General features: G+C 48.7%; 2 protein-coding genes across 2 annotated transcripts in view; both read left to right on the forward strand.

Annotated features, from left to right (window-relative positions):
• The first annotated feature begins 7,638 nt into the window (after positions 1–7,638).
• Positions 7,639–38,084, forward strand: LOC144155400 (uncharacterized). Its single transcript, XM_077686797.1, has 10 exons — positions 7,639–7,789; positions 15,116–16,677; positions 18,969–19,220; positions 21,200–21,383; positions 26,164–26,421; positions 26,528–26,698; positions 29,811–29,957; positions 32,875–32,999; positions 33,534–34,814; positions 37,238–38,084. Exons 2-10 carry the CDS (start codon positions 15,130–15,132, stop codon positions 37,493–37,495), a joined length of 4,224 nt encoding a protein of 1,407 aa, XP_077542923.1. The 5' UTR covers positions 7,639–7,789; positions 15,116–15,129; the 3' UTR covers positions 37,496–38,084.
• A 25,820-nt stretch (positions 38,085–63,904) lies between these two features.
• Positions 63,905–72,089, forward strand: part of LOC144155399 (uncharacterized) — a gene marked incomplete in the record, with an annotated part of 58,434 nt that continues 50,249 nt past the window's right edge. The window contains 1 exon segment of the mRNA XM_077686796.1: positions 63,905–64,025.

Genomic DNA, 72,089 nt, shown 5'->3' on the forward strand with positions numbered 1-72,089 from the left:
AGGACCGCTTGTGGGGCGGGAGAGCTAGGATTAGCAACTCTGGCTGTGATCCATCTCGACCTGAGGAAGGCATTCGGCAGGGTACAATGGTCTTCCCTATTCTAGGTCTAGGCTCCCTCCACTTGAGGCCGTGGCTGGCCACATCAATTTCTGTCGATTACGGCTCCCGCATCACCGGGTTCTACAAGGAGATTGCGAGCGCGGAGGCTTCACTGCAGATGCTGTTTTCGCGGGAGTACCTACCTGCTCGCTGTAAAGCCGCGAAAGCTATACTGGGACTTGGTAGCACAGACACTGCAACCACCCCTGTACCGTCAGCCTCCGGTCCCTCAGGGTGGAGATGATGTGGTCAAGTGAGTTAAGCAAACGCCCATTCCAGTCGGCACTAAGGACTTTTTCTTTCTTTTCTTTCGCTTCCACGTCCTAGGGTTGCCAGTTATGGCCCGTCAGCAGGAGCGGGGCTTCTTCCTTCTCTGGGGCACAGGGTGCCTCCTATGTGGAAAGCAGGAGACCCCCGAACATGCCTTCTTCGATTGCAACACGGCCTTTTTTTTCTGGGACTAGATCAAAAACGTGTTTCCATACCTCGTGGAACGTCACATGGCCGAGCCTATAGTTTCTGTGCGTGGAAGCGGACCACCTCGCCGTCCGTCACTGCGTCCTCGCCATAGGTCTCTGTGCTGGAATGTTTCCCTCTTTCACTCAACAAAAACTGGTGCGGTAATAGAGAGGCTAAAAAGCATTTTTGCACGTCATGGCATTCCGGAGACAGTGGTGACGGATAACGGACCACAGGTTTCTTGTACAGAGTTTGAGAAGTTTGCCCATGATTACGGTTTTGGTCACGTCACTGCAAGCCCTAGGTACCCTCAGGCTAATGGGGAAGTAGAACGCATGGTGCAAACGATTAAGCGCCTGATACTCAAATCCAAGGACCCATACCTGGCTCTGCTTGCCTACAGGGCAACCCCAGGTATCCTCGGCTCTAGCCCAGCGGAAATCCTCATGGGCCGGCGTTTTCGGACAAGAGTTCCAATGGCACCGCAACTGCGTGATCCAGTGCAGCCCCCGCGGCTTGCTCTGGCGGCCAGAGACAGAGCCAACAAGAAGTTGCAAGCACAGCACTACAACAAACGAGGGAATTGGATAAAGCGAGGGAATTGGATAAACTAACACCAGGTGATTGTGTGAGGGTAACAGACATTAAAACCAGAGGAACGGTGCTAGCGACAGCCACTACTCCACGTTCCTATAATACGAACCAAGGAAGGGGTTACGCTGCGACGTAACAGACGAATGCTGAACCGCTTGCCACAACAGGGGAAGTGTGAAGGCAGCTACGAGTTTCCAAATGAAAGCGAGTCAGCCGAATTGGTTTCGACTGAAAGGGAGCCACCCACCGCATCAACTTCAGCGTTAGTGCCTCCAGATTCAGAGGCTGGGATTTAGACGTCCGTACCTTCAGCTTCAGTGACTGTGACCAGGTCTGGTAGAGTAGTAAAGCGACCAGTTCGCTACGGTATTGATGAATGAGGTTTCGTACGTGGTCCCTCGCCACTAAGGGTTCTTGATTTTGTTCATGTGTGGATGTTCTAAATGCCACGCGCAAAAAAGAAAAAAAGCCGCCCGCATCTTCCCACGGGGGGAACTCGAGTAAATACGTCGCATCTACTCGAGTCAAGCAAAGCGTCACGTCAAGCGAAAGCCAAGCAAAGACGCCCTTGACTGAACTCCGAACGCGCGCTCCGCCGCTTATATACGTTGAGGGGACTGCGTAAGCCGGTCCCAGTCGACGACGTTGGCGTACTTGTAAAGCGGCGTGGACTCTAGGTGTTTGAGCCAAGCGCGGATGTTGCTTCGCCGGAGAACGGCACACCGGTTATATGCGCAGCGCGCCCGAAGGAGAGGAAAGCGCGGAAGAGAGAGTACTGCACATGCGCCGGCCCCAGCGCGTCTGCCGCGGCTATGACGCAACGTGCCGCGGCTATGACGCAACACAATCCAACGCAATCCACTTTAATCCAATCCAAATCCAATCCAAGTCAAGCCAAGCCAAGCCAAGCCAATCCAAGCCAAGCCAATCCAAGCCAATCCAATCGAATCCAATCCAATGCACCTCGCGAGAGAGTGTTCGAATCCAATCCAATGCCCCTCGCGAGAGAGTGTTCGCTATCGCCTCGACTCGACGCGCATGCGCAGTGAGCGTGCGGACTACGGACGCCAACGCGGGTGACATCGTGAGTTACTGAAATGCTCTGCATTTAAAAAGAAACACTCTTCTATTGTGAAAAAGGGGGGATGTGCTGGAATGTTTCCCGCGCCGCTGAAAGTGCACTCCTGCATGACGCGCCGATCCACCGTGCCTGGCGCCTGTATGGAACCACGTGTCTCTGACGTCACAGTTGCGAAATAAACGGCGGGGGTTTTGTTGCTTGCTTATCGCCTGGACTGCCAGGGTAGAGGCAGTGAAGTGCGCCCTCCACCCACAGCCGGCATGGTGACATTTTGTGCGGAAGGTGGAATGGGTAGTTAATGGTCTCGGCACACCCAGCTCGAACCTAGAACAGCGACGAACGCTCGCCCGAGAGAGAGAGAGAGAGGCTCTCTAATGTGAACTGGTGAGGTCAGCCCTGCTAGTGACAAGGCTTTGCTACGCCAGATGGAGGGTGACTACAATGATTGATGAGTGGTGAATAGTAGACATTAGAGGTACGGCAGGAAGAAGACAAACAAGAAACGTTAAAAACGAGAAACAAGGTAATGCTGCTAGCAGAGACCGCGAAAGCTATACTTTCGTAAATTCTGAATCAGAATGCTAAGTAAACGCTGCAAAAAAAAAAAAAAAAGGTAAAAACACCGACCCAAGAAAAATAAGTAGGTGAACACCACAGCGCGAAAAAGTACATATCATGAGACAATTGCGCTGTCTATGATCTAAAGAGATTTGTCCAGTTCAAAGTCAGTCATGCTGTAAAGGCTATAAGACAAATGAGGAGAGGTGCAGACAGGGAAAGTTCTAAACCCATGAAAAAAACTTGAGCACTCAACAGGCCAGCGCATCCTTGCCTGATACGATCAATCCCTCTTTTAAGTTCTATATACAAGAGAGATTAGCGCCGGCCTATACACCCCACATAATCTCTTTAGTTTAGCCTCTGTTTCGGTATCGCCTGTGATGCCGTTGTCATTGTTCTTCCTTCTTCGTTTCGTGGTTTTATTGCTAGATTTATGTTCATTGCCATGCCACTAGAATGTATACCCAAAAATGTAACCGACACATTTGCCGTCAAAGATACTGCCGAATCATGTGTAACACTCTGCATAACGTGTATTTTTTATGTAAATAAATTTATCGTTAGAAAAAAAAATTTCTTGGCGTGGTCGAGAGGATGGGTGTTGAGCTTCCGTTTACAAACTCCATGGTTCGAATCTCGGCAAAAACGACTCGCTGGATTTTTTTTTTTTACTTGCGGTGAGTGTTTGATCACCTTTTTTTACAGGGTAACCAAAGACGGCCAGAGTACCTACAAGTGACGTTCGACTCTAGCCTCAGTAGCAAGGCAACGCTGAACTTTGTTTTGCTTACGCTTTGAATTCATAAAGCAGTCTGTACCATTGGCGGATCCAGAGGGGAGGGGGGAGGGGGGGGGGTCCGGATGTCCTGACCCCTCCCTTAATTTTTGAAGTTTTACCCCCAAGAAGACGATCCCTCAGGTCGTGGTGGTGGTGGTGGTGATTTATTAAGAATTCAAGGAAGAGAAAAGAACTGGGGATATTGTTGAACTCAACGGGGAGTTCACCCTCATGCAACCCAGTCCAGAGAAGGGAAGGGGGGTTTCATATGATAGGAAGAGAGAAAGAGAGGGAAGAAATAGGTGAGTGGGGGAGAGTAAATGTCGCGTTCGTCTCGTCCAAGGCTCGACGGCTACAAACGAGGCACTAGTCCTGTCACAATTGGGAAGTTGAGGAGGGGCTGGAAGTCCTCCCATCGGAAGGCGTCCGGACCCGCTCGGAACAGGAAGTCTTCCAGCTTGTGGCTTGGTGCACCGAGTCGCTGGAGGGTGGCCCGGAGTTTCTCCCTCGCGGTGTCATGCTGACGGCAAGAGCACAGTTAGTGCTCGGGCGTCTCGGGTGTAGAAAAGGTCTAGTTGATGCGGTTACTCACCCTCTCCTGCGTGATCGCGCGGGGCCGCCGAACGACGCCGACGCTGGCGCGACACGTGATTTCGCGTCCATGTGGTTAGGGCGACATCAAACGTTATCTGCGAGGCGTAGGAAAGCTTCGCTTAAATGAATGTGCGTGCTTATATGTATGTGTCTTCCTTGGGGATGACCGCCGTCAACGCTCAAGAGAAATGAAATAAAAGATAAATAAAAGCCTATAAAGTGGCTTTACTGTCGCCACTGGGCATTGTACTGGCATAGGGCATGGCCCTCGAACCTGACGAAAGTGCACTAAGAACTCCCGGAAAATTTAACAGCTGTAGCTTAAAAAAAAAAAAAAAAAACAGGAAGCAATCCCAAAACCCTGTTCGGCGGTGCTTTCGAGAATCGAGAATTGATCCGCAATAGGTTTTGGCCACTTCGTAACAGCCGAACGAATCACTAAGGAAAGCGGAAGGCAACTACCGTCGTTTTTCTTTCTACGCAGGAAAATAACGAAAATTTTGGCATTCACCAGGAAAAAAAGACACCACGAGGAAGGCATGTTCGCGCGCACTTTTCATTTAAATATTTCCTTATATGTCAAACATTTTAAATGCACCACGACTTCCCAGCCAGTCGCTAAGAGGACATATTGCCTCTTAATTGTATTTTCCAAGAATAGCAAATGAAATGTAGATGCATGGTCGGCTTCAATGCCTATCAACTTTACAGTGTAGTTGAGACGAGAGAGGGAAAGAGAGAGAAATAAACGTTTATTGCACCCCCCCCCCTCAAAAAAAAAAAAAAAAGGTAAAAACACCGACCCAAGAAAAATAAGTAGGTGAACACCACAGCGCGAAAAAGTACATATCATGAGACAATTGCGCTGTCTATGATCTAAAGAGATTTGTCCAGTTCAAAGTCAGTCATGCTGTAAAGGCTATAAGACAAATGAGGAGAGGTGCAGACAGGGAAAGTTCTAAACCCATGAAAAAAACTTGAGCACTCAACAGGCCAGCGCATCCTTGCCTGATACGATCAATCCCTCTTTTAAGTTCTATATACAAGAGAGATTAGCGCCGGCCTATACACCCCACATAATCTCTTTAGTTTAGCCTCTGTTGCGGTATCGCCTGTGATGCCGTTGTCATTGTTCTTCCTTCTTCGTTTCGTGGTTTTATTGCTAGATTTATGTTCATTGCCATGCCACTAGAATGTATACCCAAAAATGTAACCGACACATTTGCCGTCAAAGATACTGCCGAATCATGTGTAACACTCTGCATAACGTGTATTTTTTATGTAAATAAATTTATCGTTAGAAAAAAAAATTTCTTGGCGTGGTCGAGAGGATGGGTGTTGAGCTTCCGTTTACAAACTCCATGGTTCGAATCTCGGCAAAAACGACTCGCTGGATTTTTTTTTTTACTTGCGGTGAGTGTTTGATCACCTTTTTTTACAGGGTAACCAAAGACGGCCAGAGTACCTACAAGTGACGTTCGACTCTAGCCTCAGTAGCAAGGCAACGCTGAACTTTGTTTTGCTTACGCTTTGAATTCATAAAGCAGTCTGTACCATTGGCGGATCCAGAGGGGAGGGGGGAGGGGGGGGGGGTCCGGATGTCCTGACCCCTCCCTTAATTTTTGAAGTTTTACCCCCAAGAAGACGATCCCTCAGGTCGTGGTGGTGGTGGAGGTGATTTATTAAGAATTCAAGGAAGAGAAAAGAACTGGGGATATTGTTGAACTCAACGGGGAGTTCACCCTCATGCAACCCAGTCCAGAGAAGGGAAGGGGGGTTTCATATGATAGGAAGAGAGAAAGAGAGGGAAGAAATAGGTGAGTGGGGGAGAGTAAATGTCGCGTTCGTCTCGTCCAAGGCTCGACGGCTACAAACGAGGCACTAGTCCTGTCACAATTGGGAAGTTGAGGAGGGGCTGGAAGTCCTCCCATCGGAAGGCGTCCGGACCCGCTCGGAACAGGAAGTCTTCCAGCTTGTGGCTTGGTGCACCGAGTCGCTGGAGGGTGGCCCGGAGTTTCTCCCTCGCGGTGTCATGCTGACGGCAAGAGCACAGTTAGTGCTCGGGCGTCTCGGGTGTAGAAAAGGTCTAGTTGATGCGGTTACTCACCCTCTCCTGCGTGATCGCGCGGGGCCGCCGAACGACGCCGACGCTGGCGCGACACGTGATTTCGCGTCCATGTGGTTAGGGCGACATCAAACGTTATCTGTGAGGCGTAGGAAAGCTTCGCTTAAATGAATGTGCGTGCTTATATGTATGTGTCTTCCTTGGGGATGACCGCCGTCAACGCTCAAGAGAAATGAAATAAAAGATAAATAAAAGCCTATAAAGTGGCTTTACTGTCGCCACTGGGCATTGTACTGGCATAGGGCATGGCCCTCGAACCTGACGAAAGTGCACTAAGAACTCCCGGAAAATTTAACAGCTGTAGCTTAAAAAAAAAAAAAAAAACAGGAAGCAATCCCAAAACCCTGTTCGGCGGTGCTTTCGAGAATCGAGAATTGATCCGCAATAGGTTTTGGCCACTTCGTAACAGCCGAACGAATCACTAAGGAAAGCGGAAGGCAACTACCGTCGTTTTTCTTTCTACGCAGGAAAATAACGAAAATTTTGGCATTCACCAGGAAAAAAAGACACCACGAGGAAGGCATGTTCGCGCGCACTTTTCATTTAAATATTTCCTTATATGTCAAACATTTTAAATGCACCACGACTTCCCAGCCAGTCGCTAAGAGGACATATTGCCTCTTAATTGTATTTTCCAAGAATAGCAAATGAAATGTAGATGCATGGTCGGCTTCAATGCCTATCAACTTTACAGTGTAGTTGAGACGAGAGAGGGAAAGAGAGAGAAATAAACGTTTATTGCACCCCCCCCCCCTCCAAAAAAAAAAAAAAAAAAAAGGAGCGACGAATGATCTTTCGGTACTCTAACGTTGATCATCCAATGTGGGTGGCGTCCCTAGTCCGGGATGCCATGGCCGTCAGCTGCTTGCCTGGCCAGGATCACCAGGCCGCGCTGGTTCTCCAGGACCTCCCACTGCTCCGTCGATGGTGCCGGGACTTCCGGGCATTGCTTGACACCACTGCTCTCCCATGCCATGTGGTAGAGAGTGTTGGGCGTCCCGCAGAATTTGCAGTTCTATCTGCACTGGGGTGAATCATGTGCAGTTGTGTTGCGTGTGGGAAATAGTTCGTCTGAAGTCTTCTCAGTTGCATTTCTTCGAGAAAAAAAAAAGGTATACATCTTAAAACCGAATTCAACATCACAAAACGCAAGAATGACGTGCAGGAGTGAATGCCGACCAAAGCGGGTATCAGGCAGTGCAAAATAAGCGAATTGGCGGAAGAATTCTTGAATCCTGAATATGAAGCCTCGCGATAATGGGCGTGCAGCAGTAGCCGGTGGCTTATCGGATGCTGGCGCATCTAACCCAGTCCGTGAGCGGTGTTGTCATAAAGAAATAGTGTTGTTTGCTTGTAGTTTACGTTGTCGCAACCTGCCATCTGGTGACGCTTTACAAGGGTTACGTCACAGAAAAGCGATATCCGGGCCAGCCGGGCCCTTCGGGCGATTGGCATTTTCATTTGGTCAGGGCGCAGGGCTTGCTCAAGACGCCGCACGTGAGTACACGGTTGTTCGCAGCCTTTGGCTGTTTCCACGCTTTGACGTTTGGCCGCAAAGTGTTAGGGCTGCTTTAATTGCGCGTGAAAAGCAACGGCAGTGTTAAGAAGCGTGAGCCATGAATACTGTGTGTCGGAGCCACAATTTCCGTTGCGTCCGAGCCCCACTTTAAGTCGAAGGATTGAGAAGAGAATATACCTAAGGCGGGATATCTATACAATGGGTCACGACAATAACCGTGTGTCTTTGCTGCGGCAAACGGCAGTAGCGGAGGAAGACCGGTGGGTGAATAGCGGTTGTTCACAGATGCTTGCATCGGCACGAATGGACGCGCTGGGAGGGCCAAACGTTCCTTCCCATGCCTCCGCGTGTGGTCGTGCTGGAGATAATGGAACCTTTCGTTGTTGCATGCTAATGGTCAGCGTTACGTGACGTCTTCACGTTGACCACTTCGCGCTGACTAGTGTTCTGGTTTAAGCGTTTTTAACCGGTTTCACGGGTATGGGTTCGGGGGTGGGCCTACCGCTCTTGTGTAGGACGCTCTTTCGAGGATCTATTTCGGAGCACGTTAAAGATCCCCAGGTGGTCAAAATTAATCCGGAGCCCTCCACTACGGCGCGCCTCATCGCCTGCGTTGCGTCGGCGCGTTAAACCCTACAATCAATCCATCAAAAATCTTTCGAGGATCTTTTCTGGTCCTGAGCCTGAACTTCAGAACTACAGCCGGCGAATTTTTTTAATATTGCGGGGACGCCAGCGCTTTATCCCGGTGGCAAATGAGCCAGGGTAGTTTGCACGCGCAGAACGATCCCGCCAGTGCTATTGTCGTCCACTAGGCTGTCTTCGCAAGCACGACCCTACCCCTTTCCGCTGATGATCAAACCGCCTATCTTTGCCGCGAAGGCGGCACACACGAAACCACTGTCACCGCCCGGGAATGCGGATATCCGGCTGATTACCAGTGGAAGGGGTTGTGTCGTGCTTGGAGTAACAGCATAGCTGACGGCGGTAACACTGGCGGGATTGCTCTGCGCATTAATTGTGCGCAGAACGTCGGATCCAGTCCTACTATCGTAAAAGTTCTCAGCGAACTGCGCGAACTACCCTTGCTGCTTTTGCCGCTTCCCGCCGTGATAAGGCGCTCCCACCCGCCGGTCGACGCTCCCGCGATATTAAAAAAAAAATTCGCCGGCTGTAATTACCTTTGGCGCCTGCCCGTTCAACTTCTGTGCCCGTTAGGATTGGGTGGCAGATAGGTAGCAAATCTTAATCAAATCGCATCAGCTGTCAGGGCTTTCATTTTTGTTGTGTGTATCGTGTAGCCGGGTGTTCATAACTAGTTCGTGCTTGAGACGGCCAGTTTCCCTTCCAATTTCTCGGTTTTCGTCTAGCTAGTAAAGCCTCGCCGCGTATTTGACAGATTGGATGTGGTGGTTGATCTTGCCCGTGGCCAAAGCTTTTCAGGACAGCCTGGTTATTCTAATTGGAATGTGTTTACTGCGGGAAATATACGCTGTTCCCATTAACGCTTACGTGAATAAGCAAAAAACCGGCACGCCTAAGGCGAAATTCTTCAGACTTATTATCAGGCTTAACAAAATGCTTCAGGCTTATCAGGCTCGGCCTAGTGTTTGGTGCGTGGTAAATTCGACCATGTCAGGGCCTATACTGCGGAAGAAACATCCCGGCATCTTGCGGAGCTTGCGTAATATTTAGGTTTTTTTTTTCACGTTTGTCCGACTCGCAGAAGTTTTGTGGGCTTTCTCCAATTTCACGTCGACTCGAATTACCTTCAGGTCAAATTTTTTCCTGCCAACCGGAAGCTCTAAATTCCGCTCCCTTGTAAATAAACTACAGTGCGCCACCGGAAACACCGCGCACTCCACTTTGAGGTTCTTGACGAGACCAACCAGCACGCATGCTCTGCTTGGTTGGCTGCCAGCAGGTGACCTGCTTCATGACCATTCGCACGAAGGGCTTCGTCGCCTGCTAGCAACTCTTGGTTGCTTAAAAGTGTCGCAGTTTAACGCGGGAATTTGTCGACATTCACTGCCACTACGTGCCGAATGTTTCGCTACTCTACGGGCACATGAGTGCAGCGGAGTTTTAGGGGTTTAATGCGGGGAATCTTCACGGTGGTATGGGGCGTGCCGTAGTCGAAGGATACGGGCGACGATAATGAGTTGTCTGGACGTCCCAGCAGTACTTCATTATTTTGCCAGCGTTGTTCAACGTGCCGTTACCAGCAATTTCGCCACACATTTTTGAAGTCATTGGTGGTGTTGACGTAGCTCAACGCAACGTCCAGGCCCCCACCTGAGCCAGGACTGGGTTTATTTGATAAAAAATGAATGACAAATGATTATCAGTGTAACATATCATGTGCGCTTCGACACCCATACAAAATCCTGCCTTGTATACCTGAAGACTGCAACAAAATTCCGACAAGGACGCCCTTCACGTTATAGCTGCCGCGAGATGACAGCGCGATTGTTCGGTGTGAGCTGAGCGTTTTGCTACAGGAATGGAACTGTATGTATGTTTCGTTAAGCTCTGCAGATGCCGCTGCAGCGTGTTGTGCTTTTGGAAGTGGCGCTGGTCTAGTGAAGCCTGTGGTGACGGTGGCTTGTCGCCATACAGCCGATACAACTGTGCGGCGCGAGGTGTGGCAATAGCAGTCCGCTTCGGGAGATGGAAATCTCGCGGCTGCTGGTTGCTCTGCGAGAGCTGCCTCTTTAACGCTGATCATGTCCGAAGTTGAGTAGTCACTTTTATAGATCATGCATGTTGTACACGTAAAGCACGTGTAAAACAGAGGTGAGCATGCTTGGTGAAAACTCGGGAACGCATAACCGCCGGTACTGTCAGACCAGCCTACCAGACATGCTACCAGGGCTCCACGAAGCATTACGCATGCGCAGTGCGTCTCGATCGAGGCTATGTTACGCTTTCAGTGCGCGCATCGCGTCATCGGAGCGTCTGCTTGTCGTCTGCAAACTGCATCCTGCTTGTAGCGGCGGAGCTGTCTGCTACTTTATGACTGGGAACTGGAATCTGCAAGAAAATGTTGCTCAGGGAGCAATTATCCGTTCATTAGCAATGTACACTCGCCCAATTTTTTACCAATATCACGGGAGCGTCGACCGTTCGGTCAATCAGCGCCGCGTGATGGAGTCATACGGCAAACTATAGGCGAGAGTAGCCGAATGCGCACTAAGCAATGGCCACCGCTGCCGTGGTCGCTGTTCCAAGAGCAGACAACCGCCCCCGATTTTTTTATTCGCTTATCACACTGCCTGCCATACTCGAATTTTTTTCTTCATGACCGGCACGTAGCGCCAACTGAAAACAGTAATCAGCGTTGCCGAACGCAAGGTTCTTTCAGCGCAAGCTTCTTTCGGCAACGCTGATAACTGTTTTCAGTTGGCGCCACGTGCCTGGTCTTGAACAAAAATTTCGAGTATGGCAGGCAGTGTGATAAGTGAATAACAATTCGGGGGCGGCCGTCTGCTCTTGGAACAACCTAGCAGACGACGGCAGCAGTGGCCTTTGCTTAGTGCGCATGCGGCTACTTTCGCCGAGTTTGCCGTATCACTCCATCATACGGCGCTGATCGACCGAACGGTCGACGCTCCCGTGATCTACGCTAAATGGCAGCTTTCAGGCGGGCCCATACATTTCCAATAAGGTTGTGGTGGCGATCTTTAGGACACTATGAAAACATTCGCATCCGCCAGGTAAGGTACTCTCCTGGACGTGTGAACCGCTGAATGGTCCAGTTGGAATAGGAACTTGCCAACCGGGAATATAAACCTTGGGCATTTGGTCTCAGCGCACCCTCCAATGTATATTGCAGTTGATGTTGAAGTGCGTGCGACGCGGCAGAAATTACCGAGACCATGTGGCGTGTGTCAGTTGCTCAGTTGGCACACGAGGGAAATTGCCTTTTCTGTCACCACGAAAATCCAAGGAACACCTATGCGCACTGTTTGTCACAAATACATGCCGCACCCAAACTGTGCTCAGGCGCTACAATTTCGATGCAACTTATGGTGAGAAAGCATCTTCATGTTGTAGAATTTTTATTAAGCACGTTTATACAAATATCGGAGATTGAAGGAGCGCAGTGATACGGTTAGCATACGACGCGCAGCATAGCTGACGATGAGCAGAAGCTCCTATGACAGCTTAGTAAACTCGAAAAGGACAAACTCAACGCCCTCGTGTGGTGGGTTTACAAGCAAGCTACTAGGGATACCGAACTCCGCTTCCACACACCGCCTCATGGAAATGGGAGTACACAACACGGTGGACGAATTTATAGAGGCCCACAGGATGGCACAGCTCTGCAGACTCCAAGATCAACACAGGCAGGCGCCTCCTCGAGCGGATGGGCATGACCTCCGCCATGGTACTAGACGAGATGAACCGGCTGTAAGGTCCACTTATGAGATTAGCGGCCAGGCCCCCGGGCTGCGCGTGAGAACCTGCCACTCTGTCTGTTGGCCCAGCACTGTAGACTCTACGCTGCAGCCGTCGCAAATTCGTCACGGCGCGCACGGGAGACGGATTGTCTGGCCCACCGCATACCACAGGGATAATCCCCCATTGAGAAAGCAGACGGCGCCGCCGGATTCCGGGAACCGTCTGCGTGACGCGCGGAGGTGGTGGGATTACCGGCGTCGAAGTGCGCGCCGCGCAAGACACCATTGTTAACGCGCCCCGGCCGGCACAGTGCACTGTCGCCGCCTTTCGCTCTCACCCCGCGGGGTCACGCGCACCTGCTCGTCTGCGAGCGTGCCGTTTACCCAAAGATGGCGGCGCCTCATTGAATATTCCGTGGCGGGCTGAGTGACCGCTGTCTACGGGAATTTGGGCACTCCCTTACGCGTGTACGAACGCTACAGGGGCGTTCCCGAGAGAGGGTGATCTCTAGGTTTTATAAGGCCGAACTTGGCCGTTGGAAATCGTTGTCTGAGCGCTGAGCTGGGCAGTTCCCGGCGGGACAAGGAGTCTCGACCGTTAAAGCTAGGTTGGGATTTGTGAGCCCCTATGCTAGAGGTTAAGATCGCGTCGGAAGTTTAGGGTGCAGCGCCGTACCGGGCAACTAGACGGATCTTGAGCGAGACAGTCTCGGCCGTCGTTTCTCGAGCGGTTTGTGTACGCTCCGAGGATAGGAGAGTTAGACGAGGTTGAGAAGCTCGAGTGATTTGTACGCACTTGGAGCTAGCGTCTAGCTGAAGTCGGAAGTTTTTCAAAATCGGCAGATCCTGAAAGTGGAGGCGACCTTTACGAGGCAAGCCACGTGTATGATTTACGCCCATACTCAGTAATTGCAAATTGTTGACGACGGTCAGTGCGCCAAGCTGGAAGTCGAGCTGTAAGTGCAAGTTCGTTCCTCCGTGCAAATTTTTCATGCAGTATTGTTGCCTGCGCGCAGTTAGCCGCATCTGGGATATATTGCAGCTAAATGCTTCTGCAAAGCCGGCGTGGTCAGCTGATCCAAGTATGCTGTGGCGTCCGCCTTTGCCAGTAGAATAAACGGCGTCGTGCACGAGATAGACAAAGTTCGAGGGTACCTTCTAAGATTTACCCCAAAAGATAAAGGCTGAGCGAGGACGCTGCGTAATCTCATTACTTGCGGTAGAAACATGATAAATTTCTCATAAATACATTTACAACAGCCACCGGGAATGGTTGCCAGAATAAATACTGCACGATTGTAGAAAGTTATTGCTTCACGCCGAAGAACATTGCTTTATGCCTGTAATAAGGCTTGGTTGCTGGCTAGTTAGTTAATTGTTTGTCCAAAAACAATAACTGCGTGGCTGAAGAACGAGCGACAGGAGGGTGCCAAAAACCTGCCTACACTTTCACAACTGAATGCTGCGGTCGCGTTTTACTATAAGCTGCCACCTACGCTTCAATAAACAAACTGCGTCGGTGCACTAAAACCGCTGTCACAAGTTGTAGGACCCGAGCCCACGTCATATAAAAATTTACAGAAATTATGAGAATTGTCTAATGCTTAGGAATGCCTAGGCATTAGTTCCATTTCACCAACCTTGCGTTTTCTCGGAGGCATTAAATGCCTAAATCCAGACAGGTAATCACGTGACAGCGCGGGATCGGAATACATGTTGATTTAGTCAATTTGTCTTCAATTCTTTTTTTTTGAGACGCACATGAAAGCGTACGATTACGTAGAACTGTGACTTAATTGTCAATCTTCAATCTATTTCTGTTTTCGTGCGTTTCATGCACCAGTCGATAGTTGCCAGATTTGGCGGTCACAACCGAATTGGGTGACTTTTGTTTCGTTTGAATATATTTTTAAGTGATTTACTTTTACTCTTATAACGATAAATGTATTGACAAGGCATTACACGGTTTGTGTTGAGGCAGTCGGCAAAGAAAGTTTGCGCATTAAAAAACACAGGCTGACGTTAACTCTGCCACATCTTTTAAGGCCTTGGCCGTCTATCTATGCCAGTCTTTATTTCACACAGGTGATACAATGGGGAGGAGAGGGTGGAGGGTTTGTAGCTTGGGCTGTTGGGTAGTTCACTTATTTGGCTCTCAATAAAATGACCCCTAGAAATGCCGGAGTTGCGCTTCAGCTCTCAGGCTCCCGTGCTGTCACTCATGGGAACAGGTCCAAAGCTCACGGTTACAGAAAGAAATTGTAAACTGCCGCGACGTCTCCACGGCCACACGGTAATCGAACTCGTACGTAAGTGCCTTTCTTTTCAAAGCACACGCATCGAGGTATCCCGCAGTTAATGCTGGTGTGGAGAAAGTAGCCATTGAAACCAGTGAAAATACTTTAAACTAATAGAAATGAATACTAATACTAACCATTTTATTCGTACTCGAATCGGACGGAGTAAGACGTACAGCGCCGCAAAAAGCGCCGATATCAATGAGGCCCATACTCAACTTCAGAAGCGTCCGACGAGCTTACGTATTCGTTAGTGTATCTAAGAAGTCACACATTTGCCTAGACTTCGTTTCACCGCACATATACACTCACAACAGCACTTAAACATTAAAAACACCGAAGCACACAACAAACAGAAGCAATCCAATGCGCCAGCCCATTCCAGTAACAAGTGGAGCGCCAGGTGGTGCCGCCACCCGTCCAGCTGCCCGATCAAATCGTTACGCTAGTGTATACAAGGAAACTAGGACACTCCAGATCCTGGCACATGCTCGGGCACTCCCTTTCTTTATATTTGAATTTACGTCCAAGAACATTCGTGTTTTGTTTTTGTCGTTCGTTTGTCAGCAACGACAATGCGTTCAAATAGTAATATCTATTGCAGGCGTCTTGGACGAGATGGACAACAGTCTGACCTTCCTTGTTGTGTGGAAGGAGAAGGCCGGAGATGAGGTGCAAGACTACGTGCAGTTGCATCGGCGGTTCTTCACAACACTTGATACATGGCACAAGACCCGCTTTCAGATGACTAACATTGTGCTTCAACCGGCCACCTACTCGGGAGAGCGAATGTTCCAGGCTGTGGCCACCATCACGCTGCTGGACAGTGTCACTGCACGCGAGCTGCAGAACCTATGCTCGAAGATACTGCACCAGTGGTGCTTCCTGGGCGTTATTATGCCTTTCAAAGGCCACCTGCAGTGGCTGATCCCGGACCGCGAGCGCGCTTTTTGGCGTGGCTGGACTCCGTACGAGAGCAACGTCCAGCTGGAGGCCCTCGCCTTCGGCACCCTTGCGGGACTCTGCCTCTTCGCCCAGAGCCACATCGTCGTTGCTCAAGCCGGAGCCCCCGGTTACACCCTGAGCTGCGCCTTCAAGCACGATGAGAGGCTGCTGCAAGTGATCCTGAAGTTGAATCACAGCCCCAGTTGCAGGCACGACCAGTGCACTTTCAAGTTGGAGATATCGTATTCCAGCATTTTCCGCGTGATCATAAACGATGCCGAGAAAGACAGGGATACGACATCCGTCTACCTTCACTTGGCTACCTTGCCATTGCTCTACAGAAATATGGACGATCCAATGGCATCAGATCCACCGCCCAAGGATCAAGACGTCTGGTACAATCGGGTGTTCCAACTAGGATGTCGATGCTGGTGGGTGCTGCAGAGTACTGACATCGGAGCCAGTTCCGTCATTATGTTGAGCCTAAGAAACAAGTTAAAGGCACGACAAGCAATCAGTCGTATGAGCGCTCGTTGTAAGCGAGAGACGACCTTTCAGTACTGCCCCATGTTAATCCGCAAGGTTGGCGCTCAGCTGAAGGGCATCAAGAAGCGATGCAGTGGCAAGCTAAAAGCGCATCTTGGTTTTTCCACATGCTATGCCCTGAGCGCCGTCCTACAGCAAGGAAACAATGGTTTCGCTCAAATGGCCTTGCTTGCTCATGACCAGCTGGAACACTTCGAACAGGACCTGGTTAGGTTTTGCCAACAAAATAACCTTGCTCTTGAATCTGCTCTCTTCGCAATTCGAAGCGCCATCGAGGAGCACGAAATCGTGGACATTCCTGCCGTTCTTCCGCAGCTATATTCGAAGTACTGCATCGCTGCGACCAGTATTCCCAAAGTTCCCGCCGGCACGTGCCTGGTCCGCCGGGCCATCGTCACACCGTCCAGGGTGCTCTTGCTCCCTCCCCAGGTGCACAGCGAGAACCGAATCCTGCGCAAGTTCGACCCCGAGTACTCGCTTCGCGTGTCCTTTCGGGATGACAATCTTTGCAACTTGTCCTACTCCCTCATGTTCATCAGCTGCAGGTACCCTGTCATCGAGAAGGTTGTCGGAAACACTCTCCGTGAAGGTCTTGCTGTAGGGGACAGGAAGTTCAAGCTTCTAGCCACTTCGTGCAGCCAACTTCGAGATCACGGGGCTTGGTTCTACGCCACGGTGAGTAGGAGCGTTGACAGAGTGCTCTGCTGGTGGAGATTTGTCGGGAAACTTGCGATGGTCTTTGCGTGCACCTTCGGGACGTTTGGGTATTTCGCTGAAAGAATAGAGGCGCTATGCGGAAGTAAATTATCCGAGAAATATCGTAAATTTTCTGTCTGACATTGAGGGCGTCATTTGGCAGGAAGAATAGATTCACAATTATGACTCGCGAAAGTGCGTTTTAAAACACTGCTCGTTAACGGCACGTTTCCAGTAGCATGCAGCCCAATGTTTCTGCACACCATGGTAGATTAGGGATTGCCCTTTTCCTAAGCGAGAGATTTCGGGTTTTGTTTCTGTGGAAGTAAAATTTCTGTTAATGCAACAATGATTACTGGGTTGCTTCGCTGATGCTTTGGCGTTTGCGCGCTGTTTCGAATGAGCAGTTATTACGCCACCGTTCATTCCTTACGCGAAAGTGGCCGCGTACTCCCCAGGCTAATGTGAGGGCTCAGACTCCACTGTTCCTTATGGGCAGCATGCATATAAAACCCCAGGGTCCTCTCCTTTTCCGTTTCCTCGTACCGCTATACCATACTCCAGCGCAACTGGCGAGAAGCGAGATACGCTCTCATTAGGTGCCACTCACCACCGAGCATCAATTATTTCCGGCGAAACACCCGTGCATCGTTAAAATTCTGCAAATAACCTGGATCTTGTGGAACAGTTTCAGAATTAAGCAGCTAATTAGCTCACTGAGATCATCCTAACTTTTCTACGTAAAGGATGTTCAATCTCCGCTGTAGTTCACTGTAATCATCGGGACCTTTTATAATACGGCACAAAACGCAATCATCCGCGAACAATCGTAGACAAGATATGCCAACGGCAATATCATTCATGCATAACAAAAACAATAGCGGACCCAAAACCGAACCTTGAGACCAGACGCATGGGTTTATTTCCGTCTCCCACCTTTTGTCGTTATTCGACGCTTGGTGACGACTGTATACATACCTAAGAACGGCTGTAAGCATGTGTAAAGCCCGTGAGATGCCTAGACCGAAATAGTTTTCAAGCGAATGTCGAACACTGAGGGCAGGAACGAGGCAGAAAGTGTAACTCGCTCAAGAAACATCCACAAGCCGCTTTTTATAAATTTATTTTTTATTTTATTTATTTATCACAGTACCCACAGCGCCAGTTTGGCATTACAGGGGGGGGGGGGGACAGCACATATTTCATTGACAAATGAAAGCAGTTAGTACAGCACCCGTGTAGACAACAATTACGGTCCAGGGCAAATTTCTGACAAGCGAAGAGCATGAGAAAAAAATCATACAATCAAACGGCTGAAGCAACGGCATCACTTGAAGATAATGACATCACGGGGCAATTTGTTCCACTTACTGACCGTCTTAGAAAAAAAGACATCTTAAAAAAACTGTTTTACATCTATATCAAGTGCGTGGTCACGCCTTGCAGAAGTGTAATCTGGTGCCTTTATGTAGGTATCACGATTGAGGCTAGTTTTAGCATGGTATATTTTGAGCGAAAATTTTAGTCTAAATGTCTACGATTCTGTAGTGTATTCCAGCCTAAGTTTTTCTTTGTTTGTGATGCGCTAAAATACCATGTATAATTTTGAACTACAAAAAGGGCTGCTAAGCTTTGTATTCTCTCTAGTTTCGTTATGTCTGTCACAGTCCAGGGGACCTATATGGTGCAAGCATATTCTAGTATTGGCCTTATGTTAGTCTTGTAGAGTAAATCTTTTGTTTCTATAGAAAAGCACTTCGCATTTCTACGTAAAATCCCAAGGACTATACACGCCTTCGCAATTATATAGTCGACATGCCAGCATAGTTGAGAGGTCAAGTACACACCAAGGTATTTATATTACTGCTATACGTATATATGTGTGGTTACCTTTGTCTAGTAAAGCACATGCCCCATTCATCACCACTCTACAACCTTGTCTAAATCTTTCTGTAGTTCACTGTAATCATCGGGACCTTTTATAACACGACACAAAACGCAATCATCCGCGAACAATCATATACAAGATGACATGCCAAAGGCAATATCATTCATGTATAACAAACAATAGTGGACCCAAAACCGAACCTTGAGGCACACCTGATAGCACATCAACACCATGTGGGGGGAGGGGGGGGGGGGGGCGGGGGGAGGGCTTTTATTTCGCCTCGAACGGGCTTCCTCTTATGCCACAGGAAAACCTCTGGAAAATACAGTAATGCGATCTCTATAATTAGCGGGACTGCTTCCATTGTTCTGGTATTTTTCAGGATCCCAAGGGCTACTCCACAGACATGATCCGGTACTGGATGGGTGACTTCAGTGACATTCAAAGCACGGCCAAAAAAATGGCACGCATGGGGCAGTGCTTTTCGTCAACCGAAGAATCCGTGCGAGTTCCTGTCCTAAGCGACTCTGTGCACGAAGTCCCGGACGTTGTAGGTGGCAAACATCCTGTGAAGGGGGACAAGTACATTTTCTCCGACGGAATCGGCATGATTTCACTGCCCTTGATCGAAGAGGTAAGGATTATAAACGTGCTGACGTCTTCAACGCAGACCAGAGTAGGCCTAAAATTCGAACGGGCAATGCTGTGGACGCCTTGTATTGTTAGTATAAAACGTCGCATTGGTTTAGTGCAAATCTTCACGAATTTTTATTTAGAAGCAGGCTACACTCACGCAGTTCTTCCGCCCCAATAAATGATTTTTTTCTTTCCGAGAAAGTGTAGTATCAATAGTGAACTGCAGGATGGTAAGAGCTCAGCGTTAGTTAGCCCATGACTCCGTCGGCAGGATTGCTCTCGTGCAAGTTTTTTTTGCTTCACTTTCTAGATTGAATTTTTGCTATATCGAACTATTTTACAATCCTCGCGCTGTTAGATATAAGCGGGCTTTACTGTAGGTCCTAGTCCTAGTGAATGCGTTGTGGCCTTTGACTTACAAACGCATGATAGACATATACGGAAGACTACTGGAGTTATTGCAGGCCGATTACCAAAGTAGGAAAGCGCTTTTACACTGATGCCCGCCGCGGTGGCTCTAAGTCGTTTCTCTGCTCAGCCCAAGGACTAGGGTTCGATTCCCGGCTGCGGCGGCCGCATTTGTAATGCAGGCGAAAAGCGAAACGCCTGTGTACGAGATTTCGGTGCACGTTAGATACCCAGGTGGTCAAAATTAATTCGGAGCCCTCCACTACGGCGCGCCCCATCGCCTGCGTTGCGTCGGCGCGTTAAACCCTACAATCATCAATCAATCAATCAATCAATCAATCAATCAATCAATCAATCAATCGGAATTTTGGGGGCGCAGGTGAGGCCTCTTCCCTAGAGGCACCCGAGCGAAGACAGAAATACTCTAGTTGAGATACTGAAATTTTTTTTGCTTCGCTAAGCAGATATACCCAACTACTAGAAATTCTTTCTATCAAAGGCAACGAATTCGCGGGGGGAGAAGTGGGAGCACAGATCCCGGCTGAAAATATATTGCGTTCTGACAAACGTACCATAATACAAATTATGACTGAATATCGCCCATGGAACAGCTGGTTGCACATACTATACCGGGACGCAAATTATACCACGTTTGATGGCTAACAAAGCTCTAAGAACGCACTAAGTTTTATATCTATATTACGCAATCACAGCTTTGAAACGAGGTATTTGACGCTGCCGTAGCGAACCGCTTTTCAACCACATGCGGTTCGAAAAAACAAAAGGCTGTGGGACCTGTAGTAATGCTAATTTTTCAAATGAGGCATAAAATATGGATTTGCTAAATTTTATAGCACAAATTAAGTATTACTGCGATTGTACAAATTTTACGAAATTACGATAAGCGCTTGCAAAAGTTGTACTGGAAGTGCTCCTCCGGTATCAAAGCAATACAGTGCCTATAGTATTGATTGCAGAAAGTTGTTCGCGGGTAACTTGAGTGGCTCCCCCACTAAAAGCGAACACAGCAGCAGCAGCAACACAGTGAGCACTGCATACACAAAGAGCTGCAGCGTAGCAAGTCAAGGTTCTAGAACTGTAGGAGGGGGGAAGGATTGTAGAAGGGGGGGGGGGGTGGTAAAGCGAGGCGGCGAGGGAGGTGACGGGGGGGAACGGAGAGAGGGGGGCCTTTGGCTTGAGCGGCAGGAAACTATTGCCTTTCGATCTCATTTGCTGCGAAGGAAGCAGATAAGCAGCCAATTTCTTTTTCGCCGTTTCCCCAATTCGCGAGAAGCTTGGCTTACGATGCCAGACGCGCACCTACTGTGCAGATAGGTGGTCAGACCGATGTTGTACACTCTAACGAGAACACGTACGGTCTCTGCGCAGCCAGGCTTGTTGGCATGGCGCGCCCGCCACGTACACATGAAATGGCGTATATTCATTATGTACCCATGAATATCATAGCTTGTGATATCAAGCGCTGGAAAAGTTGAGATGCTTGCGCGAAATATGCCTGGGCTGCGCAATTGTACTCGCGTAACCGAGCGGATCGTTTATTTTCCGTAGGTGTGCCATAAGCTGAGCCTTCCCGACGTCCCCTCAGCGATCCAGGTTCGGTACGCCGGCTACAAGGGCATGCTATGCGTCAACCCCGTGCTGCAAGGGAAACAGCTGGTTCTGCGGAAGAGCATGCGCAAGTTCCACTGCATCAACTCGGACAACATCGAAGTCATAAAAATTTCAGCCCCACGTAAGCACGAATGTGCAGGCCTTGGTCGCTTTAGTTATTTAAAGGTTCCGTGGCAATTTAGCGCCCAGTGTCCGTATTTTCTACCCCAATTTGACGACGGTTCAGGGATCCTGCTATCCAAGGTTCCAACGAAGCCTTTAACATATGCCCAATTGGTTGCGTTGACATATATCTAGCCCTGTCTAATCGCCGAACCCACTCCCCCCCTCACGTATACACCAATTGGAACGCTCTAACAATGAAAGGTAGTGCTTTCGATTTTCTGCACATCAGATCTAAATGTCGGCCCTACGTTCTCAGTTGGCACAAGCTCAACTCCGTTGGTTTTGACCTAACCCTGGTTTCACGTATACCTTGAGTGTCCAAAGTAGTTGAAAAACAAAATAAAGCAATTTAATTCGTACAAATTTAAGGCCCTTGCATACAAACGAACAATTGTTTAGCCTCTCCACCGTCACCGATGACAACTAGCTGTGAAATGATGGTCGTCTCTAACTCAGCTCCCCCACCCCCTTCCTTTAGACGCCCTGCTTAGGTTCATAATTTAAACCCAATCCGGACATCCTTTTTCACAAAATGATTTGGGCTCGTGTGGTTTCTTCGCGTGCGTGGTATGATACCAATTAAAACGTATCACAACTTGGGACGAATTGGCGGGAAAAAATGCGTGCTGATTTGCCCATTCTATAAGCCGGCCGAACTCCATATGAGAAGAAATCAGGTCTCGAGTTCGAACCAGCCGGTAAGGTGATATTATTTCTCAAGTGAAGGGATAGCCGTCGATTGCAGCATCTGCGTAGGACCTTCGCACGCAGTTCTGCATGGAAACCAAAAATTGGGGTAAGTCCTTGCAGAAGTCTTACATATGGGTTGCACGACTGGCGACGGATGATCGCCAGGCTGCAGCTTAAGTGTTTGGCAAAGTTGACGCGCTGTGACGGTATGCACGATGCTTTCATGTCTTTAATTGTCACAATGATGTGACACGGATTCGACTGTCAGAATATACGCTTCTCTCCTTTAAATGTGCTTGCTTGCATTTCGTTGAAACGTATACCGATATTCTTAAACGCAAGGTGAAACCCGCGTAGGCTTGTAGGGATTGTGGCTTCTTTACTTACAAAAGTTTCACCGTCATGTTTGAGAACTACCCATGTAGGCGTTGAGCTACTGAGGATAGTGGGTTCTATTCCCAGCCTAAGCGGTTATTTTCCTTAGGGAGGCGTACAACTGAAATGCCCGGTGGTACAAAATGTCAACGCATGTCGAAGATAGCCACACATTAAGAGGTATTAAGAATCCGAGGAGTGGCCAATAATCACCGCTGCAGTCTGAAACTGTACGGTCATTCGATCCCATTGCCATAAGCATACGAGCATAAACACGCCTGAAGGTGATCCACCCGCCGCGGTGGCTCAGTTGCTAAGGCGTTGCGCTACTGAGCACGAGGTCGCGGGTTCGATTCCCAGCCGCGGCGGCCGCTTTTCAGATGGAGGCGAAAAGCAAAAACGCCCGTGTGTACGAGATTTCGGCGCACGTTAAAGATCCTCAGGCGGTCAAAATTAATCCGTAGCCCTCCACTACGGCGCGCCTTATCGTCTGCGTTGCTTTGGCGCGTCAAAGCCTAGAATCAGCCTGACGGTGATCCAGCTATGAATGCTACCCACTTTGCCATTCCCCAATGAGGAGCTTCGGCATAACTCTTTCAAATGCCTTTATAACTCGTTCTTCTAGTGTGGTACAGTCGAACACGGATATATCGAACTCCAAGGGGATCGCGAAATAGTTCGATATATGAAAAATTCGATATAAAAAATATGGGCTTTGAGACCTCACCTATGGCGGACGATCACTTACCGATCGTCGCATTCAAGAATGACAATTAATTCCGCACTCACGACGCAACAGGACGCTTTATTTCCGTGAAAAAGAATCGCTGATCTTGGCCTGCTTCTTCGTCCTGGAAATGAAACTAAAGATGCTGGTCTCGATCTTCTCGAGGCTGCACAACTAGAAAATTCCAGCAGCACGCTGCGCCTTCGCACACCATGCACAACACGCACGCAAAAGAAGACCAGCGCGCACCTACCACAAGAACTTTGAAGGTAACAATTCCAAGGCTCTCTGAACGGACTCCAACAAAGCGCTCGCGATGGTCACCTCCGAGAGAAACAGTGTTCTCCGAAAGTTGCGGTGCAACTCGCCAAACAGCAGCAACAGCAGCAAAATGCAAAATAAGGAGGAGGCCGCCAGCGCCTTCGTTCTCTCTTCCCTTTCCCGAGACGACAACGGGGGAAGACAGACCCAGAGAGAGAGAAAAAAACTCTTTTTCGGCAAGCCGGGGAACGTACGCAGCCGAAAAAAAAAAAAAAAAAAAAGACGTGCGCAGTCGGGGCATCCCTACCTCGCACTGCAACATTTTCTGAGCGTTCGGGCTTGTGTGCCTAGAGAGATTTAGCATACCGGGCTCCGTCCGCTAACGCTACGGCGGCCGGTAGCGGGGCACGACTGGGCAAGCGCAAATTCGTTCCGGTAGGGGGGATAAGTTGCGCAAGCCAGTATTCGCCATGCCCGCGCATTCCTCCATATCCTCCTCAACCTCATTCGGGGGTGCAGCGACCGCCGAAGAGCACCTTCCAGCTCGCGCGGCGTTCGATATACCCAATGTCGGGAAAAATACGGTTCGATATAAACGTACGAATTCCTATACTTTTACACAGAATTTTCAAGGGGATAATTTATGAGTTCGATATAGACAATAATTCGATATACCCGTGTTCGATATATCCGTGTTTGACTGTACTCCTAAATCTCCCATCAGTAGGCTTCGCCACGGTGCATCCGAGTGCATAACAGAGCGAAGTTGACAAATAACGATGCCAGGCATTCAATTTAACTCAAAAGTGACCTGCGCTGTGACATCGCTCAACGCAAAACCTTGCGTGATGTCATAGCATCGATCCCATTTTTCTTGAATCAAAACGTGCTACGAATACAGTCATCGACCTACCTAGATCATTTGATTGCAATGACGGGTCTCTCCGGTGCACTGTATTAAATCGCGTAAATTTTGAATAGTATACGCCTGAAAGGCCAATTAGTCTGAACGCATTTTGTTATCAACAGTGCAAAAAATGCATCCTCTTTAAGCAATCATTTTTATGTAGAATGGCTCTGGTCTGTGCTAGTTGGTACATATATTCGATGGGAATCGGCTTGAATAAAAACGAACGCCAAGGAAGAGGGAGATACATGACCAGCAGTGTGCCGTGTATCTCCCTCTTCCTTGGTGTTCGTTTTTATTCAAGCTGATTCCCATCGAAGATCCTTATGTGGGCTTTGTTTCATAATTTGCCAGACGTCGCTGTTCTCACCTGGCTAGCATTTCAGCAAACATCCCTTAAGCATTCCCTGTAAAATGAAGGGGAAAGTGCTTGATTCACTGTATCACTTTAATCCATCAATTTAATTTCCTCGAATAGCAGTGTCTTGGAAAATAATAGTTTTTTTTTGTTTAGAGCTGTTTTAGCTCTTTTTTCTTTGTCTTATATTTAATATTTTAGCCCGATTACACATCTCCAATTACACTCAAACAGGATAATCAAATTAAGCTAGTCAGTCTGAACTATGTTTGGGTCTGCTTTGTGAATGGCCATCACGAATGGAGAATTATTCAAGGGAGCAAATTTGATGACGAAAAAGTACTGGCATACCATCAAATCAGACTTGAGCCGTAAGATCACGCAGTGCAATACGTCATACCTGCACGGCATGACACCGCCGACCGCGTCGCATTGGAATCGTCACCGGCCCTCTTTGCCCCCTTCACCTCAGTGATTCGTTATTCAGTTAAGCTGTGGTGAAGAATACGAATTGATGGTAGTCGGTGTCCTTAGTTGTACATTTGCCCCATTTAAGGCGAAAACCTTAATTGACCCACTGAGCGATAAAAGTGCAGTCCGGGGTTCGTAACAGAAAGACGGCTCCTTCAGAGGCAATCCATTGCACGAGGCGTTCTACGGCGCGAGGTTTAACGAAAAAGCAGGCGTCCACCAACGGCGTTCTAACAGAAAAACTGCCATTTCCCGAGGCGTTCGATACCACGAGGCATTCAACAGTGAGAGCCTGAACTAGGAAGTAGCGAAGGGTGGTCATCCACGCCAGTATACCGCAGTTGAAGGGAGGAGAAGTGCACGCAGCGAAATTCGCCGTCGTCGTCCACTGTCCCATTACACGGCGGCATGAACGAGAAGCGGCGCAACGCGTAGGAGGCAGATCGAAGCAATTTGAAAGCGTTAAGGCGGATCGCAAAGCAGTCTTCAGCGACAAGATTGCAAAGCCCTTCGACAACGCGCGGCGGAACTAAGTCGTCTAATGCGTTCAACTGGACATTGATGATTTCACATTCCCAACCCATGCATGAGAAGTACTTTGGTGTCCTCGGGATTTTTTTCCCTTCAAAGCACATGGATCATTTGCTCTTGCTGAACCCTTTTCATTGCATTAATTTCCGTGATATCTCAGACTTTTTCTTACTAAATCGTGTCATAACTAAAAACAAGACATGATCTATCCGTGGACTGACGGTGCTGCTTACAGGCATAGGTACGTTCGCTTGCGCACCCTGTTTCCTGCCGATGTCCGCTAAGTGATGCTCCCGCTTACTTCCCGCCGATGGGAATTGCTTGCGTGCTTGAAATGTGCATGTTCTCGGAAACTGGCACCGCGGGTGAGAGCACCCCACCCCTGCAGTAGAATTCAACCCCTTTGTCTCCCGCAGGACCGGTGTTCCTGAACCGGCAGCTCATCACGCTCCTGGAGCAGCTGGGCGTCCCAAGCCGGGTGTTCTTCTGCCTGCAGCAGCACATGATCATGCTGCTCACCAACGCGCTCGTGTGCGACGCGACGGCGCTGCAGGTCCTCGAGACGTACGTCTGCTCCGCGCTGCCCTTCGGCAAGCTGCTGCGCAAGGGCTTCTCGCTCACCCGGGACCCCTTCATTCGCTCCATGCTCTTCGCCGTCTACCGGACGTCCATGGGTGCGTCAGGTCGCGGCCTCTCTCTGCCACGTGAAGAGAGGGCCTGCTCTTCTTTTCTCAAACTCGTGACACGACTGCTATAGCGTCTCTTCTTGCCGCTTTCCAGAGTCTCTGCTGTCCAAGTCGCGCATTGCTGTTCCCCAAAACTTGGGGCGCAACATGTTCGGGGTTCTGGACGACACAAATACGCTGAAGTACGGCGAGGTCTTCGTGCAGTTCACTCTCCTGGGATCCCCTGGCGGCCGCGAGGACTGCCCAGCGACCACTGTTGTCACAGGTATACTGTCCGGCTTCAGTGCAGCAACATAACGGGATGGCGTGTCGGAAATGCGCCGGTGCAGTTGTGCTGCGGACTGAATGCGCAATGTATTGGGTATGCGCCCTACCGCTGTTCCTACGCATGGCAAAGTCACAAAAGGTGAAGTGCAGCATTTCCAGAGGAGAGAATCTGGGGGTCGAAGAGAGACAATACTCTGAAGCGGACCCCTTAATAAACACCGCTGCCCCCGGTTTAAGGCTTCGAGTGCTATAAAAAAGGTCGATTGTAGTGTTATGCTGCAGTGGTTCAGACGTATTGCCACTGCTGTCGCTTTTTCAACATTTCTAGCTTCAATAATGGTTGGTGTTTCTAGCTTCAATAATGCATTGAGTGTTTTTCTCTACTTGCTGTAATTCTGCCTTACTGGCGACGAAAGTTAGGCTGCTCACCTCCTGGAAATACTACTAACCCTGTGGCAAATAGTTCCCCACTCTTGAAGTATTACCATAGGATGTAATTCAGAAACTCGTGATACCCAATACCGTGCTTGTATACGTGTTTGGTTCCCGCATTTTTGCATCAATATCAGATTCTGACCAGCATTGCTGGAAGACAATACCTAAGAATGACTACCCAGCTGCAGCTGTTCAGCAAAGAAAAGTTGGTACTGTGATTGACTGACGTGAATGCATGTGCTTATGGCTCTACCCCAAATATCCTCACTACACTACAAAAGCGTATTTCTCCAACCAAGACTCTGAAAGTCTGTCAAAAAAAAAAGCACCCCCTTTATTTGCTGCTCCAGGAGCTGATCTATTGCGGGGCATTGCGTCTGCAGTACACGAGATGCCACAGCCTCTTGAACGTTGTCTACTAGACTACTATTTTTTAATATTTTCTCGTTGATCGGAAGTGTCTAGTTGCTGCTTGTTGCGCTGATGTTTTTCTCCACGAATCCTTCGTTACGGCAAAAAAGAAAAAAATCAAAAAGGGGTTTAACTTGAGAAAGTTCGATGTTTTTAGGTTATACCGCGAAATAGAAAAGGTGGTTTATGAATTTTAGGCTCTACGAAATTCGTCGTTCAGTTTTCACTTCATTTGAGGCGAAGTACTCTGGTATAGACTTAATTCTCCAGTGAGTTCTCCGATCTCTGGTGACCGTCTGTTCCATATGTTTTTGGTAAGTGTTGTTTTATTGCTAGAAAATGAATAGCTATTAAGAGACGGGAAATAAATGCCAGTGGCCAGAGTACACGTCGTGTTTCTTTGGGGTTTCCGAACACTCACAATTTGGAGCTCTGGCATTGGCTGCAGGAACATAGTCTGTGCTGCCTCGATCCTCTGGTACACCGTACGCAGAGATGTAGCAGTCAATCAGCTCTGGACTTTACGGCCTCCATGGGTAATGTGCTCGTCTCGTCTGGGGCTAAAATAACCTTCGCTGCGAATAGCAATGACCTCCGTCTTGAATTTAAAATTTGTATTTTCGAAACAGAATTTAGGGTCGAAAGCAAGAAAATTTTCAGGTTCGAGTTTATGACCAACTGTCGCCTGAATGTTTTTCAACTACGGAATTCGTCGAACTTGCTAGAGGCCGAGGGTACCATGGATCCTTTGCTCCTCCCTGCGGTTCGTGACAGCCCACTTTGTTTTTCTTTTGATCCTGCCAAATAACATTTTCGGTGGCTTTCATATTTCTTTCCTAACAACTTATACAGTGTCTGTATTAATTATAACAGTGCTAGCATCGGCTATGTGCTTTGGTTTTGGCTGAAATATCCTCGAGGTTTTCTTTGAGCTAAGTATTTCGGACATGTGCGAACCTTGCCACCACTGCTAGGAGCTGGGAAACGTGTTCGCCTGTATGTACTACACGTTATAGGAGGCTAGCAGGCCAGCCACCCAGCCAGGCCTTTTGAAATTGCTTTATTTCTATAAATTTAATATGCATGTTATGGTGGATTTGTGAGCGAAAAAGCTGCTCAAGACAACTTGACAAGCCCTGAAATCCAAAAGCAGGCAGCAGCAGCAGGGTGGAGCGGCAAGGAAAAAAAAAGTGGACAATAAAGAAACCATTTCAAAAAAAAAAAAATAATAAAAAGGAGAGGAACCTCCAGAAAAAATAAACGTTTCTAGAAACGCACAATTAAAGCCACTGGGGGATTGAATTCAATTTCGCAAGCATAACGGCTCGACAGTGCAAGCATAACTGGAGTCGGACAGTGTTCAAGCTAGTAACAAGCCGAAAACTAAACCATAGGAGTAATGCAGTACTAAGGGGATGAACGATATTATAACACGAAAGTACAGTTTACAGGCATCATAAGGCATTAATAGGACGCTTAGGATACCGCTAGATAACTCAGACAATTCGGTTGTGGCGTAGTGTGAGAACAAGGTAAAAATACATGAGCGACAAAATAGGAAATGGGTTTCTTGTAAAAGGAACGACATTTCAAACCTAGGGCAAGGTATGAAAAAAGCTGTGTACGAACACAAAGTACGTAAAGCCGATAAGGTCACGTCTCGTTTGTTGGGCAAAACGGGGAGTGTAAAACTTGCCATTTGGGTGCCGTAGTTTGGTTTTTGAGCAGAATTTCCGTCGCCGTGTGCTGTGGACTGGGATGCTTGCTGTCAGGTTTGAGAGGGGAGCTAAAACTGCTACCACTTTTTCGTTTCTTGCGATACGCGGACAGTAATCGGTAGTTGAATTTGCGATTAGTAGGCAAACAATGCGTAGCACGAAAATTGCATCTTGCCTGATGCATAGTGGTTCCGTTGTTCGTCCTTTCGTAATGTCCCTTGCCGCACTGTTCGGGATAAGTTTTCCAGCCATAGAGCATATTCAGCTTCAATAATGTTAGTATTCCTGTCAGGTAGCCTCCTTAAAATAACTGTTATGTTCCATCAGTCTTCCATGCTTATTAACCCCGTAGTTTATCAGTAGCAACTTTCTTTTCGATTTCCCAGTGTGGGACCACAGTTTGTGGATATCTCAGAACCAATCAGTCCTGGTCCTCAACGCACGATTTGTTTTTCGTCGGCTCGCGGTCTGTGCAGTTGATCTGAGCCGAATGCGTCAGCTGGACGGGCATACAGCACCCGGTATGCCCGGCGTCTTTCTTCCCAGGTACGGTGCTGGTGACCAAGTGTCCCTGCCTTCACCCCGGCGACGTCAGGAAGTTCACCGCCGTCGACGTCCAGGACCTGCACCACGTCAAGGACTGCATCGTCTTTCCCGCGGAGGGTCCACGCCCACACCCGGACGAAATGGCAGGCAAGCACAAAACGCCCGCACTGTAGCAGTGGAACGCAGCCGCAGACATCGTTTCAAATGCATCGTAAGATTCACTTGCTCGGGCCAGGTCACCTCGTTGTTGGCACCCTGGCGAGCCTTGAGGAGTAAGGTGACCTACAGTCCATGCTGGCATTTTTGTTTTGCATCTTGCAGTGTTTTTTTTTATTGTAGGTACATTTCAGGTATTGACGTGGAAGATAACGCTTTGTGGTATATGTTCCATGTCCCTGGTTCGAAACAAGACCACGCCGGTATTATTCGTACAGGCGGAGAACTTCCGCGTATGCTTGGTGACGTGCGTGTTCATTAACTCCGCGTCAATGAATCTTGCATGAGCTCCGAGACGTCGCGCGTTTAGGTAACCTGCAAGCTTACGATTCTCGAAGAAAGAATGGGCAGGGGTGCATGAACTGAAGGGGGAGAAGTAAAAAGCCTTAACAAATACTACATTCAGAGAGAGAGAGAAAGCTCTTTATTAGAGGAGAAAGCCGAGAGTTTTGCCGGAATCGTACCACCGACATGCTACTCGGCGGGGGAATGGGTAGGGGAGGGTAGAAAAGGCCCTATAGATACAGGGCAGAAGAAAGAGAAGAGAAGAAGTAAAAAAAAAAAAAAAAGAAACGGGCATCATGTAGTTTGTGTGAACAGTTCGACGAACGTCATGTTCTCAGTAGTTTAAATCAGTTCAGTGACGCCGATCTCGTCCAGGTATTCAAACAACGCCTTTAGTGCTTTGCGTTGTGCTGAAGGAGTGTGCCAGGGGCCAAGGAGCACTTGTAGGCTGATTGGTCCTGGGCGTAGGTGTTCGATCTTCTGCTCCAAACGGCACCTTGCGAGCATGTAAGCGGGGCACTCTAACAGTACGTGTTCCACGGTTTCTGGCGATCCGCAGTTATCGCAGTAAGGATTCGAGGTGGCGCCAAGTCGAAACAGGTAAGTTTTTGTAAGCGCTGCATTGAGTCGTAATCGGTGATACAAAGTTTCTAGTCGGCGCGGAAGTCGCTCTGGCAGCTTAATCCTCAGCTCGGGGTCTATGTATTGCAAGAACGGATAGTGGTGCTCTGGAAGAGACCAGAGACGGTTCCGCTCCATTAAAACAAGTGCCTTCGTCATAGCTGAGGCATCATGTTTGGTGAAGAAGACCTTCCTCATATTATGCATTTGAAGGCCCCTGCGAGCTGCTTCATCTGCCTTTTCATTACCTGGAACACCACAGTGGCCTGGTAGCCACTGAAATGTCACTTGGTGCCCAGTGTCTTTGGCCTGGTGGTGCAAGTAAGTTATTTCACGAGAGGCGTGTTCGTGAATGCTGAAGCAGTCGTTGCGCAGTAGACTTTGGAGGGCTGCCTTGGAATCTGTGAAGATGGTCCATCAAAACAAATGGATGAATGTGTTGTAGCTGTGGACAGATATTATTGGCAGTAGTTACTGCCCAGGAAGAGTTCATGGGCTCGTTCAAACCCCTCTACCATCCCGAAAATTTCGCGTGAAGGGGCGTAAGGGGGCGAAGGGGGGGGGGGGGTAGCGGCTAGTTTTCTTCTTTTTTTTTTTTTTTTTTTGCGGAGCTTTCGCTGATCAATGTGGGTTAAGTCTCTAGGCCATGCCATACGACATGCGGGCAGAAATCATTCAAAACAGAATGTTTGCTATAATTTCAATGAATAACGCTGTCAACAGCTGTATGATACAAACATTTCCGATCTATTGCCATAGCTTAGCTTATTTTTCGAATTTTTCGACCTGGAGACCTCTGCCATGGCCCGGGGACTTAACACCGTACGTATACTTCTCGCCATTAGCGCACGCAAAAGGGGGGGAGGGGGTTTGAGTGAGCCAATGGCGAAATGTACGCATATAAGAGCGAGTTTTGCCGGAAAACGGTGTGGGATGTCAGCGAGCTCGGCGAATGGTCAAGGAAAGGCGTGGGTAAGCGGCTTCAATTCAATGGCGCGCAGGTCACGGTTTAGACACCTGGCCTACCTCAGCGTTTTTTTTTACTTTATGCATGGGAAACTCCGGCAAACTCGCAGGCGGCGATTAGACGTAACGAGTAACACGAAATCGCAAAAACCAACGAACAAACATCGAATAAGAACCAGGCCTTTACGACTGAAATTTGGCACCCTTTAAAAGTCAGGACAGCAGACACTCGCCTAAAAGATAACCATTCCAGTTCATTTCCTTGCGCCGTATAAATGTTCCGAACCAACGCAGCATGTTCCGGAAAAATTGAGGGTTCCGCATGTCGGTCAGTCTCGCGGTGCTTCCATAAACTCTGTAATCTCTGAACAAAAACACGAAGGCATAAGTGTGCGGGAGGGGCTGGTGATCGTTTGGGACACACTTTACGGCGTGAAAAAATATAAGGACAAGGTGAAAGAAGTGGCAGCTTTGTTTAAAAAAAGCGGCGTTTTCAGGTTTCTGACAACGACAAACGATGCTGTATAAGATGGTATCTTTTTGTCAAGAGAAATTTGTTCAGCCTTTAGACCTTCAAAGAGTCTACTCGGATTCAATTGCAACGCAAGGAACGGGGATAATTTAACGGCTTTATGGGCATTTGTCAACTCGCTACGCTCGGCCAAGCAACAATTACCGGGATATACAGGCATCTCAGGTCTCAAGAGCATCCATAGGCTGAAGGACATGGTGGAAGGACAGGCCGTGAGAGCAACCCGATCTTAGTCAACAAAAAGGTTGATGAAACTATGCCATGTATATCGCCCTTTAACTGAATGCTCAATTTTCTCCATAGGGCACTGCTGCGCACAATGTTCCCATTTTCGTACTGAAGAACCACATTTGAACGGCCCTGTACATAGTGCATTGACGTGGAGCGGATGTGTTGGCTTGGCATCAATGCCCTCCTAATACTATGCGCGCTCTTTATGTGCAGGTTCAGATTTGGATGGGGACGAGTACATCGTCATTTGGGACAAAAGTCTCTTCTTTCCTGGCAACAACCGAGAGCCGATGGTCTACGGGCATAACGTTCCGCCACAACGATGTGAACTCGGCCTGGTAATTATGACAAATATTGCTACAATACGATTACCACACTCGTTTATCTGCCCTCTCCGTTCGATGGTTGAAGTTGATGCCATGGCTTCAATTTTTTGTGGGGGTGGCCAACTGAACAGTTCCTGATGTGAGAAAGAATTTCACCGAGCGAACAACGCAAGGACTACATGCAATGCAGGAGACATGAAATACAATACTTGCCTCCCCGGGAAACTTCCTGCTGTAATTTGTGCATCTGACCATGTACGTTGGCTTTGCGCTGCTGTCAGTTTTCCATTAGGAACTCGTCCTAGCTTGCCAGCTAGCAAACTAATTTCTTGAGTCTGAAGGGTCTGCAGCTGCGCGCAGTGAAACCTCCATGCCTTCGGCGGTGAGCCAATGCGAGTGTTTATAAATCTGAGCCATTTTTCATAAATGTGGCTTACAGGCATCTCCATGAATGCAGGTGATCATTTTACAAATTAAACACTGCAACTGTTGGTAGAGTGAGGTATTGAAAAAATTCTAACAGAAACCCTTGTCTTGTATTGCCAGGTCGACGGCATGGCAAAGTTCATCTCTGACTACATCATGAATGACAATGTCGGCATCATGTCCAATGCCCATTTGGCTCTTGCGGACAAGCTTGAAGATGGGGTTTTTTCCGAGCCATGCCTCTCTATAGCAATGAAGATTTCAATTTGTCTCGACTTCGCAAAGACTGGAATTCCTTCTATGCTGGAGAGAGCTGAAAAGCCGCATGAATACCCGGACTTCATGGAAAAAGGATGCCAGAAGAACACGTACCGTTCTAAGAGGGTTCTTGGTCATCTGTACAGATTGCAGAGGTTTTTAGAGTCAATCATTAGCACCAGCTTCACCAGCCGCCTCGTCGATTGCCAAAGCAACATGAATCTGCTTGAGATTCCGGGATGGAAACGGTACAAGCTCGTAGTGGACGAACTTCTAGCCGAGCACGAGGCTGAGATGGACCACATTCTCAAGAAGTACGGCATTAAGAATGAGGCCGAGGTTGTGTCCGGATTTATCAGCGACGTGAGTGCCTCGAACAGCAGCCACTACGAGAAAAGCAACGTGGAAGTTCTTGTCACAAAGCAGTACCGGGCAATCGTCGAGTCAACGAGAGAACGTTTCTTCAAAGCAGTGGATGCTGTATGCCACGTGGACAACGCAGTTTCAGAAGAACAAAAGATGCAGGTTCTTCTCATGATGACATCTGCGTGCTTCATGGTGACTTACAGCAATGCTAAGAAGACCTGCTCGAGCTTTCCTTGGTCTTTCGCGGATGTTATCCTGTTGATTATGGCAAAAGGTTCGGTTTGTCAAAATCAGCCTGAATTCAAGAGCAAAAACCTGCTGACGGCTCGTCTGGACGACCAGCTGTCTGTCGACACGCAAGGGAAAGACCCCAGAACCATCGCCTTCGGAGTGGTGCTGAAATGGGCGACGAAAGAAGACCTGCTGCAGGACACCGGAGCTCGTTGCCCTCGCATCTGCATAGATTGCTTGGAGAAGCTCTTCGCGGAGTCCGCACACGAGGAGGAAGCCAGATGCGAGCAGTCTTCGGCACGACCACTCACTGCTGGCCGCTTTGTTACTTCGTTTCTGCGCTATGTGAGCAGCAGCTCCGTCGTGTTCCCCGCTTGCAAGGCCTGTAGCTGGTCATCGCAGACACACGCACTGACCTTGGCTGCCCTCAGGACCTACAGTCTTCTGTCAATCTTCTGTGACCTCTGCCACCTGGGCCTGCCTTGTGACCCCAACCTGCACGAGCCTGTGCAGGAAATTCGAGAAGGAAGCTCTGTCCGTGTGAAGGTAAAACCTGTCTTTCGTCGTGCACGTTGTACAGTTAAACCTGGATATAACGTAGTTGACAATAATTCGCAATTTTTCGCCCCATGGAGGTTTTCGTTACATGCAGGTTCTGAGCTAAGGCTTTCAAGAATAAAGCAGAAACAAAACCACTTGCTAGACATCGGTGACGGTGAACTCGCCCTTCAAGGATTCATTTCACATTAAAAAAGGGCCTGATTTGCGACTGCTGCCTTTCCGCGAACTTAGTCCCTACACGGCACTCCAAAGAAGGAAGGTCACTTACCCCTCTTTTCACAAAAGGAACTAAAGTATCACTTTGGCGCTTTGACACTCCTCTGTGACACTTCTCATTTCAAGGAGCGAACTTATGATGAAAGGACGCCTTTTCGCAAACTTGATACTCTTTTCCGCAGTCAAAGTTAGTGACAGCTATGTTGCGAAGTGAGATACTGTTCTTCTTCTTTCTTCTTTCTACTGTTTCTTCTTTCGACGTTCTCCTTTCTTGCCGGCGGAGACGGCATTTAAAGTTGCGAGCTCTTCTTGGAAAGTCAAAACGTCTTGTTTACTGGCAGTAGAACTCATCCCCGACGATCCGACACCAGATACCAGTGGGGACGTGCGACTACACGCCGATAGACAGGCCTTGCACCAAACCGACACCGCACTAACAAGTGGAAACGCACGGTAGTTTGCGGTGCGGGCGAAGTTCGCTAAATTAGTGCGTTTCTCTAGCCGATTTTTCAGAAATAGCGAAAAAAATGCCTCATCAACGCAGCGAATTCTTTACATCAAGGTTGACAGTCGCAACGCCTTCGTTACGTACAGGTCGCAAACTTATGGGTTTCAATGGGGCCGGTAATGGGGAATTGAAAAACTTCGTTAAATCCAGGAACTCCTTACATAGAGGTTCGTTACATCCAGGTTTAACTGTATACACATTAAATGGCCGGCCTGTTCGGAACAAAGGCTTGAAATCGCAACATACGATCGCATTATCACTGCGTACTAAAAGCGCGGTATACCTACAGCTACCGGAGAGAAGGCTCGCAGTTTGGTGCGCATGCGCGCGGGATAGTCCAAATGCCGTTTATGAGAGGGTGCTTTTGACATATCTAGCCGATGGCCGTGTGGTCACTCAATCGAGCAGTGTAACCTCTCGCCTTCTGTTGTTGGATGTCTGTGGATACTGCCGTGCCTTTGCAGGATATCAGGTCAAATGTCTGACTACAGGTTTGGTCAGCAGCAGCTACCCCAGCAGCGGTCGTAGTGTTGGGAAACTCAGTCCAGGAATATCCTTGTTTTTTCAGAGGTGCTATAGTTGATCCTGGCGGGTTGCAGCGGTGAGTGAAAGGGCGCGCAAGTGGCTGCGCTGATAACGGTGGTCGAGTTGACAAATGCATGCTGGAATGCTCACCCTCGTAATGTTTACCCATAGTTGTCCACACACAAACGCACTCGTGTACTGCCCAAAAAAGGCGCGCCCTATTGACGCAAATTACAGGTTGGTTAATGATTTGTTTTAGGCAGCTAATTTATCTAAGTGGTAAATTTTGTGGCCTTGTTTTTTACTGCTGCTGTTAACGCGTTTTATCTCTCTATGCAATGATTTCGTCCTTGCTACTGACGCTTTGAGATCAGTACTGTTAGCAGTGTTTCTTGTGGGATGGTAAATTCAATTACCAACAGCACGGGTTGTGCTCCATCTATTTTCGGTTATTTATAAAATCCTTATTGTTGCGGGAGCTGACACTTCCCCCGGTGCGCAAGGTAGCGCATACTTGCAAAACTATCTCGAAAATTTCGCCTTAAACAGATGAGCTGCAATTTGCGAAGATGCCCCAGTGAGGGAGCAATTAAGAGTCGAGTGCATTCTTGCAGAATAGTTTGTGGAATAGTGCGCTTAAAATGCAGCTTCATTAGGCGCGACGGTACCCGCCGCGGTGGCTCAGTGGCTAAGGCGTTGCGCTGTTGAGCACGAGGTCGCGGGTTCGATTCCCGGCCGCGGCGGCCGCTTTTCTGATGGAGGCGAAAAGCAAAAGCGCCCGTGTGTACGAGATTTCGACGCACCATGAAGATCCCTAGGTGGTCAAAATTCATCCGGAGCCCTCCACTACGGCGCGCCTCATCGCCTGCGATGCGTCGGCGCGTTAAACCCTACAATCAATCGTCTAGGCGCGACGGTGCATGGGGCGGACAGGACGTCATCTACTGTCAATTTGTCGGCTTGTTACGGGACGTTCTATCCCAAATATGGCACAGCGTGCTTAAGAGTACGTTGTTATTGCTGTCCGGCAGACTGCAGAGCACGGCGGGTACATCAGTGCATAAGATTAGCGTTGGCAACTAATTGGATATAGCTCCAGCTCCCGCGGCTAACCGGGGATTTCGGTCCCCACAAGTCACCGTTCGTGTATTGGATGCAGGTTGACAATCCAGGCTTCCTGAACATGCTTCGGCAAGGGCCCGAGGAAGTGACCAGCCTCCTTAGCAGCTGGTCCGGCGTACAGGAAGTGCGCATTCGTCGTGGCGCCAGCCGTACGGGCGGTCACTACATTGTCGTGTCTTCGGTCGGAAGGGACTGGCAACGCTGGTTCCTCGAAGAGCTACTGCTCCAGCCCTGGTTCGCCAAGGCTGTCGAGAGGCGGAACTTGGAGCAATTCATTCGTGCCGAGGCTCTCTAGGCCACATCTCTGAGGCATCCTGTCATGTCCTTATTTACCATATTCCATCCAATGTGACTGCCTTTTACCATTATTTTAACGTGAGCGAGAGCTAGAATTTTACATTTTGCTGTATTTAAGTTTTTACTCGAGTAGAGAAGTTTATTTTGCATTTAGAAACGTGTAGGAAGGGGACATGTGATGACGTTGAATGAAAGTGTGCCTTTTTGTGACAAGTTTCCCATTCAATGCATTTGTAATGTTTTATTGATGCTTGCATGTATTTTAAGTTTTTAATAACATAAATATAAGGACGAAGCCCACGTATTTTTCTAAGTGCGTTTGATTTGTAGTAATCAGAGGGACAATGTAGCAAGGATCCCTTTACAAATCAGGTATACGCCGGGTTGAGTATAAATTGCGACCGAAATTACAGGAGAATTCTCATCGTTGAAATGTCTCAGCATGTTTACGATAGATGCCTTCTGTTTTTTTCTCGGTCTTACCTCTGGCTCCAATGTTTAAAATGTGACCAAGCGTAAATATGTGCGTGCTGAATTACTGTTTTGCAACCGAACGAATTTAATAAATTATTATGCTTGTGCTTCTACTGGTGCAACTTTTCGAGCGCTATACTTACAAGTGGCCTGCGCGCATTATGCACACACACATGCTAGCAAACCTACAATATTGTCACGAAGCCAAAGATGACGAAGTTGTCTTGAAGGAAAAAAAACTTTATTGGAACGAATTTGTGCTCCCCTAACTCAAAAAATACATAGGCGACGAAGCAGCAGTGAACAAAGTGACGTGCGCAGGCGAGTGTCGGCGAATCGAATACCGCGGTGTCTGCTCTGCGGGCATTTATCTTACGGTGCCGGTGTTTCTCGAACCGTAGAATTACATGGAGAACACTGTAGATAAGACTATTCTAGGCTAGTGGCGTTAGGGCGAAACATTCTCCCTATCAAATTATAATGTGCTTCATTCGGGACACAGATAACACAGCCCGGCGCAGCCGTGCAGTAAAAGCAAGAACATAAACAAATCAAATGCATGGTTCGCGGCAATATTTCGAAGTATACTGCGTTAGGACCACCCTATGAAACTGAATGTATGACCTAATGTTTCCAGTGTAAATCTAAAGGCTAGTAATAGTGCTATAGAACTTTCGCACATGCTCAACGCACATTTCATATGCCTGGGTGGCTCTGGTGGCCACACCAGTCACTGTTTTATACAATTTTACTGGAAACGTGTTATTTTAAATTCAGTATTTCTATGTGGACTCTACAAAGAAACTTGCCTGTCCGTCTATAACGCTTGCGGTGTCACACTTGCGCCGCATACGGAACGAAACAAAATGCCCTTGGTCCATGATATTTTCACGGGACACCGTTTTTACGACGATAATTCCAAATTTTTAATTTTTTTTCCTGGGCGAATCGCTGGTCGGTTCGCGCTAAAGCTACACACGGTCTCATTTTGAGGTCTATTAAGTTTGACACCGGGAGCAACGACGGCACGTACCTGTTTGTTCTGAAAATAAACTATTTTCGCCTGTGGTAAAATGGCGGCCGATTTAGACGTGCGAGCCAATTCAAGCTGATCTTGGAACGACGGCGCCACGTGGACTTCCTGTATGCTTTTAAAACCTTATCGATGCCTTACCATCCTTTTGAGTCAGCTGTATGCGATACATTCATATCCCAACTCCTGCTAAATCGCCCATCCTTCTCTGTACCCTTCCTTTAGAGTTAGAGGAAGCGTCGGAGCTTGCGGTCTCCTTTTTAGATACCATCAAAACATCTAACAGCTTTTATAGCACCATGGAATCACCACCCTGTATCATGTGCCACATCTTTAACGCACAGAGAAAAACTGAGTGCGAGATATGCAATCCTGCAGCACTTGTCTCTGCAGCATAAATACCAGTGTGCACAATTTTACACTGACGCCTCAAAAACTGCCAATTATGTCTCCTGTGCTGCGCACGGACCCAGCTTCACTATCAGTAAAACTATGAATTGCAATACTAGTACTTTTACAGCAGAGGCCTGTGGTATACTTGTGGAATTTGACTTTGAAGGATATATTTAACAATCTATTGTCTATACAGATTCCCTTAGTGTTGTGCGGGCATTCGCATCCCCAAATCCTTCTAAGAAGCATGTTCTCAATCTTCTTTTCAACGTCATCATGTTTGTATATCCCCAAAAACGTGATGTGGTTCTTTGCTGGTTCCCAGGTCACTCTGGAATCGCCGGTAATGAGGTGGCAGATGAAATGGCGACTACTGCTGCACTTACAAATAGTGAACATTGCAGCGCTACCGTACACCGACCTGAAACCCCACATCGGACAACACCTTTGAAAAACATGGCAAGCACACTGGAATGAACAAACTACACGTAATAAAGCCACTCTTGGGACCATACACCACCGACACACGCAACAGACACACTGGAGTTGCCTTGGCTAGGTTACGGATAGGCCACACACATGTAACCTTCACACTTGCTCGTTCTTCAAGATCATTGTGTAGCAGGTGCGGAGAGGGTCTGTATATTCGTAATACACATCCTCACACAATGCAAAGCACTATGCACAACACGACATACTCTTTCCAGAGCTATACAGATGCAACTTTCCGCTGCATTCAGCATACTTTCTGGGAGATAACCCCACGGTTTCTGTTAAATGTACTTTTAAATTTTTGACAGATTCACTTTGACAGACATTCACTCATCTCGTATCATGTGTGATCACCAACTGGCCCTATACACCAGCCATCTTCACATGATTTTATTTCGCTTCACTTTTGTTTTGTGCCTACTGAAATAATTTAGTGTTTACACTTACAACTGTATCACTAAATAACTATTCTTTGGCGCTCTTTGCCCTAGCTGGCATTGCGCCAATAAACACAAATCAATGGCGCGACCCGGGGTAAGCAGAGCGAAACAGACGACGGGGATTTATGCTCCTTCCCCGGCAGGAAGGCGCAGATGGGGTAGCACGCGATCAGAAAATGTGAAAGCAGGTTTTCTGTTCGTCTGCTACCTCATTTGGTTCCTTCCATGGTAGGAAGGAGCCAAATGAGGTAGCAGACGACCAGAAAATGTGAAAGCAGTTGAGGAAACAAATCCAGCGTTTATTGGCAACGATGAACCGTGGAAATATTTTGATTGGACCAGCTTTATGCAACTATTTGTGATCATCGTTAACTAAAGACGAAAAATTTTCTGGTCCTCAGCTACCTCATTTGGCTCCTTCGTATACAGCGAATCCCCATCGTCCGTTTTGCTCTGCATACCCCAGGTGGCACCGGCGTTACAACATCCTCTTGGACTAGCTCGCACGTCAAAATCGGCCGCCGTGTTCCCATATGCGAAAATCGTTTTTATTTATTTTCTGGATAAACAGGTAAGTAGCGTCGTTGTTCCAGTGTCAAACAAAATAGACCACAGAATGCGACCTTCGTGTGAAGTTTGAACGCGCACCGGGGAGCGGTTCTTTCAGGAACAAATTTTCAAGCGTTCCCATTATCGTCGTAACACCCTGTATTTCCCCTAGAGGGGGACGGCAAGCCTATGAAATGCTCCGGGGGTCCTTCCAACCTCTTCTGTCACACTGCTAAGCTTTCCATCTCGTGAACGATAGCCGAGGTGGCTTACCCCGAAAACAAATTACCGCGCATAGATAATTCCCCTCTTCCCACGCAGGAGGTTATTCTTCGGCGCCTTCAGCAACGCGTGGATGGCACAGAAGATGCCCGACTATGTTCGTATTCAGAAAGCATCTGTGTACCCACGACATCCTCGTTCAAATCAAGGACGTAATCACCCCGCGCGGTACTGATCTTCGACCTTAAAGGGGCGTTTACAGACGTCACACAAGGCAGTCCTCTATCACCTGGCAATTTATAAGGCAATCATCTATAATCTGGCTGCGGAGAAGAGATGTAAACCTATATTGCCGACTTCAACTCCTACCGCTGAGCAATCATTACGATAGGAGGAGTCTCCTGGTACCCAATTATCCTTGGAGACCGGGGCACCCCGCAGGGTTCTGTCATCTCTTCAACATAGCCATCCTATAGCTGCTCAAACGATTGGAGAGAATTTACAACATAAAACATGGCCTTGAAGAAGACGATATTACTATCTGGGTGGACACATTTGATTGGCGGCCTCTAACATACGTTCCAGCAAGTAACTCGTACTGTGAATGAGTACGCCAGGAGGGTGAGGACTAACATGTGCTCCGAAAAAATCGAAACTTCTGGCCGTGCGCAGGCGACGCGCATAGAAATATAAGGGCAATATTGAACTCTGGCTGGAAGGTCATACAGTCAGGACTACAAAGACAGTGCAAAGACAATACTTGGATTAGGCACTCAGGTGGACACAAAACACCGGACTGATTCAGAAACTAAAGAGGACCACAGAACAAATCACTCGGATGCTACGGAGAGTGACGAACAGACAGAGGACTGAAAGAGCAGGACACTACCAGACTGGCCCAGGCCTCCAACCTCTCACTCATTGCCTACACGGCCCCGTACATAGTTTTATGACCAAGCGAGAGAGAGAGAGGAAGAGGAGCTGAATGTCATGCGTATATCCTACAAACAGGCACTAGTAATCCCTATGAGCGTGTGGACAGCTCGACTGCTGAAGTCCTCAGTGGCTAAGGCGTTGCGCTGCTGAGCACGAGGTCGCGGGTTCGATTCCCGGCCGCGGCGGCCGCTTTTCTGATGGAGGCGAAGAGCAAAAACGCCCGTGTGTACGAGATTTCGGCGCACGTTAAAGATCCCCAGGTGGTCAAAATTAATCCGGAGCCCTCCACTACGGCGCGCCTCATCGCCTGCGTTGCGTCGGCGCGTTAAACCCCACAATCAATCAACTGCTGAAGTCGAGATGCCAGAATAAGTTTTGCTGTCTCCCTCTCTTTTCCGTACAAACATTTTATCCGAACAATGTATTCGTGTATAGCAGTGGAGCTTACTTTAAATAAGCTAGCTCGGTGTACAGTGCTCCATAGAGATACATGGGGTGGTAAGAAAGTATTTAATAGCACAAAGAACATCGTACTCCATATATTGCGCCTAAACTGTCTTCCCAGCAATGTACTAGTGTAGAGAAGTGAAGCAGACTTCAAATGCTATGGTTTTATAGTCTTTTATACGGTTACACGGGGTATCATAGAAGTGTAGCCGCCTCTTCGTCGTCGAAGCATGCGCCCACTATTATCACCATGGGCCGCTGTGCCAGCGTCATCAGCGCGAGGCCTCGGCATGCAGGCAGAGCCACGCGCAACGAAAGAGAACACCCCGACTGCTGCGCTGCTCGGCCGCATTCCACGGGCGCTTCCCGGCTCGCGGACTCCTGCTGCCTTCGAAACTGATCTGAAAAATGTAGGGTGAGCCGCACGACCACATCGGCGCCTACATTAATTGGTGACCCGGACGTGAACAGTATGGAGCCCCACTTCGCTCGCCCTCTGCCGCCCTACCCGGCCTTCGAGCGACCCCACCCCCGAGCCTGGTTCTTAAAAATGGAAGCGCACTTCTTCATCCGCCGCATCAACTCATAGACCGAGCGTTACCGCATCACCACCGCCCTGCTTCAGGCCGACCTACGCTGTGAGCCGCTAAAACACGGTGAGCGGCCCTACGACACGCTACAGGCCTACGTGATGACGCGCCTCGGATCGAGTATTTCCCGCCACAAGGACGATGCATCGCCCCCTTCCATGGTTACCTCGCACGACGTAGCGCACGATGGAATGGGAGCCGTGCTGACCCACTTGCAGCCTCCCTCGCGCCCTGAAGACGACTCTCCGAACCAAGAGCGAAGAGACGTTCTACCACCACCCGGCTTCGCTGAACGTCGTTCTACGGGTCACTCCAAGCCGGCTGCGCCCAGCCACTACACTCAAAGTGCTTCCGCCACGGCACTCAGTGCAGCGACCTTGCCACCCCGCCCACCGTTCTACCATAACCCAAAGGTGTGGCTTATGCAGATGGAGTGCTTTATCGACCTGTACCACGTCACAGCCCAGGAGAACCGTTGCTCACTGATGTACGAGCTCCTACCATCAAGCTTAGCCTCCAGCTTGCGGAGCCTGGAGCCCAGCCCTACGACGAGCTCCGGACCGTCCTCCTGACGCACTACGTTAATTCGGCACCTCAAACCATCCACGCCAGCCGCCCGGCCTTGCACCACCCCGGTCAGGGACCTTGTTCCTAGCAGCAGCAAGCATGCTGGCGTCAGTGGTACCACCCCGCGACGACACCACAGCCACTGCGACCACACTCTACCCCGTGGATGGCAGCCCAGAGGCATCGACAATGAAGGACTGCACCTCACGCCCTAGCAGTCCGCCGCCCAATGTATCTGCGCTGCCTCCACGCAGCACTAAAGCCCCGGGCTGGCTCCTGAAGAAACCGTTTTTACCACCATTCATGTAAGCGGCTCCTGAGAACCCAGATGCAATTTCGGCAAACATGACGCCGTGTTCGTCCGCACGCCTGCATACTTCAGTCGAAGACGCTGTTTCGTCACGCATTTCAACCGTCTTTGCTCTGGCTGACGCGTCCATTACGGTTCCCCTGCCGTCGCCGCAAATCACGCACGAGACGCACACTGTTGTACTCGTTCCCGACGTTGAGGAATGTCCGTCCTCCAACGACCTGACCACCATGGCTGAATGGATGCAGAGCCTGCGAGCCAAAAGTCCCGCACGTCCCAGGAATCAGCCCTCTCCTGACTTGAAGCCACCCCCGCAATTAGTCATTTCCGCCGTCGAGCTTAAACGCCGTCGTCGGCGTCGCAAGCGCCGACCACGAAGGCGGTCATCTGGGCAGGCACGGCAGCATGATCTCCACGTTAGCCGCTGTTCCGGCACTGCGAACGTCCGAGGCGAACGCGCTGGATCCGTCGTGTTTTTCGCGTTCACCATCTCCGGTTTGCGGTTACTTCTGCACCACGAAAGTGCCGCGGTCATCATCGGCGTCGTCTTCCGATTCCAAGTCAATCATGCGCCTCGATGCTGCGCCCAACTGTACCCTCTCCACCTCAACTTCGACAGATCAGGCGTGCTGCTACACGGGCAAACTCACGATGCGGAGCACTGCGCTTACAGCGCCCGCTCTTCCTCAACCACCTCATCTGCATCTGTGTACATACCAGCGGCAGCTGGGGATGGGACCGGCCGACTTCTAATCAAGCTCGACCACTGCACCATACCCAGCCCAGGCCACCGGAAGCAACAATGCGCTCCCGAAGCCCTTAAGATGACGACTTGGACTGTAACCAGAACACCTTACGAAAGTGACCACTTTAATATCTAAGAATTCAAGGACCTGGACCCTGGACACACCGTGTACACATACTTATGCAGCCTTCGTTACGCCCGTGCTACCCTGTGTATATAGCTTCCAGCATAGTTGCTCATGTTCGTTTCCCTTTTGTCGTGCTCCAGGGGGGGAGCCCTGTAGCCGCTTCTTCGTCGTCAAAGCATGCGCCCACTATCATCACCATGAGCCGCTGTGTCAGCGTCATAAGCTCGGGGCCTCGGCACGCAGGCAGAGCCACGCGCAACAAAAGAGAACACCCAGGCTGCTGCGCTGGTCGGCCGCATTCCACGGGCGCTCCCCGGCTCTCGGACTCCTGCTGCCATCGAAACTGATCTGAAAATATATGTAGGGTGAGCCGCACGACCACATCGGCGCCTACAGAAGCATTTGAGGAGCGTCTTCCTGCGAAGCAGTATATGAGGCGTTTTTTTTTTCGTGATGAGCCAGGTCAACGTAACGCGAATTGGAGAAACAAGCGAAAGTTTGTTAGTAGACCTAAATTCAGCGCCGTCAAAGCTATACACTAAAGCCCGCTTATATCGAACACGTATATATCGAATTATTGCTTATATCGAACTCTTGTACAATTCCGATAAACATTACATGCATATTAAACTTTTTATATCGAACGCGATTTTGCTCGATATATCGAACTCTCCCGAGCCGGATTTTAAATGCGGAGCATTTCTTAGGCTGGCCTGGTCCTCCGTCGTTGATGTCGGCGCCGTCCACACGCTCACTGCGCATGCGCAACTCTCCTCCTTACACCCACAGCTCCGCGATACTACACTATAAAAAAAGAACTAGTTAGCGGCGCCCGGTTTCGATCCCACGACTCTGGCCGCAACGGGAGGTACGCGGTGCTCTTCCCACTACGCTACAAATCCGGGACAGGAGCAAGTGCTACGAACGCGCCTTATGTCCTTGACTCATTCGAACTACGTCAAGAAGCTACTGATACAACGAAGGCACGCGAAGCTGAACGTCAACGGAAACGACGAACTGAAAACTTTAGAGGGGGATGCTGAATTTCCCGTGGGAAAACTGTGGCGGGAAGCGCCACGCGCCTTGCAGCTCAACCAGCCCCGTCCGCAGCGCCTCTGATGCTGATTGTGGCAGGATGCCCCTAGGGATTGGCCAACCAAGGAATCCATCACGAGATAGGTTCGCGTTCAACCACCGTCGTCATCTTCCCGTAGGGGAACCGCCGAAGAAGAAGAAGAACGAGAAGACAAAGCTGCGAAGAGGAGGGCGTGTACATTGCTCTCAGCCGGTGCACCAATGTCAACAACCTTTACCTCACCAAAGCTGACGGAGACTACTGATTCTACCACAGAGACAACATCGGCAAGAACATGATGGACGAGTTTCGGCGCCTCGAGAACCACCGCCTACTCACCGTAACACAACAGCACTTGCGTGCCTTTGCCACCGGTGTGGACCCGGACGTGGAATTCCCTTTGGCGCTAGTAAAAACCAGATCACTCAACATAACGGCAACACAATGGAACCACACGGAACCGCCACGATGCTTCGCATCCTAATACACGGTTTCGCCAGCGCTCGCCGCTCTCTGGCAACATTGTGCGTTCACCGGAAACGTGCCCTAGAAAGCTTCCTGTTTACATTGTTTTACCGTGGTTTCAGCCTGTGTTGGTGGCGGCAGCTGCTTGTGTTTCGATATTTTCGGTCGATAAAATTATTCCGATGAAGCGCTCGCGACTCAGACAGTGCTGTGTTGTGCCGGGATGCAGTCTGCGTTCCGGGACAAATTTGCTATCGGAAGTCAGAACGTTGTGTTTCCCGAGAGATGAATGCAGAAGCAGCGCCTGGCTTGCAGCTATCAAAAGGGAAAACTGGACTCCCACAAAGAGCGCGCAGATTTGTTCTGCCCACTTCATCAAAGGGAAGTAAAGCGCAATGTATGCTTCAATTGCTCAGAGGCGATGCCCAGACGTTAGTCTAAGGTCCCCAATTAAAAGGAACACGTCGGACGCCGTCGTGTTCCACCCATAACAGTAACCGCGGTGACGCTTTAGTTGGATAGCAAAGCTGCATGCTAACGCCGAAAATACATTGTAAAGGTGTTTCTTGTAGTTTGAGGCTTAATTATCAGGGATGTGTACTGTTCGAAGCAACACTCGGGACACCAAAGTAGCTGCGCTCCGCATGAATCGCCGCACAGCGTACGTCGCGTTGCCCACGTTTTGTTGCTAATTACAGTGGCGCCGTTGCATTTGCTTTTTATGAGAGCGACGCCTGCGAGTGGGTTTTCATCGGTGCGAGCAACTGACTCGTAGTTTGTCGTGTTGCCGCCGATGGAAATCGTCGCACTCCAGCTAATTTACCTTTCCGTGTGAGAGCGGACTACATGTAGACGGGTTAACTCGAAAGTTTGATTCATGAATAGTGTACTATCCAGTAAACCATAGTTGTTCTCGTGACTCAGCCGCACCTGACGTCATCACATAATGAGTGCGTTTTGTTATCTCAGTCACACTGAACACCTTAGATCGCGACCGATTCCTATCGGCGCCGATCTCTATCAAAACTGCCCATTGTGACACAGGCGCAGTAGAAAGCGATTTTTCGTGATGTGCGCCAAAGGTTTCAGTGTGTCAACTAGCCCGTTTTATGCAGCCTAAAATACGTGTAATGAAGCGTAGGTTCTGTTTATGTGAAGTGGCGTACCGTACACACCCCTTCTTATGTGAAAAAGTGGTGTTCATTATTACGACATTGTTAATAGTGTTGTCACAGTAGTAGTCATGTAGTCGCTAGACATCGCTGCAAACACATCTTAAAGAATGCGCCAGAAATAATGCAGCAGCAAACTCAAACACACCAGGCAAACACCGCTGCGACGGCCGCGACCATCAGAAACCATTACCGGAAGTGCCGCACCGGAAGTCTTCTGGGGCGAACCGTTCGGCGCATTCATGTTTGTTTACAAACAGCGAAGCCGTCTATACTACTGGAAAAGTGGACCAGCTCCACGCACGCATGCCGTTGGCGCTGAAAGCGCCACATTGGGCGCTGCGGGCTGAGGTGTCACGGATCTTCAAGTCCGCGCCACTCGCTGCCCGCACTTGTTCGGTTCGCTAGGTTCACCGTTATTCGCTTTTATCCATGCTTGTCTCCGCTCTGTCGGAAACGCCGAGGACTCCGCACCACTTCCGAGCACGAGCGAAGCCGTCGCTGCCGCGGCCCTGCTACGGCGATACTGCAGTGCCATTGAGGGCAGCGGTCTTGTGCTTGTCGACTGTTTAGATACCGTGGAGCAAGCAGTCACCAGCATCGCATTGCGCTCCAAGAAGCAGGCTACACTCACGCATTCCTTCCGCCCCAATAAATGATTGTTTTCTTTCCGAGAAAGTGTCGTATCAATAGTGAACTGCAGGGTGGTAAGAGCTAAGCGTTAGCTCGTGACTCCGACGGCAGGATTACTCTCATGTAGGTTTTTTTTTGCTTCACTTTCTATATCGAATTTTCGCTATATAGAACTATTTTACCATTCTCGCGCTATTCGATATAAGCGGGCTTTACTGTATGATATGATTATATGATAAGCTATTATATATTTTACATGACAGCTAGGGGAAGTTTATGGCCACTAGTAATGAAAAAATATGCCGTGAATTCGAGAAATTTTGGGGTGATCAGTTTGGATTTGGCTCATGCGGCATTCTTTTGAAAACTGTATTTAAATTCACTTTCAACCATGGTGCGCTTGAGTTTTGGTTGAAAAATCCTTAAAAATATACAACAGGGCTTCACGAACAGTAGAACTATACATGGAGAACAGATGAGTCCTCTTGGTACCATTAGCAGCTCTTTTCGAATTCAACCCTGGGATAACTTTCTTAGGCACGCCTGAACAAGCAAGCAAGCTCTTCATTGCTTTGCCAGGAATGTATGCTTCACAAGAAGCCTGCTCATATCCTATTTCTCTGCTTAAGGAAGTGGTTTCTACTCTCAGAGGGGGGAAGGGGGGGGGGGGGGGCGAGGCGATTTGCCAGGGCTGGTAAGCAGCGGCTATTTAGTTATATACTACAGTGGTAAATACGGGAGTAAAAAAATAAATATAACCGGGGATATTTCGTAAGGACAGGCTAGATGAGATGAAAATCACTGTTTCACATCTCTCAGTATGAATTCGTTCACTTCGTCGTTGACATCTGGGGACAGATGTATCACCGGTCTCCGAATTGCCGTCTGAATTCATAAGCAGCCACCTCAAAAAAGCCCCCCACCCCCCAAAAATTCCGAAAACACCCACGAATCAGCTTGAATACTGAAGCCAAAAGCAAACTCGCATTGGGCAAATGGATTTGGCTCATTTTGATCCGTGAAACAGCACGATCTGGCCCAATTTCGATTCGAACTACGATCTGCGTACACCTTTTCCGGCGTTATCTCAACTATTTTCTACCCACTCTTTTTTAAGGGAAAGTTACCGAGTTTTCCTTGTCACTACAGTTTTATCCAACTCTGTTTCGGTTTCTGGCTGATTTAAAAAAAAAGCGCCTCATATGCCAACCCCCCCCCCCCCCCCCCCCAAAAAAAAAAAAAATCATTCCGGAGAAAGCCGATTTACTCGGCGCCGCAGCGGCGTTCCTCCTCGCCGTGGCCGACACCGCTTTCACAACTTATTGAAAGCGGTGTCGGCCACGGTCGTTCCTCCTCGCCGTGGCCACCACCGGTGCCTCTTTCACAAGCTGCGCAATCGGATGATAACGGCGGTAGCGCCCTTATGAGGCGTTACCAGAGCCACTTGCCCGCTTTGAATGCCCACGTGAGCCCATAATGTTTCAGCATGAAATGCTTTCCGCGCGACATTTTCGCCCGCGTATTTCACGCATAAGCACGCGGCCATCATCGGTTGCCGGCTTATGCGTGCACTGGTTTGGGGTTGAAACGGGGGGGGGGGGGGGGGGGGGGGGGCGTGTATGCACAGCTAGTCTTCTTATCGCTACCGATGACATGCGCATTGTGCTGGCGGGAAATTTAGACGTGGGAGTATCGCGGCTCAATGCGACCTGTCAGCTGCCCTCAATGATCGAGCGGTTTGCGTTTTGGTTGGTATGTTACACAGTGAGATGCCTACGACGCGGTACGGAAACGGACAGCCACATGTTTGTCCACTAGAATAAAGCTCGAGTTCTTCCAGGTTTTAACTCCTTATGGACATACGCGTGTCGTTCACTCGAAGGAAGAACAGCGGGAATCGAAGAAGCGTCTGCCAGAACAGAAGCGCGAACGGGTCCGAAAACAGGAAATCGCTGCCGCCGCCGCCGTTTCCACCGCAAGTTCCAGCTCGCCGAGTAGCTGAGAATCTTTCCCAGATGAAACAGCAACGTCGACGTGAGGCACTATTTCTTGTTTTCAGAGGGCTTTCAGAGCGACAATTTCGGCGGTATCTTTCACTTCTAAGCACGCACACATACCTGGTTGCCGGTTTATCAGCCAGGAGTTGGGAGTGCAGGGAAGGGGAAGGGGGAGGGGGGGGGCATGCACGCCCCCCCCCCTAATTTCGGGCCTAATATTTCGGGCCTAATTTCGGGCCTAGTATTTCGGGCCTAATAAGCTATAGTGCCTGCCCTAAGTAGCGCTAGTCTTAAACGAAGAGAGTAAAACATGATTATATTAGTCCTTTTTGGTAAGATGACATGTCATCACCCCGCTTCAAAGGGGAAACCAATAGGAATCATCATCATCATCATCAGCCCAGAGACGTTTCATGCCATCACCATCACTGAGGAAATGTCCGCTGTGCTGGCGGGAGGTTTAAACGTGTCCCAATGCGAACTTGCCGGTGTCCTGAGTAGCAGAGTATGGGTCAAGGGCCGAAGAGGAAATCGCGGACAGAGGGGAAACCTGACAGCGGGGAAGCCTAGACGGACGAAGAGGGACGCGTTCCAATTTTGTGAAACATTGAGTTGAACACACTTGCTTCCTAAATCAAGAAGGCCAATGGTTTACACTTGTAGTGTTTCTTCAGCCTCAAGGCGCACAAGGAGTCGTGCTCATTTAGCATGATAGCCACGGAAAGGGCCTTTGGCAGAACTGCATTATTTATTTATTTATTTATTTATTTATTTATTTATTTATTTATTTATTTATTTCCAGATACTGCGGACAGCAATGCTGTCCAAGCAGGTGGGGGTTACAGAGAAGATGACAACAAGCGTTCAAAAGAATTTGCATCACAGCACTACACAAAATCAGATGGCAATGCATTTCAGCCTTCAATTGTACAAGGGAAAAATGATTTTTGAAATATTTTAGTGTGGGCGAAGAATGGTCGTATCGTTTTTGAGTGGTTCAGTCTGGCTGAACCGTGTGGAGCAGGGAGTAGGTATGTATCACTGTTCAAGCCAATTTTTTTGTGTGATAAAGCAAATACAAAAACTTAAGCTTGGCAATCTGCCGACGCTTCTGGAGTGGTTCTAACTTTACCTGTTTTAAAGGGGCCCTGAAAGGCATTTTGAGCACACTAAATGAACTAGCGCAACCGTTAGATTGGGTCGTCAACGTCCTCTGTGCCAACTATTACTCTTACGCGCAGCGGAAAGCTCACACTTTTGTTGCAAAGTTTGTCGCTTTTTTCTCGCCCTTCCCTTCGTGTTTTTGGACGCCGCCATCTTCACATGTCTACATCATCGATTCCCAGATGTTCGTCATGAGCTAGACATCCTGCTATTGGGCGGCTTTTTCACGCACTTCCGGCAAAGAGATGAGTCGTCTGCTCAGCGTCGGCTCGCCGGCTGATCTGCCAGCGGAGTGCCGGAGTGCTTGGGCATTTTACGACAAACGAAACAAGTGTAAAACAAACGCTTAACCGTTTGTATTGAATGCAACACGGCCATAACACGACATGGATATTCTGTTACCTGAGTACGTTCCATAAAGAAAGCGTTGAAGCCCCGTGGCACTTCTTTCGTGCAATCGCGGAGAACGCCCTGAGCCGAATGCCGGGGTTTGACGCATACATTTTATTCAAGTTCAAAACAACCCAGAGATGCGTTTCTAACGAACACAACGTCACAACATGCGTTGAAAGTCTGAACCACGATTGACAGAGGATGGGTTGCCTCCTGCCCGTCGTAAATTCGGTACTCACCTCGCGCGCGCTTTGCTGGGACGAACAGCAAGTCACTTAACTCTGGAGCACAAGCCGATGGCTTTTAGCCACGCACACTGCACATACCCCATGCGAGGTTGAGTCGTACGTCGCTCGAGAAAGATAATCCAGACCATGGGAAGCACTATCCACACGCAGAATCAAAACTTCGCATTTCATCGCGAAACAAAGGCATCCACAACACGCACACCATCGCCTCCTGTAATGCCAAACGCATCTCGCACTTCCCAATGGGGGTGAGTGGTACGCCTGCAGTGCCCACATGTCGCGAAATGGGGCCCCAAGCTGAACCGGGATCCCGCAACCGTAACTGACTTCTGGAGCGGTTTGTGCCTTGTTGCCAAGGCAACCTATGTTTGAGATTGTCAAAGAAATGGCGCTCGCTCCAGCGCTAGAAAGCTCAGAGCCGCGGCGGAGCATGTTTTGCCAACGTTGCCGCTCTCCACCACGCGTCGCCCCAAGCTGAACTGGTCACATGATTGAAGCGTTTTGTGCACGGGTTCTGTATCGGTTTAATATGACTTTTTCACATGCCGCCGGCAGGAATTACCACCGCCGCAAAATAAGACCCGGCACCAGCGGGATACGGCGCTTTTTGGATGAACAGTGCGCGGTGCATAAAGGGAACGAGCGCACGACCCTCCCCGTGCGGCTGCGAGTTCGCCGCCGATAAAAAGTCATGTGCCGCCAGCAACGTACACCGCGAAAGGGCAAGGCCAGGCCGCCGCATACATGCGGCCAGATTTTTCGTTCGCTTTTCCAGCCTTTGAGCGGAGTGCGGGATTCATGGTGTCAACAAAGCTTGCCCGTAGCAGACGACAGTCTGAGCAGCGCAATAGCGGAAGTACGTCACCGCTGCGGAGCGCAGCATCATGGGAGGCAAGGCTCGCGCGCCGTCAACAGCGGACCTCCGCGATCGGCTGCCGGCGGCGCGCCGCCGGCAGCGCCGCCGGCAGCCGATCGCGGAGGCCGTGTCTCAAGCACGGCCAGACTCCTCCAGTCCGGCCGTGGTCTCAGGGTTGGACGTTCCCTGGTTTCCCTATAGGCGGCGTAAAAATCGACGCCCCACGTGACCAACCTACAGCGCAGTTTTCGACCATCAAGTCCACCAGACGGCGCAACCAAAAGGTTATTTTTGGTAGAGAATACAAAACATTCATTCCGTGACTCAGAGAACCAACAAAGTTCGCTTACAATGTGTTGTTTAAAAATATTATTAACAAGTTCCGCATCAAACATCCGTTGAGCAAAAATGTACGCAACTTTTTACAAACAGCCGACTGGCGCACCACCTCGCTTCTGAATTCGCAACCACAAAGCCGCCCATTCAAATTGAAACCGCTGCAACGGCCCTTCTGTGACGGCCCACCGTTTGTATGTGCGCGGAGCACTGGTTTCGTGACTGTTATTGCTGTTATGTGCTTTTGCGTCCATCAGTTGTTGAGAGGACTGGCAAAACACGGGAATTGAGTGCTTATCGAGTGACAAATGTGGGAAATTCCGCATCGGAAGACAGCTGTCGAGGCCAGAATATTTGATTCTTCCAACAGAAGGTGAGTGTTATGCACTCCGCTACGGGCAGCGGAATATTGGAAGCAATGTGCCCTTCGTTCGAAATCTTAGCGCAAGTGAACGAGTTGTTATGAAAAAAAAATGTCACGAAAGTGACGTATAATTGCAGCGATCGAAATGAAATGATGTCCTGGCCTCTGTAAACTTGCGGATGTCAATAAACGATTTTGTTCTCACTTGCTGCTCACTGTGGTCTGTGCCAGTCGAGGCCATCTGGTCACCTGGCGTAACATCACTTCACTAGCGCGGCGCAAGTAAACACGCGACCAACGTGCCAGCCAGGAACCAGCAGGAGCAGCCACGGCCGGACTCGACGCTCCTTTCGCGCGAGGGAGGAGGAGAGTCGAGTCCGGCCGTGGAGCAGCGAGCCGGCGGCTATGGTCCCTAGAAATACGGCGGCCGCCGTGCGAGGGCATCCATGTTATTAAGGAGCTCAAGCGGCCTGTGCAAAAAGCATCCGCCATGTTACATGATGATGATGATGATGATGATGATGATTAAAGGCCTCCCCTTTGAATCGGGGTAATGGCGTGCGCCATCTAGCCTATCCTGTTCTGTGGCCTATCTTAGTAGTTTGAATTTAAATTTAGTCTCTCAACTCGGATTTCTTTTTAATTCTGCCCTGCCGCTACCCCTGGCTGGGCTGTTATTTTATCGACTTCCCTGCTTTTTTTCCACCAATACTCTAGCCGCTGCTTAGTAATACCTACTGCTGACCAGTTAATGTTTCCATCTATTGCGAAGCCCAGTGCCTCAGGAAGTAGGACTTTCCCCCCAATTCTATCCGGCTGAATCTTTTGGCATCCTATTACTATGTGGTCGATTGTTTCTTTATCCCTGCCACATACAAAACATGTCTCATCCTGGGACGAATATTTGCTCATGTAAGTTCGAGTTCTCAAGCAGCCAGCCCGCGCCTCAAAGAGCAACGCACTACCTTTATTGTTGTCATAAAAGTTCTCTTTCCGGATCTCTTTTTTGCTTGCTTTGTAGATTCCCAGCGACGCCTTCTTTTCCATCCTCTCTTTCCACATGAGCGTCTCTGTTTCCTTCACTTGCTTTTTAACTGCCCCCCCCTTGTTTATTTGCCGCGGTCAAGGTATATTTAGTCGCCAGCTTTCGCGTCCTCTTCCGCCATTGGGTGTCCACACTTTTAAGGTACAGGTACCTGTGCACTCTGGCTGCCCAGTTCTTCTCATCTAAATGTCTCAGCCGCTCCTCAAAACGTATCTTACTTTGCGCTTCCCTCGCCTCAAATGAAGCCCAACCCATATCGCCTTGTACCGCTTCATTTGTAGTCTTACTGTGAGCTCCCAGTGCTAATCTGCCGACTGCCTTTTGGTTAACCTCCAATCCCAACAGGATATCGGACTTTAAGCATAATACTGCATTAGAGAACGTGAGCGCCGGCACCATTACCCCTTTCCAGATGCCTCGCACTACCTCGTACTTATTGTAACCCCAAAGTGCTCTATGTTTCATTACTGCTGCATTTCGCCTCCCTTTCAGTTTGAGGTGTTCTTCATGGGCATTCAGGTAGCCTTTTCCTTCATTAAGCCAGATCCCCAGGTATTTGTACTTATTTACTAATGGTATGGCCTCCTGTTGAATTCTTATTGGTGCTGTATGAGCTTCCTCGTTGAACACCATGACTGCAGATTTCTGTGGGTTAAAATGTAGTCCTAGGTACGTTGCCTCATCACCACAAATGTCGGCCAGTTTTTGAAGGTCTTCCGCATTATCTGCCAGCAACACTATATCGTCCGCGTACATCAATCCCGGAATCCGTTGCTCCACCAACTCTCCATTGCTTCGGTACGACAAGTCAAAGCCTAGTCCACTCTCCTCCAATCGTCTTTCCATTCCTCTAATGTACAGTGTGAACAGCAAAGGCGAAAGGGGGCACCCCTGCTTTAAACCTCTTCGAATGTATACGGGCTCTGTGCCTGTACGCCCTTCCCAAAGCCCAAAAATAAGACGATGAGAACAAAAAGAATACAAGATTAACAAGGTGAAATTCAACTTGCAGCAAACGGTGTTAATCAGGGTAATGGAACCAACAATGCGGCTCTTCGACGTGCAAGTGCGAGTCAACACAGGGTGCGTAATACGTTATTGAGCAGCTGGGTTCTGAAATCATATTTATCCTCTCTTGCTTATGGAAATTAAATTTCATGTCGCAATTTTTACTGTGTAAATATGAAGATAAAATTATTTAGACCGAACATGTTTAATTACATTCTATATGTAATCAGCAAGTGAAATATCTCATTCATGAGTATTAATTACCGCACATGATTCGTAACCACCCTAGAGCGTAATAAACAGCTGTTACCACCGTTATGTACACCCTATTGTTGAACGGTAAAGCTACTGTTTATGCCAGCATCAAGTATAATAATGGGGCATGCAAAAAGCATTACTCTAATTAAACTAGTTAGCAATTAACTACTTAGCAATTTCCCCGCAACAAAGCCGTGTTTACAGCGCCATCAAGCGGGCGTACTCGGTAGTTCACGACGCCGCCACTACGCTTTTTCTGGCAGTACAGGCAAAGCTTTGTAAACATGACGGATGCTTTTTGCACAGGCCGCTTGACCTCCTTAATAACATGGCTGCCCTACCTCGCACGGCGGCCGCCGGCTCGCTGCTCCTGCTGGTTCTTGGCATTCCTGGCTGACACGCTGGCCGCGTGTTTACTTGCGCCGCGCTAGTGAAGTGATGTTACGCCAGGTGACCAGATGGCCTCAACTGGCACAGACCACAGTGAGCAGCAAGTGAGAACAAATCGTTTATTGACATCCGCAAGTTTACAGAGGCCAGGACATCATTTCATTTCGATCGCTGCAATTGTACGTCGCTTTCGTGACAACATTTTTTTTGGCATAACAACTCGTTTACTTGCGCTAAAATTTCGAAGGAAGGGCACACATTGCTTCCAATATTCTGCTGCCCGTATCTTTTTTTCTTTTTGGACGTCGCAACAAGTTACGAAAGACACAGACGCTTGGAAATTCTCTCGGATTAAAGCGATAGTTATTGCGAACTCCATCGCTTACTGCGAACATATCTACATTTGAACGTAGCAATGGAACTAAAATCCGTGAGCGAGTGTTTGAGGCACGGCGTTTTTTTCTCTATCTCTTTTGGGGGGTGCGACAGGCCCCAAGCAAGCGCTAAGCAGCATCACAAGTTTAAAGAAAAAGAAAAAAAAAACACCTACGGAGTTAAAAATATTTATCTGACTTTTTTTACCAACACTGAAAATTTTAAAAGTACTCCGATATGCTCTGTTGCGGGGAAATTGCTAAGTAGTTAATTGCTAACTAGTTTAATTAGAGTAATGCTTTTTGCATGCCCCATTATTATACTTGATGCTGGCATAAACAGTAGCTTTACCGTTCAACAATAGGGTGTACATAACGGTGGTAACAGCTGTTTATTACGCTCTAGGGTGGTTACGAATCATGTGCGGTAATTAATACTCATGAATGAGATATTTCACTTGCTGATTACATATAGAATGTAATCAAACATGTTCGGTCTAAATAATTTTATCTTCATATTTACACAGTAAAAATTGCGACATGAAATTTAATTTCCATAAGCAAGAGAGGATAAATATGATTTCAGAACCCAGCTGCTCAATAACGTATTACGCACCCTGTGTTAACTCGCACTTGCACGTCGAAGAGCCGCATTGTTGGTTCCATTACCCTGATTAACACCGTTTGCTGCAAGTTGAATTTCACCTTGTTAATCTTGTATTCTTTTTGTTCTCATCGTCTTATTTTTTAGTATGCGTTGCAACGCTGACTATACTTTAGCCAAGAGCCCCCCCCCCCCCCCCCCCTCCTTTTATGTAATGCCCTTTCAGGTGTAAATAAATGAACTGAAATGTTGAATTTTGCCAGTAGTAATGTGGATGGCCTGATACTGTATTGACAGTAAAATTTTAAAAGCACTTTTTATGCTTCAGTGATTGATAAATGTGAAAAAACCATGCACATCAGTAAGCAAGACTTACAAATACGATTTGACGCTGCAATGCATGGACTGCACTGCACAGTTCGGTACACGACTTAAAGTTCTTAGTCTCCTTGTAGGTTCAACCAATAGTATCTACTATCTTCCATTCCTTACAATTTAGAACAAGACCTGCCTGCGTGCACTATTTTTGGGAGTGACATCATGGTGCATTGATTGAAGTTTTCACCCACTTGTGCAACAATTTGCAGTCGGTGGCTACATGTAAAATTGCGCCCTGGAGGGAACTGGGATTTTCACACGCTTACTAACTGAGTGTAGCAGTGGCCTCCCTTGTTATATTTGATACAAAAAGCCCTTGCGAGGTATTCGCAGGCAACCCATCCAACTCGCTAAAGCAATCTGCCCTTGAGGTACAAAGCCCCACACCTCCTCATTCTTCACTTTTGCCACAAGCTTATCCCTGTTTCTAGATGGCCCGGGCTACTACATCTCCAGACCTCCAAGACAAACTCTGACCCCTCACATTTCTTTGTGTACAAAGGTTTAAAGGCCACCTGCAAGGTCCACACAGCGCTATTAACAAAGGAGACACCTACTCGATCACCAGAGCATAGAATCATAGTGTCTATCAGAAATGAGCTGCTCCAATAAAGCTTACTTCCTCTCAGCTTCTTGCACGAACTTGCTTTAGGCTAACAGGAGCTGTACAGTTGGTCTTACAGCAATTTTTTTGTGCGAAGTGTTGTAAATGTACAGAGAAAGTGAAGTACTCTTGAGCAGCAGTGAAAGGGAATGGAAGAAAGTAAACTAGAACCCGCATTTGCTTCCTTACATTTGCCAATGTGTACACATCGTGATTTATTAATAAACGTTGAATTTCGGGGCTAGAGTGAGCTTAGTGGCTAGCTAGATAACAATATCACATCGCACATTTTGATGCGTGTCAATATTTGCAGTATACAGAATACTCGCCCGAAGTTAAATATTTTTAGACACCGAATTTCGTGTTCTTGAATTGAACAACTATTCCATTCATACTCAGAAATATGCACATCACATGTATGAACGATTGATATATGCTGACCTTCTTTTTAACATTTGGTGAAAATGCCTGGCACTTTGTAACATTTATCTACAGGCAACATAATACATTTGCTCGTGCTGAGAACTTGATCTGGTCGCCTTCCGGTGTGTGCTTCCTTGTTCTTTGGTTGTATCTCAAAAAAAAAAAAATCAAGGAATGAATGAAAAATGTAAATTAAATTGGAAGAACGAATAGTTAAGAGAATCATGTCACACAAATTCAGAGAAACAAATATAAGTGGAAGTTAAATATACATAAACACACCAGTCGGGCGCATGGCTGTTAACAGGCAAGCACGAAGAGTTGAAATGGCCTGCCAGTCCTTGGTGCAGTTGTTGCGTGCGCCGACAATGTTGAAGGTTCAGCCAGAATGTCTAAATGAACACCGACCTCTGAAAAAAAAAAAAAAATAACGCAGTATTTTTGAGTTCACGCGTATTAACCATGACGCAAGCATCATCTGTCACAAGGCATGCTAATATAACCTAACTCGCATTACCACGTCTCTATGAAGGCAAACTTTAGTTGTAGCAAAGCGCTGTTGACTATATGCTCACTAACGCGTCAAAGCAGAAAGGCAACAGTTAGGTAAAGCTCGGGGGAATTACTGTCTTTTGGTAGCCTCAAAAGTTCCATCCGAAATAATGCCACACCTGTTGAGGCAAATGCGCCCACAACTTTTCGGATTCTAGATAGTCAGAAATGTTCGAGAGGGGCCACGACAGTTGAGAGTAATAAGACAATATTGCAGCGGAAGTCATGCACAAATGAGGCATTGACGACGACAACGGTTTTGTTTGCACCGTCTTTCTAGCGCAGTGCATAACACTCACCTTCTGTTGGAAGAATCAAATATTCTGGCCTCGACAGCTGTCTTACGATGCAGAATTTCCCACAGTTGTCACTCCACAAGCACTCAATTCCCGTGTTTTGCCAGTCCTCTCAACAACTGATGGACGCAAAAGCACATAACAGCAATAACAGTCACGAAACCAGTGCTCCGCGCACATAGAAACGGTGGGCCGTTGCAGCGGTTTCAATTTGAATTGTCGGCTTTGTGGTTGCGAATTCAGAAGTGAGGTGGTGCACCAGTCGGCTGTTCGTAAAAACTTGCGTACATTTTTGCTCAACGGATGTTTGATGCGGAACTTGTTAATAATATTTTTTAAAAAACATTGTAAGCGAACTTTGTTGGCTTTCTGAGTCACGGAATGAATGTTTTGTATTCTATACCAAAAGTAACCTTTCGGTTGCGCCTTCTGGTGGACTTGATGGTCGAAAACTACGCTGTAGGTTGGTCACGTGGGGCGTCGATTTTTACGCCGCCTATAGGGAAGACAGGGAACGTCCGAGCTTGAGAGGCCTGCTTGAACACAAAAATTCGTCTGCGCGACGGTGGCGACGGCGAGATGTCGAGTTCGGCTGGCGGTAGTTTCGTACGCATTGGCATACACGCTTGCGTGTTCGTTCGGAACTTCAACCGTTTACTCCACCGTTCTCTGTCATAAAAAGAATGTGCAGTATGTTTCACGGGCATTTAGCTCGCTATGCAAACTGTAAGCCCTGCCTAACATGCGTTTGCTTTTGCCGGCCTCCGCCAATCGCAGAGCATTCTCGAGTGACATCATAGGTTCTGTTGCGGAAAATGAGCTGGTGGGTCGCATGGTCATTTCCTTTTTTTCCTAATTATGTAGCTTATTTGAGCGAAGTTTGCGTTATAAGTGGTGTCGTTATGGTTCTAACGAGGCAATCTTTCGAATGAACCAAACTTGTGTTTTCTCTTCATGGCTCCTTTAAAACCATGTTTAAAGATGGACCAGACCTACCACACAGCACTTACATCCACACCTTTGAAAAAAGAGACACTTCATATATGCGCCAAACCCCCAAAACACAATACACGACAAAACAAAACGCCTCATGGACTCGAAAGACTCCATACATCCCAACAAGCACAAAAGGTAACACTTCCTCGTCTGTAGAGGCCCGTAAACTTCAAGACACCCCACCCATAAACAAATACTTAAGGACAGTAGAACACTCCAAAAACTTAACTGCGTCGGTCTATTGAGTTCGTTTGCGCCTCGAAAAAGGCAGTAGGGCACCAATCCCAGTAGACAAAACCCCGCCAACTACCTTTCGAAGCGACATGCTGTCTCAAGTGGGCGTACCCGGTGGCTTCGTTCTGTCGGGGGGAACGTTGGACTTCGGCTTGAAGTTGGCGCGTCGCCCCGGCACCGCCTTCGTAGGCGGCTCCTCGGTGCTGTGAACCTCGGTGCCTTGGCTGTTGTCGCCTTCGCGGCGACACCGCCGGATCCGTCGCCACCGACCTCCGTGTTTGTGACGTCCGCTGCGGGATCCGGCGTCGTCGGCGTCGCCCCCTTCTCCTGGCTGGCCGCCTTGGTGCTGCTGCCCTGGCTCGACGAGTCACGTGAGGTTGGCGTCTTCGGCTGACCAAGCAGCTCTTTTGCAGGAATTCTCCGGTCAGCCTCGGCCACGACCGGCACCGCCGGGACGCGCTCCGTCACCACCTCGCTGGTCCCTGCTGCCGTCTCCTCCGCGTCTGCCTCGTCCATGAGGCTTTCACGAAGCTCGTCGTCCCTCGCCGGCCTTGTGACAGTCGCGTACGACCTCACACACGCACTCGACTCGTGTCCGAAGCGGCGGCACGACGAACACTTGGGCACCTTGCACTCCCGTCTGATGTGTCCCTTCGTGTTGCAACGCAAGCACTGGGGGGCTCGGCCTGATACGGCGACGAGAGCCTTGTCGCCCGCTACACGAAGTTCATGTAGCAAGTCATCCACCGTCACACCCGCCTTCAACTTCAGGGTCACTGACCGGAGGGTTGAACCTTTGTCTTGGATGCCGTGGACGCGCCACCGCTCCAGCTTGCGCACCTCGCCGACACGCCCGGAGGGTGCAAGCGCAACGCTAACGGCATCGTCGGGCACGTTGTAAGCAGCCAGTGAAGTTTCAGGCGCACGGCGCACCTCCTGGTTTCCCGGGTCAATGACGATGCAGCACCTTTCCTTCACTTTAACGTCGGTCGCAGTCAAAATCTTCTTAACACCATCTGCCGACTTGAACGTTACCGCCCAGACGTGATTCCCCCCCCCCCCCCCCTACCCCCCAATCCAACAACATCGGGGGGAAAATCCTCGACACGGTATGGTTGGGCACGCATGTCGGCGTGCAGAAACACGGTATTTAACACGGACTGACCTGTTGAGAACTGGGGCAAAAGAACTTGATATTCCTCGGTATCCTTAGCATAATTCCTGTTACCGCGGGCCGAAAGGCCCGCCAAAGCCGCTCCTTGGGCGGAGCTCGCCATCCCGCGTCCGCTCGCTAGCGATAGCGGAAGCCGTCATTCCCTATGTGCACGGCGTTTGATCGGAGACAAGGCAGGCGTGTGGACGGTTTTTACCGCACCAAAAAAATTAACCGCTCTGTGTGCCATGGTCACTCATGAAAAGGAAGAGAATCCGCATGTGGGAAGAACCATGCATGCAAACCAATTCGTGACATGTGTGGATTGCGTAGTCTGGGAAACCACACTTTCGTGCAAGCGAGTCTATAGGTGAGACGGGTAGGTGCGTCAACGACCGTCTTAGAGGGCACGCGCACCATGCGCACGAAAACGGGAAGCAATCTTGCCACACACTGTGCAAATGAGCAATTTCTACCCATATCTTAATGAAACACGCATATAGAAACGATAACGAGACGCCCGATACCGTGAAATATACGAGGCCCCGGCTAATGACATTAAGGGGAATAATTGCGTGAGTTCGCCTTCGGTAACACTCCTTCAGCGGGAGATAGCGTATATTGGTAGTTAAAGAGAGAGAATGGTGCTGTTTTTTTTAAATATTAACCGACCGTGTTCCCTTTACGTCGTTTCTGACTTTTAGCTCTTTCACCTCTCGCTGTTCCTTCTTACGCGGTCATATGGTGCGTTCATATATGTGTTCAAATCCAATAAAATTTTCCTTAGTTCGTCAGCGCGTGTGGCGTCCTCTACTTCATCCAAGTTTCCCGCGCTGTTTCTCAATAAATTCTGTTTTTTAATGTTTTCTGGATGACGTATCTGCCTTTTAATAAGCATGTAGGCTCATGAAAGGTCCTCGTATACATTTATTTTACATGTCCCGCTGCTCCAGTGTTTGTCTCAGGTAACACTTAGGCAAGCTCCACTCACCTCGCGCTTTCACCATTCAAGATCCGTGATGCCACAAATCGTAGTGCGATAAGGAATATGGGTTGGCGATACCTGCTTTCACGGTTTTGTCATTTTCTGAGTTAGTAAGCAAGTGCTGTAGCAGAAGTGCTACATTTGTAATCACGACACTCTCATCTACGGATATATGCCAACTCGCTTTTACAATTTAGAGTTCTTTTGAATCTTTTCTTAGCTGTCAAACATTTAAAATATGCCCGACTTCACAGCCAGGGCCGGATTAAGGAGGCGGGGGGGGGGGGGGGGGGGGGGCTACGGCGGCTGCAGCCCCGGGCCCCCAGCTGTCAGGGGCCCCGCTCGATCATATGAAAAAAAAAAAATATATATCTTCAGTGTGCTCGCTGCCCGCATTGAATCCCAAGACTCCTGGACCACAAAGAATTCAAAGAATAAGCTGAACCTTTAAATGTGAGAAAATTGTTTTATGACAGTAAGAAAGAAAAGTGTTTTCTCTAGCTTTCCGGCATAAAATGTTTCAGCCTGGCTCAGGACTTTCGGCATGGCCTATAAAGTTTTGACAAAGACTGTACAAGTTCGGTTTCAGTGCCTACTTTATTACCCTGAAGACCCCATTTAGGGGGTATTACATGTATCTTGTCAGTAATTTATGTACTCAGTAAATTTTAGAACGTTAAAAAATGAAATATGTATAATTGTTTAACACGCCGAAGCTATCCGTGGGCTGTGAGGCGCGCCGTAGTGAAATGCTGCAAGATAATTTTGACCACCTACGTCTTTGGACTCTGTATCACAATCATTGAACCATCAGGGTGGGTAATTTTTTCTACAAGTAAAGAACAGAAGAAGCAGCTACATATTACTTAAAGGTGGTTCCATTCAACGCCTTGAAACGTCAAGAATCGCGTGACGAGACTGAATTCCTACCAAAGCAGGTCTCAGTCAGTTCAAATGAGCGAATTCGGGAAACAATTACCGAACTTCAGAATACCGCCCTGCGTAATAGCGCGCTTAGCAAAATCCGGTGAGTTAGCAGATGCTGGCGCATCTAACCCAGCCAGCGAGCGCAGTTGTCCCGACCTACCACGCAGTGACGCATTCGTCACGGTGACGTCACAAAACAGCGATAGCAGGGATCGTCTGGCGAGCGAGATTTTTCATTCATCGAGTACGCGCAGCTTGCTCAAGACGCCACACGTGAGTACACGGTTGTTCTCAACCTTTGGGCGTTTCCACCGGTTCAAGTTTGGCCGCGAAGCGGTAACGCTGACGCTCGTGAAAAGCAAGGGCAGTGTTAAGGAGTGTGTGCCGTGAATAACATGAATTTCAGTTATCGGAGCCCCACTTTAAGACGAAGGATTGACGACTAGAGAATAGACGTAGGGCGGGCTGCCTCCAACGGTTTCACCGCGACCCTGGTGTTTTCGTTGCATCACACCGCAATAGCAGAGGAAGACCCGCGAGTTAATAGCGGTTGCTGACAGCTGCGTCAGCGGGAATGAACCCGTGGGGGAAAGGGGGGGGGGGGGGGTGAACGTCTATTCCCTTGCCTCCTGTTGGGGTTGCGCTGTAGATACTAATTAAATCGTTTGTTATTGCATTACTTGACCCCGATCGCAGAAGAGCTTCCTCTCCTGTTGATCTGCTCATTTGCAGATTGTCGGAATGCCCCACTGTGAAGCAGCAACCAATTTACATCGTGCGGAGCACGCACTACAATTGGGTCGCATTTGTACTGGGCGGATGCAAATGAGTACAAACGAAGAGCACAGCCTTCGAAACATGCTGCTCCATATGGCTGTGCGATCTAGATCCATGCATGCGTTGCTTTCTCAGCGTGCTTCTTATGGAATGCTTCAGATGGCTGCTCAGTTGTGACTGAGTATTTAGTTGCGACTTCTGCACAGATGCACAAGAAACCTCTGCATACGTCTCGCAAGTTTCCTTTGTATTTGAAGAATAGTAAAGGCCCAAGGTTAAACAACCAATTAATTTTGAACTCCGCAACGAGAAAATGTAGCTGACACACGCACGAAGCGTAGGGGACCCGCCGCGGTGGCTCAGTGGCTAAGGCGTTGCACTGCTGAGCACGAGATCGCGGGTTCGATTCGCGGCCGCCGCTTTTCTGATGGAGGCGAAAAGCAAAAACGCCCGTGTGTACGAGATTTCGGCGCACGTTAAAGATCCCCAGCTGGTGAAAATTAATCCGGAGCCCTCCCCTACGGCGCGCCTCATCGCCTGCGTTGCGTCGGCGCGTTAAACCCTACAATCAATCAATCAACGAAGCGAGGGGACACACTCGTTGCCCTTCGCCTCGTCCTTCGCAGTGTCAGCGTTTATTGTTGCAGTGCCGTGCCAACAAGCCTCACCCTTTACATACATGTGGCTCTTAGCGGTCAAACCAAGCCTTGGCCTCAAATGGAATCCCACCTTGTGGGATGCAAAATGTTAGACCCGCGATCCGTTCTTTGCACCAGTGCAATCGTGTTTAAATGGGCAAGAAAATGTACAGGCTGGGACTTAATATTCCGGACCACGGGAGCACGTGGCAAAAGCCACCGATGTAGTGAGCTGAAGTAAACGGACCACGGGAGCGGTGGCCAAAACTAATCGCTGCGCCGTCTGGTTGCGCGGCGCCTGCTGTCGAGACCGCGCACAGCGCAGGCGCGCCCTAGCAGTACAGCATACATGCCGCTATCACTCGCTTCTTCGCGGCTGCTTCTTGCTTCGATAAATCAGCGCCGGAGGAATCCAACCGCGCAGTTAGAGGAGCACTGCCGGGCACCGCCCTATCATTGAAAACGATGCGACTCACCTGATATGCGAGAATGGTGCTACGCTGCCACACATATATCGTGCTGTGGCTGCGTTGGGCTCGTATCCTTTTTTTATTCTTCGGCATCACAAGGCCGCAGCGGGAAAGCATTGCAGTAAATACATCCGAAAAGAAAAAGGCCAACCAACGTGGGTGCTTTCTCTTAGCTCAAGATGATGTACGGGGTATTCTGCTTGTTTTGATATATTTGCGCCTGATACAGGTAAAACTTGCCCCATACTGAAACCGGCTTCCGACTACATTACAGTGAATTCTATCCTATTTAGCTGCCACAACCCCTTAGGCCCTTAACCAAATCTCGCAATTGTTCACATCCCACCTCGTTATATTCCTTGGGTTTTTTCCAAGGACACCCAGTGAGTCGAGCATAGCAGCTTTTTTTGTGACCAATGTGTCGGTGTGTGTGCGTGCTTGGGGCAGTTCGTACGTTTCCCATAAATTAAACGGCTCAAAAAGAAATACTACACGGGTGATTGGTCAGGTGAAACCCAGTATATCTTGCTTTTGGAGCATTTATTAACCGCTTCGAAGTTATCAAAACCACAAGACAAAAATAACGGCCCACTAATTTATTGATAACATGAATGCATCCAGCGAAGCTGATGTTTCCACGTTCCTTTGTTTCGCAGTTTAATAAACTGAAATTTTTGAGATGTAGGATATATACAAAAACGGCTTAGGACATTTTCCAATTTTTACGAAGGTATCAACCAAAGTAGCCTAAGAAACTAAAGGAATCATTTCTAGTCATCCATTAAACTAGTTCTGTGTGATCGATGAAACTTGGAATTATCCTAGCAGGCAGAAATGTGGATGCTGTAAGGCTATTTTCACAGTTGTTTCGGCGAACCTGGTGTGGTGAGGCTGCTCGAAAGGGTTCGGAAGCAGTAGGCTTCATGTTATCGTATTCAAACTGCGACTGCTGTATGGCCGATTGCTATGTGGCCGACTGAGGTAAATTTCCCCGCGGTTGAGTAACCGTTGAATCAGTCAACCATAGTATCACTTGATTTGTAGTGGTTTTTGAATAATGCACTTTACGAGCTAGAACTGTTCACTGGAACGATGCATTGACAGCCGCAGACATTTCTAAACGTTTGTAAGTCCAGCGTGAACTTACTAGAAGGAGTACAGGTGCAGTCAAAAGTAATTGGAGCACGGGAGCTGCGGCCGAACCTAATAGGAGCGCCGTGTAGCTGCACCGGCGGTAAACGAAAGGAGCAGAACACGCATGCGCGCCTGCCGACGGTGATAGCCCATCTATACTCCTCAACCCACTTCTTTCAACGCGGCTTAAAGCAAATTATTCGCAGCATACTGGTCTCGGCGGTGGCGCTGATAGCATACCCACCTAAACATATTAAAAAAAAAATTCTCATTTCAGACCCTCCCGATTACGACGCTTCTCCAGCAGCTCGCGGGCGCTGAAAGTGTGTGAGCGACACTGCCAGATACCACCTCTGCTATCAGCGCCATCGCCGAGACCAGTATGCTGCGAATAATTCACTCGAAGCCGCGTTAAAAGAAATGGGTTGTGAAGCATAGATGGGCTATCACCGTCGGCAGACGCGCATGCGTGTTCTGCTCCTTTCGTTTACCGCCGGTGCAGCTACACGGCGCTCCGATGCGGTTCGGCCACAGCTCCCGTGCTCCAATTACTTCTGACGGCGCCTGTACGTGATACTCCTCACAGTGGTCTTTGAGGTCACATATGGTGCATTCTTTTCTTAGATATCCGCATTCAAGCGCCAGTTATCGGGCCCCCTTAAATGCGGCTTGGATGCAATGCATGTTATGTCCGGCAGACGATGGCGACACGAAACACCCCTGATTTTTTATGCCAGTGGTACTCGGCCGGTAGCGCGCCGAAGATTCCTTCTCTACTTGCAAAAGTGGTGGGGGACCCCACGATGAAATATGGTGATACGTGTCCTATTGTTGCACAATTACCTTTGCAGCCAAAATCGCTCATACACTTATCTCTATGCCCGCCCTTCAAGTGTGGCTTTTCTTCATAATTGAAACGTTGTGCTAAAAGGCAGCTTTAAAATTTGTGCTGTGTGGAGGCGTTATTCTAACATGTCATGCGGCAAATCCACTTTAGTTCGCGGTAGGGTTCGGAAAAAAAAAAAAAAGGAATTTGGGAGTATCACGGAGGGACCCACGGAGTCCGAAGTGTCTTCACGTTCCTCTTTTTGTGTGCGGACCCCCATCTGCGAACGGCGGCCCCGGGCAACGCTTTGTAAAATAATACGCGTTAATAAACTTGGCTGTTTTGAAGTATATACCGTTGTTTGTTGGCCGCATGCCGTCGACCTAAAGCTAGTAATCTTTTCATCTTCAATCATCGACTGAACGACCCCCCTTTGGATCAAATCCTTGAATTTCAACTCGTGTCACAGAAGTGCGCAAGAACTGTCAATAATGTTTTCAAGTGCAAATAAATCTAATCGAAAAATGTAGTTTGCATGCGTTTGTTGTTGTGCACAAAATAGGAAGACCATCTGAATGCTATAAAATGCTTTTCTTTGTGCACATGCATTGCGCTGTTATGTTGTTTCTGGCGTAAGGATTGACATCTCGCATTGAAGTTAATTAATATTTACCTAATGCATATTTTATATTCATCCAAGGGTTTTAAAAACAAGTACACACTAAAGGTCCGTTAATTCGGCCCCCGGGTGATTTCAGATAAGATAGAACAAAGGGTGGCTGGTCGAGTTCTTAAACGTGCCTGAAATTTATTTATATCATTCCCTGGTTATTTTAATGTTCCGACTCACCCTTATTCTGACTGGGAAAAATTTTGTTTTCATGTAAAAAAATTGGGACTCGAGAAGGTGGACCCCCGTAGCTACCTGCCCGTGCGCCTAAGTGAAGTTAAGCGACGTCTATCTACGAAAATATTCATGACGGGAAATTCGTAAATTTCTGCTCAAATTAAGCCTGGTGTGAACTTCTCCAAAATAGCTTTTGTTGCATTCAAATATAAATTTTTCGCAATAAAATGTCAAATTCGGCTCAGAGCCCAATTTTAAAGCGAAGCGTTGTGTCCGCACTGATGTCATTGTACGCCAATACGCCCTGCAGAAAAGCCAACTTTCTCTGACGATGGCGATGAGTGATCGCGGGTGAAGTGGCCGCAATCGAGCCTGGGCCGCTCGCGTTATGAAGCCGGCGTCCATCCGGGTGCTCCATTTCGACACGGTCGAAGCGAACACGAAGCAGCAGGTACCGCTTCGCGCCGTACACCCCAAACCCGAACGTTAGGCCTACGGAGTGCCCACCCGAGAGTTGCTGTGGGTATTCTGGAAAAGTGGCGCGTATACCTCCAGAGGAGCTCATACTCGCAGTGTGGGATCGGCCAACCAAAGAGTCCACCACGAGAAAGCTTGGCGTTCGACCATCGTTGTCGTTAGACCGAGGGGTGCAAGTTTTTTTTTTTTTTAACTTTGAGCTTATATTACACGTACTTAAGTATAAACCTTCACATTTTTCTCACGTGTGTGTCCTACATTTATGAACAAAAATATGGAATATTATAATTGTATACTATACGGTCAAGACGCAACGGGCGCGCAAGTTTGAAGGAGGAGGAGGAACAGCTTTGTCTGGGGAGGCATGAATGCCCTAGGGGGAAGGACAGGGCACGGAGGGAGAGACTAACTGAAAAGATATCACGGTTCAAGGTTCAACACTTGAATTGGTGGATAGCATTTTAGAGTTCATGGTTCCGTCAAGATATAGTTCGTAGATTTTGTGAAGAGACAGGTTCTCAAGAACGCCGATGAGTGGAGTCGGTCCAGGTTGTCACACCAGCTTGTAGAGACCTCTGATTAGCGAATATTCAATTATTTTCTGTAGCGCTGAGGTGTCTGCTGGAAAGCGTTGCAAATGCGCTTCATGTGCAGGTAGGGAACCGGTTTCCAGTAGTGGCTCGCGACCAGCCATGAAGTGTGCACAGTGCCATATCAAGTTATATATGTTAGGGATGCATGTCTCGTCCCAATAAGTTTGAAGAAAAAACTGGAAAACACAAAGTTCAGACGCTAATATAAAAAGAAACACATCTTAGATTTTTTCTGAAATTCTACCCAGATGTAGGCCTTTACAGGTTCTTTCATTGCTACCAAAAACATGTTGCATTATTCTTCCTGGAGCGCGCACAGCGCGATAGAGGCGCCCTATCCGCCCGGCTCTCTACGACGAACTGTATATAGTGTATAGTGATAGCGACGTCCCTCAGATTTGTATAAACTATATGTGTTTTGTATAAAAGGCAAACGATAAAAGGCAAAACAAATAAAAGGCAAAACAAATGGAACAAATTGGAACAAATTGTATAAAAGGCAAAACAAATGGAACAGACATTGCCTTTTTAATGTCCCCGTTAGGCTCAGCTACAGATTTAAAAAAGCAATTTTTTTGCGAAACTTTCCCAATTTTTTGGTTGTAGAATTTAATTTCATTAGAAACATAAACACATTGCATTATATCGATGCTGAAGTGTGTACAGCGGGAACATGGATCTCTGTCTGTCAGCCATGCTCCTCGCGGGGTGCTCAGACAGGAAGTAGTGACATCTGCGTTCTCTGGATTTGAAGTGTAGCCTGCTGTTTAAAGATTCCTCCAACGTCGCAAGCATTGTCTGCAAATTCAATAGAGTCCTATAAGAAATGCTGAAAACTCAAGGGTCTTCTTTAAAAGGTCGCCTACTCCCGCTTGACGACCACACTCCCCCGTCCGCCCTCTCCCCGAACTCCTAACTTCTTCAGGAATATTCAGTTTTCGAGCAGGAGACTCTCCGTTTGCCCAACTTGTTTCATTCACCCCAAAAGCATCGACTTGACGACGCACTGAAAATTAATGAACAGTTTTGATAGATAGTTTGCCTGTAATTGCGGAATTCTGAATTGACTTTGTCTTGAAGTGTTAAAAAATTAAAAAGGCACTTTAAAAGCACCAAAAAATTAAACACAAAAAGCCCTGTTTTTTTTCTTCTCCGAACCCGTTAGAACTCGTTTTAACTGGTTCGAACCGGAACGGAATGGTGCTCCGGAACCGAACCCGTAACTGAACCCGAAAGGCTTGAACCCAAACCGAACCCGAAAAGAATCCGGATCGACACCCTGCCTAAGTCACGCCCAAAACCGTGTTCATAGCTGCCCGCTCGGGAGATCTCTGCAAGCACGAGGTGCCTGCGATAAAAAACGAAAAAAAAAAAAAAATCGGGCCGGCAACATTGTTGTGTAAGGGCAACTGACCTAAGAATGATACCTACCTGACTTCTTAATTTTTGTGAATACTAGAATTCTGCCACTAATTATGCCAACCCACACAAGGTGAAGGCAGCGGCATGCCAGTTGACGGAACCGGTATCTTCGGCCGTGCGTTCCGCGGTTCGTATTTGATTTGTCCATGACTGTACAGTGCACGTCAGGCTTGTCTAGGGCTAGCGAGCGCGCTTCAAAGAATGCTGGCGGTATCTGCTGGTGCCTCGTCGGTTGGGAATCGATTTCCATTGCGCGTGCACGGATATCGGACAGGCTCGACCAGGTCATCGTTTAACATGGGCCACTATAATTTGCAGGCGCCGCCACCCGCGAGGAGCGCTTCTGTTCTGGAGTGCCAGGCGTAAGTGGTGGCACGGGAGATAAGCGCTTAATTTGACCCGATGCATTATCAGGCAGCCAATTACGTAATTGCGCAAAAGGTTCGACCGACAGCACTGCAGTGCATTCTTGTTGTGTGCTTTTGTTTGCTACGCGAGAATTTCAGAAGATTAGCGCAGGTCGTCACTGCCTGCGGGGATATTGCACCGCGTGGCCGTCACCGCACAAGGCTGGCACTGTGGAGGACAGAGAAGTGGCGGGGGCGGTGGCCCTCTTACAGGAACGCTTCCCGTGCGAATACCTCTGCTCAGTGAAACCAAGGAAGCTGTATTGGGACCTCGAACAGACCCTCCCACCGCCTATGTACCGCCTACCACCCCTTGGTCGGCCGAAAAGTGACGTCCTGCGGCGAGTACGGAAGCTCCCTATCCCGACCGGCCCGAAGGACTTTTTCTTCCGCTTTCACAAGGGTCTACTGCCTACAAAGGCGAGACAGGAGGAACGCGGTTTTTTTCTGCCGGGAGGGGCCAACTGTCTACTGTGCGGAAGGAGGGAAACGGCCGAGCACGTATTCATGGACTGTAACACGGCGTTCTACTTCTGGGATGAGCTGCAGTGCTCCTTCAACACGCGCTGGAAAATAACTTGGACAAACTTGAAGTTCCTAGATGCGGCCTCGGAACGCCCGCTCCTTCGCGACTGTGTCCATGTAATAGGGCTCCACTCGCTATGGAGGGCGAGAGTCGATGCCGTCGAATGTACTGAACGCCCCCGACCGGCGTGGCGGCATTCGGTCCAAAAGGCACAATGGGC

This window comes from Haemaphysalis longicornis, unplaced genomic scaffold (genome assembly GCF_048455015.1).
Source record: "Haemaphysalis longicornis isolate Haplotype H1 unplaced genomic scaffold, Haemaphysalis longicornis Haplotype H1 scaffold_1, whole genome shotgun sequence".
NCBI lineage: Eukaryota > Metazoa > Arthropoda > Arachnida > Ixodida > Ixodidae > Haemaphysalis > Haemaphysalis longicornis.

Excerpts from the sequence above, each read along its gene's own strand:
- LOC144155400 (XM_077686797.1), top strand. The coding sequence starts at position 15,130 with ATGGACAACAGTCTGACCTTCCTTGTTGTGTGGAAGGAGAAGGCCGGA. Across the intron at positions 19,221-21,199 it reads CACTGCCCTTGATCGAAGAG|GTGTGCCATAAGCTGAGCCT; the intron begins GTAAGGATTATA and ends TATTTTCCGTAG. Across the intron at positions 26,699-29,810 it reads AGCGACCACTGTTGTCACAG|GTACGGTGCTGGTGACCAAG; the intron begins GTATACTGTCCG and ends CTTTCTTCCCAG.